At 44.6% G+C, this 72,089-nt stretch overlaps 1 protein-coding gene across 1 annotated transcript; it reads left to right on the top strand.

Annotated features, from left to right (window-relative positions):
• Nucleotides 1-49,123: 49,123 nt before the first annotated feature.
• Nucleotides 49,124-71,557, top strand: TICAM2 (toll like receptor adaptor molecule 2). Its single transcript, XM_040419653.1, is given in 5 exon segments — nt 49,124-49,186; nt 70,241-70,403; nt 70,406-70,546; nt 70,549-70,698; nt 70,701-71,557. Coding segments are annotated over 5 exon segments (762 nt in total). The 3' UTR covers nt 70,946-71,557.
• Nucleotides 71,558-72,089: the final 532 nt, after the last annotated feature.

Genomic DNA, 72,089 nt, shown 5'->3' with positions numbered 1-72,089 from the left:
ATTTGTGGAGGAGCAGAGTCTCTTTACTTGTGGAGTGCTGCTGCTTGAGGCTTGGACTAGAGGGGGACAATCTTTGTATTGGTTGTTATTACCGGGCAAAACTGAAACTTCCATCTGAGGGAATAAATAAATGATAAAACAATACAATCTTGTCTTCTGTTATTGTAATGATGTTTTTGTAGGCTGATATATCACATATGTATCTCTCGCTTCAAGTATTCGTTCTTCCCCTTTGTTAGTTATTAACCTGTTCCGGACATAGGGCGTACCGGTACGTCCTATGTATTTCCGATCACCACCGCTCGGCGGGCGGTGATCGGAACCCGGTGCCTGCTCAAATTATTGAGCAGGCACCTTGGCTAAATGCGAGGGTCCTTCCCTCCGTCTAGGCGATCGCAGCAAACCGCAGGTCAATTCAGACCAACAGGATGGTGATCGGTGGTGTGATAATAAACCACCAATCACCATCCTTAGATCCTGAGAGGTGATGGTGACATCACCTCTCAGGATCGCTCTCATTGGTCGGCTGGGCGGGCGGTTCATTCAAATTATTGCAGCACTCCTCTCCTCCTTTTCAGTCCGGAGCCCCAGGAGAGAGGAGCGCTGCATCGTGTCTCAGAGCCATCACCCCCCATCTGTTCAGAGCCCAGGATCCAGCACCCCATCTGTGCCCCAGCACCCCCAGGTATTTGGGGAAAGGCTAGGGACAAGTTAGATTAGGCAGGGAAAGTTAGTTGAAGAAAAAAAAAACAGTTTTGGTTGCATCACCCTAAATTGGGTGTCTGGGGTCCACAGCACAACGCAGGAGTGCTGCAGCTTGCCCCCTCCCCACAACTTTTTTGGGGTGCAGGCATTTTTATTTTTATTTTTGTGCGTACGCGGACTGTGGCCGGCACTCTTAGTGTCCGGCCACTGTTAGCGCATCGCACACCCCACCGCTGATCAACTTCGGACGGTTGATCAGCGATTTTGAAATGTTTCTTTTTAAAAAAAAAAATTTGTTTAGTCTTTTTTTAAAAATTTTATCTGTTAGGTTTAGGGTGAGTTCACGAACACCCGTGCCCCCACACACACGCACACCAAATAAAGATTTACACACACGCAGACACACACTCCCCTATGGCCCGCCGGATGTTCTCGGCCGAGGAGGCATATGGAGTCCGAGTCCCAGTGAGGACGAGGATGACCCCACTTTCCTGTTGTTATCCGCGTCCTCCTCATCATCTAGCGAGGCTGATGAGCCCCCAAGGCGGCGGAGACGCTGCCAGGCAGAGCAAGGGGACCGCCCTAGTACGAGCAGCGCTGGGGCTCGTACTAGTTTTCCAGCCCACCAGTTAAATCCACCTGAGCCCCCTGCCAGTGAACTTGTCTGGTGTACCCCAGAGCGTTATGAGCCCGTGATTCCTGATTTTGAAGGCCAACCAGGAATCCAGATTTCCACAGTGGGCTTCACTGAATGACTTTTTTTTACATATCCTTGTACTTTTTTTTCAGTGACCACTTTGTAAATCTAATGGTGGAGCAAACAAACCTGTACGCCCAACAGTTTGCTGCTCAACACCCGGGCTCCTTTTTGGCTAGGCCCAGTGGCTGGACGCAGCCGAGATGAGGACATTTTGGGGCCTTGTGCTGCATATGGGCCTAGTCAAGAAACCTAGTGTCAGGCATTACTGGAGTGGGGACGTCCTCTACCAGACCCCACTTTACAGTGCGGCCATGACACGCTCCCGGTTTGAGGCCATCCGGAAATGCCTGCATTATTTAGATAATGCAGCATGTCCCCCCCCCCCCCCCAGGTGATCCTGCCTATGACCGCCTGTACAAAATCAGGCCGGTCATCGATCACTTTGGGGCCAAATTTGTACAGGCCTATGTACCTGGAAGGGAGGTCGCGGTTGATGAGTCTCTCATTGCATTCAAGGGGAGACTCCTTTTCCGCCAGTATGTTCCTTCTAAGCGGGCGAGGTATGGCGTGAAGCTGTACAAACTTTGTGAGAGTACCTCAGAGTACACTTACAAGTTTCATGTGTACGAGGGGCGAGATTCCCGTATTCAACCCCCAGAATGTCCCACCACTCTGGGTGTTAGCGGGAAACTTGTGTGGGAACTTATGTACCCACTGCTAGATAAGGTTTACCACCTGTACGTGGATATCTTTTATACTAGTATCCCCTTGTTCCAGTCCCTCGCGGCCAGATCCACGTCCGCTTGTGGGACCGTGCAGAAAAATCAACACGGCCTCCCTACCTACCCCCTCCAGGTACCTATCCTCAGCGGTGAGACCCGTGCCCTTACCACTGGAAACCTGTTGCTGGTCAGATATAAGGACAAGAGGGATGTCTTTGTACTGTTCACAATTCATGGTAATGGCATCACCCCTGTCCCTGTGCGAGGTACCGCGGCAACGGTCCTCAAGCCCGATTGTATCGTCGACTACAATCGGTATATGGGAGGAGTTGATCTCTCTGATCAAGTCCTCAAGCCATATAACGCCATGCGCAAAACCAGGCATGGTACAAAAAAGTTGCGGTCTACATGGTACAGGTTCCCTTGTACAACTCTTTTTTTTTTTGTGCTGTCCCGGAGCGCTGGCAACACAGGGACATTCCTTCAGTTCTATGAGGCAGTCCTCAAGGCCCTGATCTTTTCTGACTGGAAAAGAGCAGGCCGGAGTAGCTCGGGAACTGTAGGCGCCCGGATCGTCCCTGGCCAACAATTTCCAGGTGTGGTCCCCCATACTGGAAAGAAGGGACGGAACCCAAAAAAAGTGCAGAGTGAGTCACAGGAGGGGGGATACGGAAGGACACAACTACTCAATGTGACACGTGCCCCGATCATTCGGGCCTCTGCATTATTGGTTGCTTCAGGGAGTACCACACTTCCATGGAGTACTAAATTTATATCCCAATTTAGCCACTGACAATCGGATAAAAAACTGGTTCTCAGACTTGAGACACTAAAACGAAAAAAATAAATAAATAATTCAACAATATTATTTAGTAAAACTAAAATAAATAGAAAAGTAGACATATTAGGTATCTCCACGTCTGTAAGAATCTCCTCTATAAAAATACCCCCCCAACCCCTCAGATGAACACGGTCAAAAAAATAAAAACGGTGCAAAAAAAACTTTTTTTTTGTCACCTTACATCACAAAAATTGGAATAGCAAGCGATCAAAAAGTCATATGCCCCCCAAAATAGTGTCAATAAAACCGTCCTCTCATCCCGCAAAAAATGAGCCCCTACCTAAGATAATCGGCAAAAAACAAAAAAATGACTAAGATGACTGTTAGAGTATGTCTGTGAAGGTTCTCCTTTATCCAGGTCATGGTATATCTGTAAAGAATAAATCAAGTGGACTTACTGTAGATTTCTTGAAAACGTTTCACAAGTTCTTCCAATGAGCTTTCTCAATTCTGAGTGACTGTACAAGAATTCTCTGGGAATAAATATGTAACTGAATCAACATCTGGTAATTATACCTGAGGTCATTATACCCATCATGGGGTCAAAGGTGTTGATGACATTATCCTAATTGGAGTCAGTAGGTGATAATGACCTCCCAGAAAAAGGTGTCAAGACAGCTTAGACCAGGCATCCTCAAACTGCAGCCCTCCAGCTGTTGTAAAACTACAACTCCCACAATGCCCTGCTGTAGGCTGATACCTGTAGGCTGTTCGGTCATGCTGGGAGTTGTAGTTTTGCAACAGCTGGAGGGCCGCAGTTTGAGGATGCCTGGCTTAGGCTACTTTCACACTTGCGGCAGAGAGATCCGGCAAGCAGTTCCGTCGCCGGAACTGCCTGCCGGATCAGGCAAAATGTATGCTAACTGATGGCATTGAAATGCCGGATCCGTCTTTCCGGTGTCATCCTGGAAAAACGGATCCGGCATTTATTTTTTCACCTTTTTTTCAGTCTGCGCATGCGCATACCGGAAGGACGGATCCGGCATTCCGGTATTCTGAATGCCGGATCCGGCACTAATACATTCCTATGGGAAAAAATGCCGGATCCGGCATTCAGGCAAGTCTTCAGTCTTTTTAGCCGGAGATAAAACCGTAGCATGCTACGGTTTTCTCTTTTGCCTGATCAGTCAAAACGACTGAACTGAAGACATCCTGATGCAAACTGAACGGATTACTCTCCATTCAGAATGCATGGGGATATGCCTGATCAGTTCTTTTCCGGTATAGAGCCCCTGTGACGGAACTCTATGCCGGAAAAGAACAACGCAAGTGTGAAAGTAGCCTTAGACTATGGAGATACTAAAATGTTTTTTTTTTGTTTATAAAAAGTTAATATAGTGTAAAACATAAAAAAAATATATTAGGTATCGCCGTGTCTGTAAGAATCTGCTCTATCAAAATCCCCCTTCCACCCCTCAGATGAACACGGTAAAAAATAAAAACGGTGCCAAAAAAACTATTTATGGGCAAATTTTCACTTTAAATCTGTTTTTTTCCAATAACAAAGTAAGGGTTAACAGCCAAACAAAACGTAATATTTATTACCCTCATACTGCAGTTTACAGAAACACCCCATATGTGATCATAAACTGCTGAATGACCAAACGGCAGGGCGCAGAAGGAAAGGAACGCCGTATGGTTTCTGGAAGGCAGGTTTTGATGGCCTTTTTTTTGGCACCATGTCCCTTTTTAAGCCCACCTGATGCACCCCTAGAGTAAAAACTCCATAAAAGTGACCCCATATAAGAAACTACACCCCTCAAGGTATCCAAAACTGATTTTTAAAACGTCGTTAACCCTTTAGGTGTTCCACAAGGGTTATTGGCAAATTGAGATGAAATTTCAGAATTTCTATTTCTCGTAACCTTGCCTCACAAAAATGTAATATAGATAAACCAAAAATCATATCTACCCTAAAAATAGTGCCAACAAAACTGCCACCTTATCCCGTAGTTTCCAAAATGGGGTCACTTTTATGGAGTTTCTACTCTAGGGGTGCATCGGGGGGCTTCAAATGGGACATGGTGTAAATCAGGGGTAGGCAACCTCCGGCACTCCAGCTGTTGTGAAACTACAACTCCCAGCATGCATACTTGCTCTGCTCTTCTAAGAACCTACATAGAAATGAATGGAGCATGCTGGGAATTGTAGTTTCACAACAGCTGGAGTGCCGAAGGTTGCTGATCCCTGGTGTAAATAAACCAGTCCAGCAAAATCTGCCTTCCAAAAACCACATGGCGCACCTTTCCCTCTATGCCCTACTGTGCGCCCGTACAGTAGTTTACGGCCATATATGGGGTGTTTCTGAAAACTATACAATCGGGGCAATAAATATAGCATTTTGTTTCGCTGTTAACCCTTGCTTTGTTGCTGGAAAAAAATGGATTAAAATGAAATTTGAGAATTTAAATTTTTTGCCAATAACTCTTGTGGAACACCTAAAGGGTTAACAAAGTTTGTAAAATCAGTTTTGAATACCTTGAGGGGTGTAGTTTCTTAGATGGGGTCACTTTTATGGAGTTTCTACTCTAGGGGTGCATCAGGGGGGCTTCATATGGGACATGGTGTAAATAAACCAGTCCAGCAAAATCTGCCTTCCAAAAACCATACGGCACACCTTTCCCTCTACGCCCTACTGTGTGCCAGTACAGTAGTTTACGGCCACATATGGGGTGTTTCTGCAAACTACAGAATTGGGGCAATAAATATAGCATTTTGTTTGGCTGTTAACCCTTGCTTTGTTACTGGAAAAAATGGATTAAAATGGAAAATTTGCCAAAAAATAGAAATTCCCAAATTTCATCCCCATTTGCCAATAACTCTTGTGCAACACCTAAAGGGTTAACAAAGTTTGTAAAAATCAGTTTTGAATACCTTGAGGGGTGTCGTTTCTTAGATGGGGTCACTTTTATGGAGTTTCTACTCTAGGGGTGCATCGGGGGGCTTCAAATGGAACATGGTGTAAATAAACCAGTCCAGCAAAATCTGCCTTCCAAAAACCATACGGCGCACCTTTCCCTCTACGCCCTACTGTAGTTTACGGCCACATATGGGGTGTTTCTGCAAACTACAGAATCGGGGCAATAAATATAGCATTTTGTTTGGCTTAACAGCCAAACAAAATGCTATATTTATTGCCCCGATTCTGTAGAATCTGGAAAAAATGGATTAAAATGGAAAATTTGCCAAAAAATCTAAATTCTGAAATTTTATCTCCATTTGCCATTAACTCTTGTGGAACACCTAAAGGGTTAACATTTTTGTAAAATCAGTTTTGAATACCTTAAGGCTGAGTTCACACGGGCGAGATTTCCGCGCGGGTGCAATGCGTTCACCTCACGCATTGCACCCGCACTGAATCCTGACCCATTCATTTCTATGGGGCTGTGCACATGAGCAGTGATTTTCACGCATCACTTATGCGTTGCATTAAAATCGCAGCATGCTCTATATAGTGCATTTATCACGCAACGCAGGCCCCATAGAAGTGAATGGGGCTGAGTGAAAATCACAAGCAAGTGCGGATGCGGTGCGATTTTCACGCATGGTTGCTAAGATAACAGTCTATTCACTGTATTATTTTCCCTTATAACATGGTTATAAGGGAAAATAATAGCATTCTTTAATACAGAATGCTTAGTAGAAGGTCAATTGAGGATTAAAAAAAATAATAAAATTAACTCACCTCCTCCTCTTTATCGCGTAGTTGTCGATCTCTTCTCACTTCTTTAATCATGAGCTGCCGGCTAAAGGACCTGTGGTGATGTCACATCACATGGTCCAATCTGGTGATGGACCATGTGATTGGACCATGTGATGATCTCAGTGACGTCACCACAGGTCCTTTGACAGGTCCTAAAAAAAGAACAGGAGGAGACCGGCAACTACGCGATCAATTGGAGGAGGCGAGTTAATTTTTTTTAATTTTTTAACCCTCAATTGACCTTCTACTAAGCATTCTGTATTAAATAATGCTATTATTTTCCCTTATAACATGGTTATAAGGGAAAATAATTACATCTACCCAACACCGAACCCAAACCTGAACTTCAGTGAAGAAGTTCGGGTCTGGGTACCACATTCAGGTTTTGTGACTGCAATTGGGTACCTACTCGCGCGGGTTTGCCGCAGTACACCTGGGACGAGCCCTCTGCACTTTAATTGACTTTAGGAGAAGTCAGGGTCAGACGTGATGGCGTTTACACCGCCTAACCCTGTCAGTATACTAAAACTTCATTTTTCTCACAATGCAGGCACATATGAACATGGGACCAACACAGATGTCTTAAGCTGCCAAGTGCACATGCAGCAGGTCGGCCAGTTTCATAGGTATAAATCTGCTGACAGATGCCCTTTAAAGAGGACATTTAATATTTTTTTAACCGAATACCTTATATTATGTCCAACAGCTGCAGATGTTCCAGGTTTGTTTTAGTTTTTTTCTGATAGACCCCTCCGTTGGGCCGCTATGCCCCTTTTTGTTTTTTAGGGCTCAATATGTAAATTAGTACCATCGGTACAGGGAGAAGGAGACATAAGCTTTCCTCAATGGGCATCTCCCTCTCCTTGGCTGTGACGCTGTCCACTCAAAGCAGACCGCTCCACAGCCAGGGAGAAAATATGCTGTTCTTGTAAGATTTGGTAAACCTCACGAGAACAGGCTATGTAAGTACTTTACTCGCTTACATAGCCTGTTCTCTTAGCGCCAAATAGCCAAATGCACGGCGGTATGTTACAGCCATCTTTGGAAAATGTGACATAAAATCATACCCAACTGACCATAAACTCTGCATGTTCCAAAATGCACTGCAAATGCCTTAAAAAAGGGAAGTGATCTTGTGTTTAGGCATCATTTCCACTGCAAACTAATGCCCTGAACATGCTCCTCACTACTAAGGACTTTACAGGATAATTGTGTGGTTACGTTAATCACCAACTTATGAACTAAATTTCTTGAATTAAAAATTTATTTCAATTGCATAAGCGTGTGCTGAGTTTCGTGGCTACGTACCCAGAAATGGACATCGCCTGTGGCATCAGAAACCAGAGTGGCACATGGACAATGGGTGGTGTGACAACAGTATAGACAGTTATAGTTATCGCAGATGAGCTGTTTTGTGGGGATGTGGAAACACTTTTAATACAAACTATTTTCCCAGCGCCTTCCCAACGGCACTCAACAGGAGGGTGTCCCCGCCCCCTGGACAGGAAACAACACGGAAGCTGAAGTTTAAAAGGCCTCCTCTCCTTACCTAAGTCAGTGTTGTTTCCTGTCCCTGGGTCGCGCGGAAGCTCCTCCTGATGTGTTGCAGGAACTATTAGTTTGGTGCAGGGTCTGGTCTCTTCCCCAGTCTCTAGGAGGGCCGTGCACAGGATAGTGGGCCTCGGGGACGCGGTGCCTCCCCTTTCCATCCTCCGGCTTAAGTCCTGTATTGGAAGGCAGCCCCGGGCTCCAGTTGCTTGCTCCCTGAAGCCGGAGCAAGGAGAAATATTTTTCTGGATGTTCTGTGGGCGGAGACTCCCCGTAACCAGAGCGGGGAGAGTCTCGTTATTGGCTGAAGGCAGCGCAGGAGTGATGACGTCTTGACGGCGTCATGTATGGACGTGCATCATGACGTTCTCTGCAGTGTGTCCGGCTCCGTTGATGTTGGCTCCTATGGATTTGGATGCTGCCCGCAAGCCAATGGATCCAGCCTCAGTCGTCCTTAGCCCGGTAAGCCTCCTCTCTGTAGCTGGTTTATACACTTTTTTCACCCTGGGTGCCTGGTGATGGGGGAATCTTACGTTAAACCTAGTTTCCAATTAATCCCTTCTTGTGATTGCTCTTAGGGCAGAGAAACCTCAATCCTTATCTGTGTGGTTATCTCAACTAGAAGGTCATTTGGCAGCAGGTACTCCCAGAGAAGAGATCCTGGCATCCCTGTCAGTACTTAAACAAGCTTCAAGTTTTTTAGCGGATGCCTCAGCAGACTTGGTGAAGCTTTCTGCAAGATCAGCAGCCATATCAAATGCCACCCTCAATGCCGTGTGGCTCCTATCCTGGTCAGGAGATACAGGTTCGAAGAACCGCCTTTGTTCGATCCCTTGCGAGGGGGATAGACTTTTTGGCTCAGTCTTGGACGACATATTAGAAAAAGGCGTCAGATAGGAAAAAAGGTTTCCCATCGGAGCCGAAATATTTTCACCAAAGATGGTCTTTTGTTCCCAAAAACAGAACAGAGAGACCAGAGAAGGAAAGAATTCTCAGGAAGATGGCAAGCTTCGAAAGGTAGAGGCAAAGGTTTCCTTTTCAATCGAGATAAGTCATCAAAATCCTCCCAATGACGCCAGGGGTCAGGTGGGGGCAAGACTAAAAAATTTCGCTCCAAGCTGAGAAAGAATGGGAACCTCTCCTTGGATACTTGCTGCCATTCAAGAAGGATTCAAACTATAATTCGATTCTTACCCACTACATTATTTCGTTATAAACAAACCATTACCCAGGAAAGAAGAACAACTGTGTCTGGAATCCAAAATAATGAGCCTGATCCAAAAAGATGTCCTGCTTCCTGTTCCGGAGCACCAACATCAACAAGGTTTTTATTCCCCAGTATTTTTGGTCCAGAAACCAGGAGGCTCCTTCAGACTGATCATAAACCTAAAAAATCTAAACAGATCCTTGACCTACAAGAGGTTCAAAATGGAAACCATCAGATCGACAGAAAATCTTCTGCCTCAGTTTTGTTACATGGTAACTATGGACTTGCAAGATGCATACTATCATGCGCCCATATCCAGAAACCATCAGAAATTCCTCAAAATTGCAGTCTTCTTAATCGGCCACCTTAGTCACTTCCAATTTCAGGCTCTTCCCTTTGGCTTAGCATTTGCCCCAAGAATTTTTACAAAAGTTATCGCAGAGGTAACAGCTCATTTACATCTGCAAGGTATCCTTATAGTCCCATACTTGGACGATTTTTTGATTGCAGCAGACTCATAAGACCGTCTCATGTCCCATCTATGCGTTGTTCAAACTACCTTCTCAGAACTAGGATGGGTAATAAATTTCAGGAAATCTGATCTCGCTCCTTCTCAGCGAAAGGTCTTTTTAGGAGTCCTCCTCGACTCCCGCTCATTAATTCTTTCTCCCCGAAGGAGAAGCAGATAAGCCGGTATCAAAAAGTAAGCTCGTTTCTTGCGAGTTAAGAACCCCGGACTATCAGGAATGTCATGACCATATTGGGATCGCTAACAGCAATTATCCCGCAGTCAGGTGGGCACAAAGCCACACCCAGAATTCTACAGGATTTTCTACTGGATTTCTGGGACGACGACAGAGGACCTTAGACAAAAAAAATTGTTATACCACATCAAGTTAAAGTACTCCCTAGCCTGGTGGAAGGAAAGAAAAATCTACAATTGGGAGTCTTTCGGTGTCAGAAGATCTACTCGTGGGTACTACAGATGCCAGCAGTCAAGGCTGGGGAGGTCATACCGAAAACTTGGTATGGTCCAAGGCATCTGGGACCAATCCATGTCAACGCGCTTTCAAATCTAAGAGAGCTCAAAGCGTTCACTAGTCCTTCTAGCACTTCAAGCAAAAGGCCTCTTGGTCACTTAAAGGTCCTCTCGGACAATACTACCACCGTGGCCTACCTAAACAGACCAGGGCGGTACCCGAAACAAAGCCCTGGCATCAGTAGCAAGAAGAAAATTTCTGTGGGCAGAAAAGCCACCTGCTGTCTCTTACCGGCGGTTCACCTGAAAGGGGAGCAACCAATTTAGTAGCAGACTTCCTCAGCAGACAAACTCTGAAAAAGGGCAAGTGGTCTTTAAACACCAAGATATCTTCATTAAATCACAGAGAAATGGCGCATGCCTATCATGGATATGTTCGCAAACAGAGGCAACCGAAAGGTGACAGGGTTTTGTTCCTCTATCTCCTCAGGATCATCTGGATATCTTAGACACTCTATCTTGCCCTTGTCCTCAGGGGCTCTTGTACGCATTTCTCCCCTTCAGCCTGATTCCGAGGACCCTGATGAAGGTGGCAGAAGAGAAAGCACAAGTAATTATGATTGTCTCCTAACTGGCCCAGAAGGCCTGGTTACCGCTTCTTCTAAGTCTGTCGTCCGGAATATCCTGGACTCTTCCTGTGAGTCCAGGTCTCTTACATCAAGGTCCGGTCCCTCATCCAGAAGTCTTTCATCTGAGGTTGACAGCCTGGAAATTGAGCAGCTAAGTCTGAAGAAGAAAGGACTCTCTGACGCTGTAATATCCACCTTATTGAAAAGTAACATAGTAACATAGTAACATAGTACATAAGACAGAAAAAAGACATTTGTCCATCCAGTTCGGCCTGTCATCCTACAAGTTGATCCAGAGGAAGGCAAAAAAACCCTGTGAGGTAGAAGCCAATTTTCCTCACTTTAGGGGAATAAAAAATTCCTTCCCGACTCCAATCAGGCAATCAGAATAACTCCCTGGATCAACGACCCCTCTCTAGTAGCTATAGCCTGTAATATTATTACACTCCAGAAATACATCCAGGCCCCTCTTGAATTCCTTTATTGTACTCACCATCACCACCTCCTCAGGCAGAGAGTTCCATAGTCTCACTGCTCTTACCGTAAAGAACCCTTTTCTATGTTTGTGTACAAACCTTCTTTCCTCCAAACGCAGAGGATGTCCCCTCGTCACAGTCACAGTCCTGGGGATAAATAGATGATGGGATAGATCTCTGTACTGCCCCCCTGATATATTTATACATAGTAGATTAGATCTCCCCTCAGTCGTCTTTTTTTCTAACGTGAATAACCCTAATTTTGATAATCTTTCAGGGTACTGTAGTTGCCCCATTCCAGTTATTACTTTAGTTGCCCTCCTCTGGACCCTCTCCAGCTCTGCTATGTCTGCCTTGTTCACAGGAGCCCAGAACTGTACACAGTACTCCATGTGTGGTCTGACCAGTGATTTGTAAAGTAGTAAGAATATGTTCTCATCACGGGCATCTATGCCCCTTTTGATGCAACCCATATCTTATTGGCCTTGGCAGCAGCTGCCCTGACACTGTTTTTTGCAGCTTAGTTAGCTGTTTATTAAAATTCCTAGATCCTTTTCCATGTCAGTGTTACCGAGTGTTTTACCATTTAGTATGTATGGGTGACTTGCATTATTCCTTCCCATGTGCATAACTTTACATTTGTCAGAGTTAAACCTCATCTGCCACTTATCTGCCCAAGCCTCCAATCTATCCAGATCCTCTGTAGTAGTATACTGTCCTCTCAGTGTTAATTACTTTACACAGTTTAGTGTCATCTGCGAAAATTGATATTTTACTATGCAAAGCCTTCTACAAGATCATTAATAAATATACCTCCAAATATACCTCAGGGCTTGGAAGGCTTTTTTGCTATTTGTTGGATATGAAGTTCACCAGGAAGCCTTCGAGAATATCCCCAAAATATCCAAGATTTTCTATAGACAGGCCTGAGGTCCAGATTACGGCTTTAGGGGGTCTTCTTGGATACTAAAACTGTCAGAACATCCCTTAGTCAAACGATTTATTAAAGGGGCAATCAGAGACTCCCCTTCCATCTGTACTTCTGTCCCTCCCTGGGACTTAAATTTAGTCCTCTCGGTCTTGATGAATCCTCCTTTAGAGCCCATTAAGGAAATCTCTCTGAAACTTCTAACTCTGAAAACCACCTTCCTTCTCGCCATCACTACAGCCAGAAGAATTGGGGAAAACCAGGCTTTCTCCTGCCGTTCTCCTTATCTCCAGATTTTGGATGATCGCATCATACTGAAGCACTGCCCATCCTTTCTCCCAAAGGTGGTATCTAGTTTCCACTTTAACCTAGAAATTGCCTTACCATCGTTTTGCCCCAATCCTTCATCAAAGCAAGAGAAAAAGTTCCATAACTTAGATGTAAGGCCTATCTAAAGTATTCTGAGAAGTTCAGGAATTCAGACCATCTCCTTGTCCAGTTCCAGGGGCCTAATAAAGGTCGGGCAGCCAGTAAAGCTTCAGTCGCCAGATGGATCAGAGACACTATCACTTTGTTATACTCAGCGGAATCAAGATCCCCCAGCAGGCCTTAAAGTCACTCAACAAGAGCCGTGTCAGCCTTCCTGGGATGAATCTGCTCCATTCACTATTGAACAGATTCTGTAGAGCGGTAGCGTGGGCAAATCCGATGACTTTTTTCAAGCATTAGCCACCCCAAACAGCACTGGGTTTTCCCTCCCTTATGCAAAAATTTTCTCTGAAGATTCAGTCTCCTTTGGTTTTTGTATATGAATCAATATATAAATTTTTTGTTTGGCATCTCTACCGTGTACTTTGTTATATACTGACTTAGGTAAGGAGAGGAGGCCTTTTAAAACTTCAGCTCTCTGTGTTGTTTCCTGTCCAGGGGGTGGGGGGACCACCCTCCTGATGAGAGTCGTTGGGGAGGCTATTGGAAAATCAATTACCAGTAAGAGTAATTAACCCCTTTTTTGAGCAGTTTATGGGTCCACAAACAAAAACCACAAAGATTTACAAATCAAACTGTTGCTGTATGTAACATAGCGGATGAGACTCACTGTGTGAACCAGATTTGACTTGGGGACTACTTCGAAGAGCATTATCTAAGTGGCCCCCCCAGGTCTTCACAGTTTAACTGGACTCCGCAGCAGGGGAACCACCAGGCCGCTACATTTGGGAGTAGTGACTGCTGCCACTAAGGGTGCCTTCACACGCGGCAGACTTTGTGGCAGAGAATTCCACGACTGAAAATCAGTTCCATTCATTTGAATGGGGCAGTAAGCGCATTTTACCACAAAATCTGCTGTGTGTGAAGGCACCCTAAGGAACACTGAGGGATCAAGCAAAGCCGTTGTCAGTACAGGTGGAGAATGTTTAATCCAAAAATCAGTCTGAAGTCAGGCTGGGCAGCTCAGAGTCAGAAAGGACTTCAGTCAAGGGTCAGGGCGGGCAGCGAAGGATCAATTCCAGAAGTCGGTACATAGAACAGGCAAACCAACAAATGTCACACCTTTGCAGGAAACTGGCGAACTAGAGCCTATTGCTCAGGCCGCTTCCTACAGGGTAACCACCCATCTGCTAGGGAAGATTAGAGTGTGCTGGCCCTTTAAGAGCTGGAGAGAGGCTGCCCACCCGTCCAACGGACAGGAAGAAGGCCTTAGCCTGCATGGAAGGAGCCCTGTTTCTTCAGTTACTAAGACCTGCTGCCAAGGGGAAGGCAACGCTATGGAGCAGGTGAGCCAGGTAGCAGCCGTGCCATCAGCAGGAAGAGGTGCACCAATAACACTATCTCCCAAAGAAATTACGAAGTGTGCAGAGGTATACTTGACCATCAGTCCATACAACTCCTCACCAAGATGTCTACAAGAGGCTAGAAAAAGCATTAGTCACACAATCTGTTCTAACAGGGCTCCTCTGAGCAGAGACTACATTTTCTCCTTTTTTTTCAGCGATGTATAGGACACATGGTCTTATGAATACAGACATGTTTGCCTCAGTGGTCTGATGGTTCCCATCATACTGCAAGTCCAATGGGGTCTGATTCAATAGCATATAGCAAAGCAAATGTGAACAATAGTGTATGAAAGGCAAGATCTAAACGCTTTGAAGTGACTAGTTCTGTATGACGGAGCCAACTACAGACACGCCTGGTGACTCAGCGTAGCTACCTGTGTTTAGGGTGTAAATACATTTACTACAATAAACGACTTGCAATATGCATTTAATTATTAATTCTTCACTTCTTTTGGCATATTGATTCTCTGCAGTTGAATCATGTCTTTGCAGAGATTTCACGAACATTGCAGCAAAAAGTGTGATATGACTGTTAATGGGAACCATCAAATAGTACCATTCTCACCAACTCGCACATTCAGCAGCACCCTGCGCAGGATACTGCAACGTGGTTCCATTTAGGTCTTATGCACACGATGGTATCCATTTTGTGGTCTGCAAAATATGGATACGATCCGTGTGCTGTCCGCATTTTACTTGCGGACCCATTGTTTTCAATGGGTCGATGGTGCGTATTTTGCAGACATGGGTATCGTATCAGGGATGCTGACCCAATCACTTGAATGGGTCCACAAGATATGGAGTCCTATACAGGTGAAACTCGAAAAAATTAGAATATTGTGCAAAAGTCCATTTACGGTATTTCAGTAATGCAAATTAAAAAGAATTGTATTAATGCAGCTTAAAATTAGAATTTTGTGAAAAGGTTCAATATTCTAGGCTCAAAGTGTCACACTTTAGTCAGCTAATTAGTCCATACCCCCTCAAAATTGAGACTTTAGGGTTTCATAAGCTATAAGCCATAATCATCCAAATTATAACAAATAAAGGCTTGAAATGTCTCGCTTTGCATGTAATGAGTCTATCTCATATATTATTTTAACCTTTTAAGTTGCATTACTGAAATAAATGAACTTTGCATGATATTCCAGTGCTCCAGACAAAAAAAAATGACCAGGAGCCATTGGCTCCTAAACTAAAAAATTTAGGAGCCAAATTCAATTTTTTAGTCGCCAAATTTTAAATGCATATCATTTTTAAAAAAGGACTTTGAGAAGATGAGACGCAGGTCACAGTAGTGAGCCAGCACTACATACAGGAGAAAACAGCACCACATACCTCTTACATCCAGGGACATCTTCTGGGGGACAAGGTGACTAAAAATGGCGAATTGCGTGGTTTTAGAGTTTTTTTTTCTGTTACGGCCTTCATCCGAGCGGAAATATTTTTTTATATTTTAATAGCTCACACTTTTTGGGACATGGCGATAAGTAATCGGTTTATTCTTTATTGTTTGTAAATTTTCTAAATGTACAACTGGGAAGGGGGCCATTTAAACCTTTTAGTATTTTGGTGTTTCTTTTTTTTTTTTTTTTTTTTTACTTTTTATTTAATAACCATTTCTTCCCTTAGGGACTAGTAACCTGGATCTTTTCATCCCTGTCCCTATTCACCTGATAGAGTCTATCAGGGTGAATAGGTTATCACTCACCACATCTCCCTGCTGCCCTGTGCACACAGCAGCAGGGAGCTGAACATGGCGTCAAGTAGCGTCTGGCTGCCATGGTAACGATCTGAGCCCCAGCAGTGTAATCTGCCACTGCCACCAATGAAGGGGATGGGACCCTGTGGCCACCATATAACAATGGGGGGGGGACACGACGACTTGTGGCCAATGATAAAGGGCGGGGGGGGGGGGAGAGGCTTTGGAAGAGCGCACTGCACCACCAATGAATGTTTAAAGAGGACCTTTCGTGGGTCCAAACAATATGAACTTAGTAGCAGGCTGCATAGAGCGGCGCCCAGGGATCTAAGTGCACCTAAGTGCATTCCTGGGCGCCGCTCCGTTCGTCCGCTGTGGCCCCCGGTATTTTCAGCATTCAGAGGAAGGAGGAGGAGACGCCAGTGTCTCTCCTTCTCCATGACAGCAGCGCTGTCCAATCACAGCGCAGAGCCAGGGAGTTTTTTCCTCTCCCTGGCTCTGAGTTCTGTGCTGTGATTGGACAGCGTTGCTGTCAGGGAGAAGGAGAGACACTGACGTCTCCTCCTCCTTCCTCTGAATGCTGAAAATACCGGGGGCCACAGCAGACGAACAGAGCGGCGCCCAGGAATAATAGTAAGTGCACTTAGATCCCTGGGCGCCGCTCTATGCAGCCTGCTACTAAGTTCATATTCTTTGGACCCATGAAAGGTCCTCTAACTCCTTTATACAAGTGTCTGCAGCGGTATAACAGACCCGGCACCCGGCCTCCATAACAGGGCATGCGATCTGGGGCACCTGATGGGTTAATGGCCGCGGATCGCATGCCCTGTTATTGAGGCCAGGTGCCGGGTCTGTGATACCGCTGCCTATACTTATGTTTTACATTCATTGGTGGCGCAGTGGCGACAGCTCCTCCCCTCCTCCTCCCTGCTATATCCCCATTGGTGGTAGTGGCGGCCGCGTCACAGTGGAGAGGGAGGGACTCTTTCCTTCTCCACTGTGCAGTGTGCTACTGAAGAGAACTTGCTGCGCAGGATCGCGGCGGTTCAGTCGCAAATGGCGACAAGACTAAAAAGTCTTGTCGCCATCTGCAAATTTTAAGGCGCATTGGCGACCGTTTTGGTCGCCATCTGGAGCCCTGCATTCTAATTTTTCGAGTTTAACCTGTATTTGCCCGCAAAATGTGGATCCACTGAATTCAATGGGTCTGCAAAAAAAAATGCAAATGCAGCACAGACAGCATCTGTATTTTGCGGATCTGAGATTTGCTGCCCGCAAAATGGATATGGTCATGTGTATGGGGCCTTAAGTGAATGGGGCCGGCTGCAGTTTCCTGAACAGCCAAGAGCACCGCTGTGCAGGGACAACTTAGTAGGGTATGCAGCGCTCCAATCTCAGAATCAATGAGGGTCAGACCCCAGTAATCATAGCGGCGTGAATACATATGCCACCACTTTACAAGATGAGAATCACCCCTTCAAGAACCATGTGGGATTTTTTTTTTAGCAATGCTGCTTTTAAAAGCTGCAGCACATTCTCACCTGTCCTCATTTTATTAAGGTTTAAAGAGTTTTTCTTCCATTCATGACGTTGGGGAGGAAGGAATGAAACACATACTGTTAATACGGAAGGTAAACATTATTATCTGGTTTTTATGAAGTTTGAATGTGACTTCAATATGTTTTTTGTAAAAAAAAAAAAAAGTAACAGAAAACTTTATTAAAAATACATGACAACCACAATTGCTATTTTTGGCCATTTAAAAAAAGCAAAATAAACACTTAACACATAAAATTCACTACAAAACATACAGGGTAATACACCGCCCTGTACCTTACATCCAGTGATGTCTCTTCTGATGTAGATGTTCTCTTTCCTCATCTTCTCCTTTCAGACCAGACCACCATGATGATTTTTCAGCTCTCGTCTCTGCAGTTTGACAAAAAAAATTTTTTACTTACTACTTTTCCATCATCCTCCCATCTTCTGGACAAATCATTCTTTCACTCCCAATACTGTGCCGTTGTGCTCCCCAATATGTAGCGTGTGAATTCACCCTTATAGAGCCTCACAGGTTATGTGCACATGCTATGCTGTGTGCATAAGTCCTTAGGCTGGGGCTACACAGTGACCTTGGCCATAACTCCTGACATCCTTGGCCAGTCCAGCACCTTTACCCTCAGTTTCTTTAGCAAGGCAGTGGTCATTTGGAGGTGTGTTTGGAGTCATTATTATGTTGGGATACTGCCTTGAGGCCCAGTTTCCGAAGGGAGGGGGTCATGCTCTGCGTCAGTATGTCACAGTACATGTTGGCATTCATGGTTCCCTCAATGAACTGTAGCCCCCCACATCTTGCAGCACTCATGCAGCCCCAAACCATGACACTGCCACCACCATGCTTGTCTGTAGGAAAGACACACTTGTCTTTGTACTCCTTACCTGGTTGCCACCACACACACTTGACACCATCTAAACCAAATAAGTTTCTCTTGGTCTCATCAGACCACAGGACATGGTTCCAGTAATCCATGTCCCTAGTCTGCTTGTCTTCAGCAAACTGTTTGCGGTCTTCCTTGTGCATTATCTTTAGAAGAGGCTTCTTTCTGGGGCGGCAGCCATGCAGATGAATATGGTCTGAGCACTGACAGGCTGACCCTCCACCCCTTTAACCTCTGCAGCAATGCTGACAGCACTCATATGTCTATTTTGAAAAGACAACCTCTGGACAGGACGCTGAGCATGTGCACTCAACTTCGTTGGCCGACCATGGCGAGGCCTGTTCTGAGTGGAACCTGTCTTGTTAAACCGCTGTATGGTCTTGGCCACCGTGCTGCAGCTCAGTTTCAGGGTGTTGGCAATCTTCTCATTGCCTAGGCCATCTTTATGTAGAGCAACAATTCTTTTCTTCAGATCCTCAGAGAGTTCTTTGCCATGAGGTGCCATGTTGAAATTCCAGTGACCAGTATGAGAGTGATAACACCAAATGTAACACACCTGCTCCCTATTCACACCTGAGACCTTGTAACAACAATGATTCGCATGACACCGGGGTGGGAAAATGGCTAATTGGGCACAATTTGACCATTTTCACTTAGGGGTCTACTCACTTTTGTTGCCAGCGGTGTAGACATTAATGGCTGTGTGTTGAGTTATTTTGAGGGCACATCAAATTTACACTGTTATACCAGCTGTACACTGACTACTTTACATTGTATCAAAGTCTCATATCTTCTCTGTTGTCCCATGAAAAGATATAATAAAATATTTACAAACATTAGAGGTGTACTCACTTTTGTGAGATACTGTAGGCTCTGTCGGGCTCCATGCATACAGAGATACTGCTATGAGGGAAGAATACTTCCATATGGAGAGTGCCACCATTTTTTGCCTTCTGTCCATCCTTCTATACTAAACCTAGTACAGCTCTGTACAAAGCTCAGCCCTAATACAGTATGGCCATGTACATAGTCCTATTCTGACTGCAGTCGTTATTGAGTACCTGGAGGTGGCAGTGCAGTCAAAATATTAACTGAACACTAGCTGTAAATGTATCGTCTTCATATCCTCTGTTCTTATTAAAGGACAGATGACTGTCATGGGGAATGGTATATTAGACATTCAACTACACCCAGCTAATGAACAATCATTCTGGCATGGACAGCCACTCCTCTTTTCGCAACTATGGGACGTCAGCTCCAATGTTCAGCAATTTTCGTAAGTTCCATAGCATGCATATGGAGCCGCACCTTGTGGACATTTATGACAAATCCTTTCCATACGACAGAAATTAATTAATTAATTAATTAATTTTATAGCGCTACTATATAAGTGCATATATTTTAAGTGTATTTATTTTAAGTGTATTTATTTTATGCACTTATATAGCGCTATTATATTGCGTAGGGCTTTACAGACATTAGCATCAACTGTCCCCAATGGGGTCACAATCTAAGTTCCCTATCAGTATGTCTTTGAAGTGTGGAAGGAAACCAGAGTACCCGGAGGAAACCCACACAAACACGGAGAGAATATACAAACTTTTACTGTGTTTGGTTGCTATAGGCAACAGAGCAAGGCGTATACTTATGTTTTTTTTTATAATATGCCACGTGGTATATATTAATTCAGAGAACCACATTCTCATTTTATAATGTTCAGGTCAGTTTCATATGGCTATACTTTGGCATCCATAGTAAAGCTGCAAGACATAAACCCCTATATAAATGAAGTAATATAACCAAAGATGCCCATGTTGATCTAAGTTGGGTTCAGTAGGATCTTGAGGAGTCCATGTGCTACGCCTATAATATGGGCATTCGAATCTGGCAGCGTTATAGCCGTCCGAAACCAGCCTAACCCTACAGAAAGTGAAGACTGTTCAGACATGCTGTGACAAGGGATGGTTTCCATGCCTGTGCTACTGACAGGATCACAAACACTAGTGTGACTAACAGAACAAGGCGTACTGTAAACTATGAAGTTGTGTACCTGGCTCAGATTAAAGGAAAAAGGGATGGTGGGGAGAAAGAGAATACAATTAGTTGAAATTATCTTAATTTCTGTTGTCTTTCACTAAACAGATACGTGTAATGATAGAAAACATGTACAAATTCAAAGCAGGGGCGGATTAAGTGCATGATAGGCCCGGGGCTGTCTACCCAACTCGCCCCCCCCTCCATTTTAGTTTTAGTTTTTTTTCTATATGAAGAAGCTGCGGTGCTTCGTAAGCGCCACAGTCTCTTCCTAGGCCATATGACATTGTTCACAGCTCTGTCCCATCTGAGTGATTGGGGCTGATCTGTAATATCAAGCACAGTGCTATCAAATGGGCAGCGCTGTGCTTGGTAAGGAGCAAAGAGACTGAGGCGCTCACTGGGACATCGCGGTCTCCTCAAACAGCTGATTGGCGGGGGTGCCAGGAGTCGGACCCCCACCATCTCATAACTCTATGAGTACAGATGTCATAGATGTTACCTGCAGTCCTATGTAACACCCCACATAACACAGTGAACTATTGTGTTATGTGGGGTGTTACATAGGACTGCATGGAACATCCACTACATTATCTGTACACAGAAAGTTATCACTGTTATCTGGGCTGTTACATAGGACTGCAGGTGACAAATAAAAATTTTAGTTGCCAAATTTAAAATGCATATGATTATGATAAAAAAAGACTTGGAGGAGAAGATGAGGTCCTGCACCTCATCTTCTCCTCCAAGTCTTTTTTTATCATAATCATATGCATTTTAAATTTGGCAACTAAAATTTTAATTTGTCACCTGCAGTCCTATGTAACAGCCAGCTCTACATATAGGGGAATACAACATCACATACCTGTTACATCCAGTGACATCTCCTGTCATGTAGACCTTCTCTTTCCTCTTCTCCTCCGTTTGACCCAGACCGCCATGCCAAATTCTTTCAGCCGCATCTCATCTCTACAGAGTTTGTTACACAGACACATTAGATTTATCATAATTGTGGTCATTTATCAAACTGGTGTAAAGTAGAACTGGCTTAGGTGCTCATAGCAACCAATCAGATTCCACCTTTAATTTTCCAAAGGAGCTGTGAAAAATGAAAGGTGAAATCTGTTGCAATGGGTAACTAACCCAGTTCTAATTTACACCAGTTTGATAAATTACCCCAAAGGTCCCTATAGTGTCTACAGCAATTATAATTTCCCCTAGAGTGCCCCCAGTAATAATAACACCATATATTGTTCTCCAGGTAATAATGCCTGTATAGTGTCCCCAAAAATAATGTCCGCTAATAGAAAAGCCCCCACACTAGCCCCATATAGTAATTTCCCCCACACTGCCCCATATAGTAATTTCCCCCACACTGCCCCAATAGTAATTTCCCCCACACTGCCCCATATAGTAATTTCCCCCACACTGCCCCATATAGTAATTTCCCCCACACTGCCCCATATAGTAATTTCCCCCACACTGCATCCATATAGTAATTTCCCCACACTGCCCCATATAGTAATTTCCCCCACACTGCTCCATATAGTAATTTCCCCCACACTCCATCCATATAGTAATTTCCCCCACACTACCCCATATAGTAATTCCCCCCCACACTGCCCCCATATAATAATTTCCCCCACACTGCCTCATATAGTAATTTCCCCCTCACTGCCCCATATAGTAATTTCCCCCACACTACCCCATACAGTAATTTCCCCCACACTGCCCCATATAATAATTTTCCCCTCACTGCCCCATATAGTAATTTCCCCCACACTGCCCCATATAGTAATTTCCCCCACACTACCCACATATAGTAATTTCCCCCACACTACCCCCATATAGTAATTTCCCCCACACTACCCCATATAGTAATTTCCCCCCACTGCCCCATATAGTAATTTCCCCCACACTGCTCCATATAGTAATTTCCCCCACACTGCTCCATATATTAATTTCCCCCACACTGCCCCTATATAATAATTTTCCCCACACTACCCACATATAGTAATTTCCCCTACACTGCCCCATATAGTAATTTCCCCCTCACTGCCCCATATAGTAATTTCCCCCACACTACTCCATATAGTAATTCCCCCCACACTGCCCCCATATAATAATTTTCCCCTCACTGCCCCCATATAGTAATTTCCTCCACACTGCCCACATATAGTAATTTCCCCCACACTGCCCCCATATAGTAATTTCCCCCACACTGCCCCCATATAGTAATTTCCCCCACACTGCCCCCATATAGTAATTTCCCCCACACTACCCCCATATAGTAATTTCCCCGACACTGCCCCCTATAGTAATTTCCAAACAAAAATTACCAATCAATTAGATTATTTAGAAGATTCCTTATCACATAGGTTTGTAACATATTCAATTATTAATTTAGTGACTTTTAAAATTACCTTTATTAATCGACGTGCGGGTATAGGTATGTATATACCAACAGACAATGCTACGATTCAAAAGAATTATATATAAGTTACTTTTGACTGGGGAGTAGCGACCCCTCAACATTCATTAGTGACACACAGATAGTCTAGATACTTGGTAGTTCGAGGAATGAAGACATGTACTGCGGTAGGGCAGGGCAGACAATTGCTTACCCTAAATGCCCTAACGTCTGCTCAGCCCAGGGTCGCCCCCTGATGGTGGGAGTTCCCTGTCCCCGAACCTAGGGCTAACGAATCCCTAGATTGACCCTATCCAGGGAAAGAGTATTAGATACACAAAACTGGTTAAAAAAGGCCCATAATGCCGCAAGTGGAAGGTGTTCCAAGGATATGAAATAACCACATGCCCACTCGGGGCATACACTGGGATTAATAAAGATATGAGGAGAGAAGAGGGGGGATACAATTATAGGATAGCACCCAAACCTCTCACAATAACAATACGTATGTTTTCATATGCCCATCCTAATACATAAACCTCGACGCGTTTCACCTGAAACGAGGCAGGTTCATCAGGAGGTAGATAGGTACTTGGACATAGTCCAGGAATGGTACAAACAAAACCTGAGACTAAAAATATGATAGTATAAATGGGTCTATACTTAGCTACAGATGCTTCAGGAAGACGGGGAAGTAGATGCTCAATGGCTACCAGGTGGCAAGATAAGCCCCCATCACAGGATACCTAGAATGGTGTAGTAAGGTACAAGTGGTAAGTTACATCACATATAATGAAAGTGGTCACAGCTTCAAAGTCGCAGAATCAAAGTTCTTAACATAGAAAAGACTTACATGATAGTAATATTGGCAACGATGCTTTTTGAATCGTAGCAATGTCTGTTGGTATATACATACCTATACCCGCACGTCGATTAATAAAGGTAATTTTAAAAGTCATTAAATTAATAATTGACTATAGTAATTTCCCCCTCACTGCCCCATATAGTAATTTCCCCCTCACTGCCCACATATAGTAATTTCCCCCTCACTGCCCCATATAGTAATTTCCCCCACACTATCCCATATAGTAATTCCCCCCACACTGCCCCATATAGTAATTTCCCCCACACTATCCCATATAGTAATTCCCCCCACACTGCCCCATATAGTAATTTCCCCCACACTGCCCCAATATAGTAATTTCCCCCTCACTGCCCCATATAGTAATTTCCCCCACACTGCCCCATGAAGTAATTTGCCCCCACACTAGACTCCCATGAAATAATTTGCCCTCACACTGCACTCCCATGAAATAATTTTCCCCCACACTGCACTACCATGAAATTATTTTCCCCCACACTGCACTCCCATGAAATAATTTGCCCCCACACTGCCCCATGAAGTAATTTGCCCCCACTCTGCACTTCATGAAGTAATTTGCCCCCACACTGTCCCATGAAGTAATTTGCCCCACACTGCACTCCCATGAAATAATTTGCCCCCACACTGCACCCCCTGAAGTAATTTGCCCTCACACTGCACCCCTATGAAGTAATTTTCCCCCACGCTGCACCCCCTGAAGTAATTTGCCCTCACACTGACCCCATGAAGTAATTTGCCCCCACACTGCACACCCTGAACTATTTTGCCCACACATGCACCCCCTGAAGTAATTTGGCCCCACACTGCCCACCATAAAGAATTTGCCCCCACACTGCACCCCCTGAAGTGATTTGCCCCGACACTGCCCCCCATGAAGTAATTTACCCCCAAATAATAACTGCCCCACATGAAGTGATTTGCCCCCATTTAATAATCTGCCCCCTCCCCCCGAACTGATTTTCTACCACACTGCCCCATGTCCTCCTCTGCCCCCCCAAAGTTGGCACACACAGAAACAAAAAATAGATTAAAAGCTAATACTTACTTGTGTCCGGCATGGTGAGGCAGGCGCGCATTCTTCATTGTTCATGACGTCATCTAGCACGCCTGCGCCGGGATTTCACTACCGCATAGGCCTCAGGCCTACTAGGCTTAAAGCCTATGGCGTGGATCGGCGGCGGGCAGGGAACTATTCGCTCAGGGATGCCGGGCCCGGGGCTACCGACCCGAACAACCCTAATATAATCCGCCACTGGTTTAAAGCACATTATTTTATGTATTTTTATATTTATTTTAGCAAAAACAGCACCTGCTGATATCTAGCACAGGATCTTAAAGAGTACCTGTCAGTCATATCAACCCTATTAAGTCAGGCATGCTGCCCTGGTAGGGTTCATTCTGCACACTGAGGGATGGGGCCTATCCCCTATGTGCACATCAGCTCCTCAGCTTTCCAGTGCTGGCCACACCCATCTGTGTACTGAAGACCTCATTTGCCGTAAGAATAAAAGTCTTTATTCTCAGAAACACAGCAAACACAGCAGGGTCAACCCTAAAAGACAGTATGCCTGGTTTAACAGAGTTAATCTTACCAACAGGTGCTCTTTAACCATGTTGGCATATTTTCACATACCTGTACGCCGAAATGCACAAGTAGCCAAGGCTTTGGACTTACAGGTACTTCCAAATGCTATTGTTGGCACCCCCTCGGTGCCTATGGGGGCCGGACCTTGATTGACAGCCATGGTCTGGAGGTATAAGAGGCATTGGAAGAAGCTCTGATTTCATCTGTTTAACTCTTTAGTGATCAGTAGTAATTGTGACACCTATAGGGAAAAAATTAATGGAAGTGGCTCCCTTGGTTCTCTCTCCATCAGCCCTGGTGATTATTATGAAACATTTATATGACAGCACAGGACCTACCAAAGACCCCAAGCGTGTTGGAATCACTGTTACCCAGCATTATCAGGGGTAATGTGTCATAGCCACATTACCCCTGATGACTCTGGATAATAGCAAGATATGTTGGGGGGCTTTCTCTGTTTTTTAGTTAACAGTAGCCTTTCCTTGTACCTCTTAAAGATGCGTGGCTGTAGAAGAGTACTGCAGGCGCTGTACCTTACAGCCAAGGCAAGGAATATTATAACGCTGTGTAAGGCATCGCTCTCTCAAGCAGGTCAGCTTTACCAGGCATAAGTCCCACACCAGGGGAGAGATCTGGCTTCACTCAGCCTTGTGGTCCCCCAGCCTTCCTGGCTGGGACCACACCAAGCCTCACAGGGTTCCCCCTCTCTAGGGTCACTTCCTCTCCCGCACAAAGGGTTGTATTATCCCTCCTTGATTAACCCAGCTGGCCTCACCTGCGATATCCTCAGCTAAAGGAAATACGTGTACTGGAAGGGTGTGAACTGGCAGGTTCCACTACCAAACCTACCCAAAACAGAATCTAGACACACCTGTCTACTACTGCAGCTTTCTGGATTTCAGTTATCTCACCCAGCTGAGGTATCTTGGTGGGATATATACGTCCTCCAGCACTGTACTGTACACATTACCACAGCTGGAATAGCATTTTGTAATAGTAATCCTTTTGACAGCTAAACCACAACATTGTCAATATAAAGTACCTACAAGGTCAGCATCTTTGAGCATTGGTTTCCTAACAGCCGAATAATTTGTAAGTAATTCAATAAGCTATAGTGGTAGTATTGCTGTCAAAATATAATATATAGATACAATGTCAACGTAAATGAATATAGAAAGGTTGGAGCAACTTTCAATTTAAATATAGGGTTCATAAAAGGTATTTTTAGTAAATATTAATAAAAGTTAAGTCTTAGGTGGTGGAATTTAGTGGGTAAAAAATAGGGTTTGTATTGCAGATATTTTGGAATTGTGTTCCATTGACCTCATGCCACTGATCTCAAAGGCTATCATGGTACACAGCAAGATGGCAATGAAGGCTGGAATGGAGGTCTATTCACTTCAGTAATGAGTGCTGCTTTTGTCTCAGACACAATTATACTTGGAGATTGTCTGGAGACCATGTGGGCAACAGCATGAAGAGGCCTTCACAAGGGAGGGTCACATTGGTCCTATTCCCAAAATTATGGGGAGGGGGGCATAATGTACAGTAGCCGGACCCCTCTTGTATTCATTTCAGGTACACTAACAGCTTGGCGTTACATTGATTTGGTCCCAAGAGACATTTTTTAACAGGACAGCACCAGGCTGCATGTTGCTCATGTTACTGTGAGCAGCCTGGGAGTCCCAAACGTGCTACCATGGCCGGAAGCATCCCCGGACTTGTCTCCCATCGAGCACATCTGTGACATCATTGGTCGGTAATTGCAAAGGGAACTGCCAGCAGTGGATCTTGAGGATTTGCATGCCCAAGTGCATTCAGAGTGGCAGAACATTCCTCAGACAACCATTAATAACCTAACAAAATAGCCAGTGGAGATAATATATCCAAATTCATATCACTTTATGTATAAAATATAGAGAGAAAGGGCAAGATGGGAAAAGTATACAGAAAAGCAAAGGGCATATATTCCACTAGACTGTCATGTATCCCCACAAGGCTAATAAGCACTTATCGGGTACCAGGTCTGTGCTATGACTCACAAACATCCAATGTACGCCAAAGAGGTGTATAGTATATGATATACACACCCCAATGGAAAATTGCATAATAATACAATTATCTCAAGGAAAGATTCATGGATGTTAATGTGATCCACAGCCTACGTCCATGGCAACCGTAAGCAACATATATATATGGTGCCTGGTACCAAAATATCCACAGCCTAATCTAAACACAGCAGACGATAATATACAGTCAGGTCCATAAATATTGGGACATCGACACAATAGTAACATTTTTGGCTCTATACACCACCACAATGGAGTTGAAATAAAAAGAACAAGATGTGCTTTAACTGCAGACTGTCAGCTTTAATTTGAAGGTATTTACATCCAAATCAGGAGAACGATGTAGGAATTACAACAGTTTGTATATGTGCCTCCCACTTGTTAAGGGACCAAAAGTAATGGGACAATTGGCTTCTCGGCTGTTCCATGGCCAGGTGTGTGTTATTCCCTCATTATCCCAATTACAATGAGCAGATAAAAGGTCCAGAGTTCATTTTAAGTGTGCTATTTGCATTTGGAATCTGTTGCTGTCTACTCTCAAGATGAGATCCAAAGAGCTGTTACTATCAGTGAAGCAAGCCATCATTAGGCTGAAAAAAACAAAACAAACCCATCAGAGAGATAGCAACATTAGGCGTGGCCAAAACAACTGTTTGGAACATTCTTAAAAAGAAGGAACGCACCGGTAAGCTCAGCAACACCAAAAGACCCGGAAGACCATGGAAAACAACTGTGGTGGATGACCAAAGAATTCTTTCCCTGGTGAAGAAAACACCCTTCACAACAGTTGGCCAGATCAAGAACACTCTCCAGGAGGTAGGTGTATGTGTTTCAAAGTCAACAATCAAGAGAAGACTTCACCAGAGTGAATACAGAGGGTTCACCACAAGATGTGAACCATTGGTAAGCCTCAAAAACAGGAAGGCCAGATTAGAGTTTGCCAAACATCTAAAAAAGCCTTCACATTTCTTGAACAACATCCTATCGACAGATGAGACCAAGATCAACTTGTACCAGAGTGATGGGAAGAGAAGAGTATGGAGAAGGAAAGGAACTGCTAATGATCCTAAGCATACCACCTAATCAGTGAAGCATGGTGGTGGTAGTGTCATGGCTTGGGCATGTATGGCTGCCAATGGAACTGGTTCTCTTGTATTTATTGATGATGTGACTGCTGACAAAAACAGCAGGATGAATTCTGAAGTGTTTCGGGCAATATTATCTGCTCATATTCAGCCAAATGCTTCAGAACTCATTGGACGGCGCTTCACAGTGCAGATGGACAATGACCCAAAGCATACTGCAAAAGCAACCAAAGAGTTTTTTAAGGGAAAGAAGTGGAATGTTCTGCAATGGCCAAGTCAATCACCTGACCTGAATCCGATTGAGCATGCATTTTGTAACGGTCGCGTACACACACACACAGGGGGGAGGGAAGTGACCACTGCGCTCCACCCTTACCCCTGGCCCTTCCTACTTGCCTCGCGAGTCCTAATGACAGGGGACAACTGGACGGCAATCCCTAACTTGGAGTAAGTGCAGGGATGACAGACAGACAAACAACAGGACGTGAACGGACCGAGTCAATACCAGGAAAGCTGCAAAGTACAAATGGAGCAAGCAGAGAATTGTCAGGAGAAGCCGGGGTCATAAATACCAGGAGAGCAGAGAAGTACAAGAGGAGTCCTAAGAGAGTAGTCAGGTGGGAGCCGAGGTCACAATACCAGGACGGATGCGCAGTACAGGAGGATCAGGCAAAAGGATGGTCAAGGAACAGGATCAGGTAAGTATTCAGCAGTCCAACAAATAGCCAGGAACCTAGAAATTAACAGGCAACCTGTAGCCAGCAGGCTGCCTGTATTTATAGTGGGGAGTGAGGGTCATGTGAGGTGGCCAGCGTCACATGACCGACAGACCAACCAGTCGAGCACGGAGTGATCAGCTCGGCGCTCAAGGCAGACTTAGGAGCAAGGAGCCACCCAGCTAGTAAAGCCGCCCTGGGAATGAGGTCAAACACAGAACCTCATTCCAAAAGCTAAGCAACAGTTCTGCGGGCAATGGGGGACCGAGTGCACCTTCGGAACCCCGTGACAGTACCCCCCCTTTTACGAGGGGCCACCGGACCCAAGACTTCAGGGTGTTCTAAATGAAATTTACGAACAAGTCTAGGAGCATGAACCTCCCTGGCAGGTACCCAAGATCTCTCTTCAGGTCCATACCCCTTCCAGTGAATCAGGTACTGCAAGGAATTACGCACCTTCCTGACATCCACTATTTTAGACACCACATACTCGACAGCATCATTAACAAGAACTGGCGGAGGCGAGGCTTTTGATGGTACTACCGGTTCAAAATATTTTTTAAGCAGAGATTTATGGAACACATTATGAATGTGGAATGACTCAGGCAGCTCCAACCTAAAAGATACCGGGTTAATCACTTCCGTGATCTTATATGGTCCAATAAAACGAGGAGCAAATTTTTTAGAAGTTACCTTGAGAAATAGATTCTTGGAGGACAACCATACTTTATCCCCAACCTGAAAGTTTACCCCCCTTGAACGTCTCCTATCGGCCTTGAGTTTTTGAGAACATTGAGCCTTTTCTAGGTTCGATTGAACCCGGGCCCAAACTGTGCACAGTTCGGAGGAGAGTTTATCAGCTTCAGGGTTAGAGGAGGAGACGGATGACCCAGAATGAAAACGGGGATGAAAACCATGGTTACAAAAGAAAGGGGAGACCCCAGCAGAAGAATTGACACGGTTATTCAGAGCAAATTCAGCCAACGGAAGGAATTTGACCCATAATTGCTGGTCATCAGCAACATACAACCTCAGGAATTGTTCCACAGACTGATTAAGGCGTTCAGTCTGCCCATTACTCTCAGGATGGTAGGCAGAAGAAAAAGACAACGAAATTTTACATCTTTGACAGAAGGCCCTCCAGAATTTGGACACAAACTGCACACCCCTGTCCGAAACAATATTTTCCGGGATACCATGCAATCGAACAATTTCTTTCACAAAAATAGACGCCAGGGTTTTGGCATTCGGGAGTTTAGACAGGGGAATGAAATGGACCATCTTGCTAAACCTATCCACCACTACCCACACTACAGTCTTACCCTCCGCCAGCGGTAGGTCAGTTATAAAGTCCATCGAGATATGGGACCAGGGTCTACTGGGAATGGGTAGGGGTCGTAGGTTACCAGCAGGGCGAGTCCTAGGTGTCTTGGACCTGGCACAAACCTCACAGGCTGACACATAGGACTTGACATCCCTAGTTAGAGTGGGCCACCAATAAGATCTAGAAACCAGATCCTTAGTGCCCTCAACTCCCGGATGTCCACAAAAGGCAGAATCGTGACAGTCACCCAACAGCTGGAGACAAAATTGTACGGGAACAAACAACTTATCTGTTGGGGTGGATACCGGTGCCAGATGTTGTTCCGACCTAATGCGAGCCGAGATATCCTGGGTAAGAGCTGCTAAGAAGATTTTTGCTGGTAGGATGGATTCAGGTGGTACCTCAGTAGGTTGAAAAGCCTGGAAGCTCCGAGATAATGCGTCCGCCTTCACATTTTTACTTCCCGGCCTGAACGTGATGGAAAAATCAAAACGAGTAAAAAACAGAGCCCATCTGGCTTGACGGGGATTCAACCTCTTAGCAGACTCGAGAAACATAAGGTTTTTATGGTCAGTGACAACAGTTACACAATGCCTTGCCCCCTCCAGAAAATGCCTCCACTCCTCAAATGCCCATTTAATGGCCAGCAGCTCCCTATTCCCTATGTCGTAGTTTCTCTCCGTGGGAGAGAATTTCCTGGAGAAGAAGGCACATTGTCTCAGATTAGTGAGGCTGGCAGGACCTTGTGAAAGGACTGCTCCTGCGCCGTCCTCGGACGCATCCACCTCCACAATAAAAGGTTTCTCCTGATCAGGCTGGATCAGAATGGGAGCGCTACTGAATGCCTTTTTTAATTTTTCAAATGAAGAAATGGCCTCAGTAGACCAATTCTCCAAATCCGCCCCTTTCTTAGTAAGGTTGGTAAACGGTTTAGCAATTACGGAAAAATTCATAATAAATTTACGATAGTAATTGGCGAAACCTAAGAACCGTTGTAAGGCCTTTAAGGATGAAGGTCTTACCCATTCCTTAATTGCTAGTACCTTACCAGGATCCATCTTGAAGGCGTGAGGAGTCAGAACATGCCCTAGAAACAGAATCTCCTGCACACCAAAGACACATTTCTCTTGTTTAGCGGATAGCTGATTCTCCCTCAACACCTCTAATACTTGTCTAACATGAGACACATGGGATTCGAAGTCAGGAGAGAATATCAAAATGTCGTCAAGATAGACAATAACAAATTTACCTAAGAACTCCCTAAGAATGTCATTCATGAAGTTTTGGAACACAGCTGGGGCATTGCTGAGTCCAAAAGGCATCACCTGATATTCAAAGTGTCCTACCGGAGTATTGAACGCCGTCTTCCATTCGTCTCCCTCCTTGATTCGGATTAGATTGTATGCCCCTTTCAGGTCAATTTTGGAAAACCAGGTTGCCCCCAGGACCTGGTTAAATAAATCCGGAATCAATGGGAGGGAGTATCTATTCTGGACAGTGATTTTATTTAATCTCCGGTAATCGATACATGGCCTAAGACCATCATCTTTTTTCTTAACGAAGAAAAACCCCGCCCCCATAGGAGAGACAGAAGGTCTAATATGCCCTTTACCAAGGCTCTCCTTAATATAATCTTCCATGGCCTTGCGTTCGGGCATAGAAAGATTATAAATTCGTCCTTTAGGAATCTTGGCCCCCTCTACTAGCTCTATGGTACAATCATAAGGTCTATGGGGGGGTAGAACCTCCGGGGTTGGTGATGAGAATACATCAGAATATTCTCTAACAACAGAGGGTAAAGTATCAGACTTTACTGAGACCCCAGCCTGTACCACGGACAGGCACGAGTCACACTTAGGCCCCCATCTCACCAACTCCCCATTGGACCAATCTATAGTAGGGTTATGTAGTCGGAGCCAAGGCAACCCTAGTACCACCTCAGCAGGTAGGTTCTCCAGGACTAGAAGTGAACATCTCTCTGAGTGGCACACACCCACAGTTAGAGAAATCTCCGAGGTACATAAGCTCACCGTACCACCAATAAGAGGAGTAGCATCAATAGCCATGACATGGATAGGAGTTGGTAAGGCAAACATAGGAATACCCAATCTTACAGCATACTCAGAGTCAATAAAGCTAGCCGCTGAGCCAGAATCAATAAAGGCCTTACCCGGCCATTTATCTACTCCCAGAGAAATCGTAATGGGTACCGAAAGCTTACATTTAGAAAATTCAGGGTGTACCTGGTCTTTAGGTTGCCTTGCCTTAGGAGACTTGACAGAGAGGACCTTCTTAGGACACTGGTTGATCCAATGGTCAGAATCTCCACAGTAAAAGCATTCTCCACGTCTGCGGCGAAGATTCCCTCGGGTCATGCCAACCTGCATGGGTTCCTCGGTGGAGACCTCAGCATTGTCTCTGGGATAGGCCTCTGGCTGGACCACCATCTGGGAAGAGAACTGTTGTTCCTGTCGTCTCTCTCTAACCCGTCGGTCAAGTCGGACAACAAGGGTCATCATCTCCTCTAAGGTCTCTGGAAGTTGATAACTGACCAGAAGATCCTTTAATTTATCAGACAGACCTGACCTGAACTGACTCTTCAGGGCTGGTTCGTTCCATCCTGAGGGGACACACCACCTTCTGAATTGGGTGCAATAATCCTCCACTGGTAAATTGCCCTGAACCAGTGCCTTTAGAGCCGTCTCGGCTACTAGAGCCCTGTCTGGTTCATCATAGAGGGGACCTAGGGCCTGAAAGAACCCCTCCACAGAATATAAACAACTGGCGCCAGCAGGTAAAGAGAACGCCCAGTCCTGGGGATCACCCTGTAATCGGGAAATGATAATGCCCACGCGTTGACTCTCGGGGCCAGAGGACACGGGGCGCAAACGGAAGTAAAGTTTGCAACTCTCCTTAAAAGAGAGAAACTTCTTCCGGTCTCCAGAAAAGGTTTCTGGGAGCTTAATCTGGGGCTCAAAATGCGGACTGGAGGCCTGAGGAGTGGAAGAGCCTTGCCCTAACTCAAAAGAGCTGAGTTTTTCCCCTAACTCCTGCACCATCTGCGTCAGATTAGAGACATAGTCAGTCAGGGTCACCAGAGGATTCATAATACAGTGGTTATTGGGCCTGTTAATCTGTAACGGTCGCGTACACACACACACAGGGGGGAGGGAAGTGACCACTGCGCTCCACCCTTACCCCTGGCCCTGCCTACTTGCCTCGCGAGTCCTAATGACAGGGGACAACTGGACGGCAATCCCTAACTTGGAGTAAGTGCAGGGATGACAGACAGACAAACAACAGGACGTGAACGGACCGAGTCAATACCAGGAAAGCTTCAAAGTACAAATGGAGCAAGCAGAGAATTGTCAGGAGAAGCCGGGGTCATAAATACCAGGAGAGCAGAGAAGTACAAGAGGAGTCCTAAGAGAGTAGTCAGGTGGGAGCCGAGGTCACAATACCAGGACGGATGCGCAGTACAGGAGGATCAGGCAAAAGGATGGTCAAGGAACAGGATCAGGTAAGTATTCAACAGTCCAACAAATAGCCAGGAACCTAGAAATTAACAGGCAACCTGTAGCCAGCAGGCTGCCTGTATTTATAGTGGGGAGTGAGGGTCATGTGAGGTGGCCAGCGTCACATGACCGACAGACCAACCAGTCGAGCACCGAGTGATCAGCTCGGCGCTCAAGGCAGACTTAGGAGCAAGGAGCCACCCAGCTAGTAAAGCCGCCCTGGGAATGAGGTCAAACACAGAACCTCATTCCAAAAGCTAAGCAACAGTTCTGCGGGCAATGGGGGACCGAGTGCACCTTCGGAACCCCGTGACACATTTTACTTGCTGAAGACAAAACTGAAGGGAAAATGCCCCAAGAACAAGCAGGAACTGAAGACAGTTTAAGTAGAGGCCTAGCAGAGCATCACCAGGGATGAAACCAAGCGTCTGGTGATGTCTATGCGTTCCAGACTTCAGACTGTAATTGACTGCAAAGGATTTTCAACCAAGTATTAAAAAGTGAAAGTTTGATTTATGGTTATTATTCTGTCCCATTACTTTTGGTTCCTTAACAAGTGGGAGGCACATATGCAAACTGTTGTAATTCCTACACCGTTCACCTGATTTGGATGCAAATACCCTCACATTAAAGCTGACAGTCTGCAGTTAAAGCACATCTTGTCCGTTTCATTTCAAGTCCATTGTGGTGGTGTATAGAGCCAAAAATGTTAGAATTGTGTCGATGTCCCAATATTTATGGACCTGACTGTATATATATATATATATGACCTGATCAATAACATAGGCCTAATATGGATGCTGTATATGGCAGTGTCTATAATGGTGTCTCAATAGACACATTTGTCCCTGGACGTACCTGAAGACATGACCAAGCCCAGATGGATGTAATAGCCCTAAGCGCAGGACCTCGACCCGCATTTCACCTCAGTGGCTTCGTCAGGAGGTATGAAAGAATGAAATAGCAGGGTATATATACTAGTAACATAAGTGAGTAAGGTACCTGTATTTGCGGACACCTGTTCTCCAACCAATCGGGCGCGACAGCACAATGATGTACGGCGCCATCTCTCTGCGCGTCCACGCCAACTCACTGCGCATGCGCAGCGCGTAATGACGTAACGTAGCACGTCGAGATGGAGCCGGACAGCGCATGCGTGGAGCCGTAGCCCAGTGGAACGCATGTGACCCGCAAGCACTTGGCCATTGGACGATCGGCTCCTTTTCATGTAACGGCTGTGGCTAGATCTCAATAGTAGATAATGCTGCAAACTCCACTCCATAACAGTAATCCATATTAGGACCATATTTTACATTGTTAATGGCCGACTCGCCAGAACATATCAGAATCATCATGTTTATCGGTATATAAGAAGATGAACAGTGACCACATATATTATATAGTCTGTCCATAAAAACACTATCTAAAAATAACAGTACATATATCTATATGATTTCTATATCCAATCAAGGCATCATTAATATTTCAAAAATCGATTAATAATCAATTTAAATACAACACATGATTGGAATTATACAAACCGGATTCCAAAAAAGTTAGGACACTATACAAATCGTGAATAAAAACTGAATACAATGATGTGGAGGTGCCAACTTCTAATATTTTATTCAGAATAGAACATAAATCACGGAACAAAAGTTTAAACTGAGAAAATGTACCATTTTAAGGGAAAAATATGTTGAATCAGAATTTCATGGTGTCAACAAATCCCCAAAAAGTTGGGACAAGGCCATTTTCACCACTGTGTGGCATCTCCCCTTCTTCTTACAACACTCAACAGACGTCTGGGGACCGAGGAGACCAGTTTCTCAAGTTTAGAAATAGGAATGCTCTCCCATTCTTGTCTAATACAGGCCTCTAACTGTTCAACCAAATCATTGTCATAGTCAGACATAGATAAAAAGAACCTAGATACTCGCACTCCCTGGTCATGGTATATAGACGTGTATAGTGGATCTACATCACACGTGACAAGGAAAGCATCCTCCCCCACATGAATGCCATTTAGACTTCTCAGCATATCTGTGGTGTCCTTCACAAATGATGGAAGGATCTCAACACTTTTTTTGAGAAAGAAATCAATAAATTTGCCTACATTAGCACATAGGCCCCCTATCCCCGACACAATGGGACGTCCCGGGGGATTACTCTGATTTTTGTGGACCTTCGGGAGTAAATATAGTGTTGGCTTGATAGGAAATTCCACCATCAATCCCTCCATCATTTTCAGACTGATAATACCTTGATCTTGTGCCTCCAGCAAGATCTCATCTAACTCCCTCTTATAAAGGGCCGTGGGATCTCTCTCAATTTTACTATAACATTGTTTATTATTTAGCTGGCGAAAGACCTCTTTCTCGTACATCTGCACCAGCCATATCACGACATTACCCCCTTTATCTGCTGGTTTTATAACCACTTCCCTGAACTCTTGTATTTCTCTTAGTGCCTGTCTCTGTATTTTGGTCAGATTGTCACCACTAATATATGGGGTTACTTCAGTTAGATCCTGTTTGATCAACTTAACAAAGACATCCACTGCCGGGCACAGGGATTTGGGGGGAAACATACTTGAGCGCCGGTGCAGGTGTACGGGAAGTCTATTGGTCTTAATCTCAAACTGATCCTCCAATAGGGACTCTAGGTCCCTTAATGCTTGTCTCTCAGGGGGTGATGTTAGGAGGGCCATCTCTTAACCGTGGCCAAAATATTTTTTGAAAAGGAGTTTGCGGGCAAATAACTCTAAATCTTTAATAATTTCAAAATAATCAAATTTGCCTGCTGGGGAGAATGATAAGCCCTTCTGTAACACTTGTTGTTGTGGCAGGGTTAACTAAATGTCAGAGAGATTGATTACCTTTAATTCCTTGATCTCTTCCCTCTGCCATTCCCGTTTCTGTATTTCCTCTTTTGTGCGGGGGTACGTAGGTTGTAGCCTACTTTTTCCAAATCCGGTCCTCGTCCGGTGGCCGAACGCCCGTCTAAAAAAGGTGCTCCACATTCTTCCTCTGATATAGATGATGTTATTGACTGGGAACGTGAGTGTGATTCTGGCCTTGTACTATTTCTCTGCCACCTAAATACTATATTTTGTTGGTAATCACTCAAATCTCTCTGAAATTTCTTAGATTTGATAGATTGTATCTCTCTTTCCCACTTAGCCAGATCTTCTTCCAGGTTTTTGTCAAACCCTTCCTATTCCTCCTTAGTGAGGAGCTGTTGGATACTCTCCTTATGGCTGTCAATATTCTTCTCCACGATCTCCAGTGCCCTCCAATCTGCTCCAATCAGTAGCTCAATCAGGGTCTGTGAACACTTGGTCAGAGTGTCTTCCCACCTACTCATAAAGGTGGGATCTTCGCTTTCTAAGGTTGGAAATATCTGAACACGCAACCCCCGTGGCACAATACTTCTATTGAGATAATTTTCTAATGCAGCTTTGTTCCACCACAACTTCGTTCGTCTCCTAAGTGATTCTCTGATCTTATGCTTCAACTCCTTACTATCACATTTCTCTGTATCTTGTGCCGATTTCTCTCCAAAAAACGTTCCCAATTGTGACAACCAATCCTTGTCACATTTTCTAAAATCCATGTATGAGGTATTACCTAGAAATATATATAATACTTGTAAACCTACAAAAAACCTCTCTGTCTATAATTGACAGCACAACGTTCCATCTGGAATAGCATACAATGTCATAACAAAAAAGCCAGTGGAGATAATATATCCAAATTCATATCACTTTATTATGTATAAAATATAGAGAGAAAGGGCAAGATGGAAAAAGTATACAGAAAAGCAAAGGGCATATATTCCACTAGACTGTCATGTATCCCCACAAGGCTAATAAGCACTTACCGGGTACCAGGTCCGTGCCATGACTCACAAACATCCAATGCACGCCAAAGAGGTGTATAGTATATGATATACACACCATAATGGAAAATTGCATAATAATACAATTATCTCCACTGGCTTTTTTGTTATGACATTGTATGCTATTCCAGGTGGAACGTTGTGCTGTCAATTATAGACAGAGAGGTTTTTTGTAGGTTTACAACCATTAATAACCTAACTGATGGCATGCCAAGGCATGTAAGTACGTGGATTTCTTTGTGTGTCACTCCTACTAGATACTGAATAAATTGAGAATATTTTGTTTCCATATTTATCATTTGCATATCATTAACATGTCTATAGATCCTGTAATTTCCATCATTCCATGACTACCGTCTTGGTGTTGCAATTTCAGTGTTAAGGTGTGTATGTTACAGAACAGCATTTTATAGCTGCTATGTTCTGTAAGGCTATGTTCACATCTGCATTGGAGGCTCTGTTCAGCACCTATGTTCCAGAATTTGTTCTCAGCTAAAAATCGTTCTCCTGAACAGAAACCGAACGGATCTCATTATAGTCAATGGGGTCTGTTCGGCCCAGTTTGCTCACCTTTAAAACACTGCAAATTTTTGCAAAAAAAAAAACTTACAAAAAATGTTTGTAGGTTAAAATATATGTGAATCAATAATAAAAAAAAAATGGCTGCAAAGGTGCCCATAGCCTACAAAATGTTCATGAAAAAAAACTTTCTTGCTGAAAACTGTTTTCATTAACCTTTGATGAATATTGGCCCTGAGGACAAGAACAATTATTCCGATTTTTCCTTTTTGTTGTTTAGTAGCGGTCATAACTTGTTTTATTCTTTGTTTGCATTAGTTGCTTGAGGCTTTGTTTTTTGCAGGACAAGTTGTTCATTTAGGGGGTTGGCATTTTTCTGATACATATACATTAAAATTTAAATCAAAGTAACTTTTATTTAGTAAAAAAAAAAAGGGATTCTGCTAAGGTCTATGTTTATTTCTGTTTATAGTATAGGCTGATTCTTATAAATGATGCTCTAAATTATATTGTACAATTAAAGGACTTATTGCTCTACTGGTCCCTATGTGATCTAAATGACTTGATTATATTAGTGGGTTTTTATTTCCTCTTTAACTGTATAAAAATCAATAAAAATGAAAAAAAAAAAAAAAAAAAACATATTGTACAAGTTGCTACAGTCATGAAGATACCAAATATGTGTGTATTATTACCCAAGGATGTCCTAACATCAGGAAACATCAGGAAAAGATGGTTAGAGATCCCTGGCATCTTCCAATGGAACCTGGACTGTCTGCCTATACAAGATATACTTTACATGATAAACACAATCCCTTTGAATGCTGCAATCAGCATTGACTGTGACATTCAAAGGGTTAAAGGCATTATCCCAAGACTAATAAAAAAAATTAAAATCAGTCATCATATAGTACATGACAACCTCTTTCTAACATAGCTAGAACCAGCCCTGTACCTCACATGGATCCAGAGATCTCCCCATTCATTGCTCTGCTAAATTAATATCAAGCTGACAGCTCAAGGGGAGTGTCTTTTCTGCTGCAGCTCAGGAGGTGTGTCCATTCTGCTGCAGCTCTCTCCATATCACAGCTCTTCTCAGTTATCAGGACAAAGGGAAAAAAGCAAACAGCAGGTGGCGCTATACAGATACTGTAACGGTCGCGTACACACACACACAGGGGGAAGGGAAGTGACCACTGCGCTCCACCTTTGCCCCTGGCCCTGCCTACTTGCCTCGCGAGTCCTAATGACAGGGGACAACTGGACGGCAATCCCTAGCTTGGAATAAGTGCAGGGATGACAGACAGACAAACAACAGAACGTGAACGGACCGAGTCAATACCAGGAAAGCTACAAAGTACAAATGGGGCAAGCAGAGAATTGTAAGGAGAAGCCGGGGTCATAAATACCAGGAGAGTCGTGAAGTACCAAAGGAGTCAGCAGAGGATCGTCAGGAGGAGGCCGGGGTCAGACTACCAGGAGAGCAGCAAAGTACACAAGGAGCAGGCAGAGGATCGTCAGGAATTCAGCAGGAGGTAAGTACGCCAGGAAGACAAAGTCACAGGTGGAACCTAAATTAACAGGCAACCTGTGTCCAGCAGGCTGCCTGTATTTATAGTGGGGAGTGAGGGTCATGTGACGTGGCCAGCGTCACATGACCGACAGACCAACCAGTCGAGCACCGAGTGATCAGCTCAGTGCTCAAGGCAGACTTAGGAGCAGGGAGCCACCCAGCTAGTAAAGCCGCCCTGGGAACGAGGTCAAACACAGATCTTCGCTCCCGAAGCTAAGCAGCAGGTCTGCGGCTAATGAGGGACCGAGTGCGCCTTCGGAATCCCGTTACAGATACATTGTATTGAATAACTCAGTGGCTATGTTACATTTTTAATTACATGCAATTACAAAAGAATTCAGGTCCAGGTGCTGGTTTGAAAACTACAGAATTCTTTTCATGGGACAACCCCAAAAGTTTTTCTCCACAGAGCAGGGCTGCGGTCTACAGCCATTGCCTCGCTCCTGATTGCCCAGACATTGCAAGTATGCTTGTCATGATAAACTGCCTACCACTCATGATGAGCTTAGTTGTCTTACATTGGCAACCAGTTTAATAAAAGCTATGAAACCTGAAGAAACACACAGATATCTGATATCTTAGTAATCAGAAAGGACCTTGACAATAAAGACATTTGTTTTAATAAATGAAAAAGGTTACAAATTTTGAAAACCATTGAAGTTCACAAACAAATTTTCAGTTTAAAAGACCCAAAATGCCCATCTGGACATTTATGGCATATTGATAGGCTTAGCTATTTTTGGAAGTCCCGTAGCAGGGAAGGGAGAGATCACCGTCTGGCCACCTTTCCATTCTCCACTATGAAATGTACAAAAATGGCCGAGACAGTGTTCGGTTATTTTCAGAAGTCCCATAGCAGACAATTTCTCATTAGAGTACCTTCCATAGAGGCAGACCATGCGACGCCTTCTGTTCCTGACATGAAACACTGCATTTTATGCAGATGCCATTAGGAAAACTTGGTATTATTACAGCTTCCATTGCAGGGAATGGAAATTATATAAATTCCTATACACTGTAGCCATTTTATTAATATAGTGTGAAGGGACTTTTGTATGTTCTCCCTGTTTGGTCTTCTCCGGGTACTCCAGTTTCCTCCCGCACTCCAAAGACATACTGATAGGGAACTTAGATTGTGAGCCTCATTGGGGACAGACCAATGCTAATGTCTGTAAAGCTCGGCGCCACCAGTAAGGCGACTTAGGCAGTCGCCTAGGGCGCCATTTAGCAGGGGGCGCCCTTTTGCGGTGTAAAAAAAATAAAAAAGTTGGTTATATAAGTTCGGGCGGGCGGCCGGCCGGCGGCGCCCCTCATGCTGCGCCTCCTGAGCGCTTGCCGCTCTAAAGAATCTCCGGCCGCCGGCTCAGTGCTGCACAGCCTGCTGTGTCTGCTCTGTGCTACTGCTGTTGTTAGTGTAGCGTGGCCGAGCTCTGTTCGGTCCGCGGTACAGGAGCTTTTGTTTCCTGTACCCGGCCGTGTGCACTTCCTGTGCACTTCCTTTCAGTCCGTCCGGGTACAAGAAACAAATGCTCCTGTACCGCGGACCGAACAGAGCTTGGCCACGCTACACTAGAGGTGACAAGGGAGGGGAGGGAGGGGGGGTGTAAAATGAGAGTGACAAGGGGGGGGGGTGTAAAATGAGAGTGACAAGAGGGGGGGGTGTAAAATGAGAGTGACAAGGGGGAGGTGTAAAATGAGAGTGACAAGGGGGGGTGTAAAATGAGAGTGACAAGGGGGGGTGTAAAATGAGAGTGACAAGAGGGGGGTGTAAAATGAGAGTGACAAGGGGGAGGTGTAAAATGAGAGTGACAAGGGGGGTGTAAAATGAGAGTGACAAGGGGGGGTGTAAAATGAGAGTGACAGGGGGGGTATAAAATGAGAGTGACAAGGGAGGAGGGGGGTGTAAAATGAGAGTGAGGAGGGGGTGTAAAATGAGAGTGACAAGGGGGGGTAAAATGAGAGTGATAAGGGGGGGTAGAATGAGAGTGACAAGGGGGGTAGAATGAGAGTGACAAGGGAGGGGGGGTAGAATGAGAGTGACAAGGGAGGGGGGGGTAGAATGAGAGTGACAAGGGGGGGTAGAATGAGAGTGACAAGGGGGGGTAGAATGAGAGTGACAAGGGGGGGTAGAATGAGAGTGACAGGGGGGGGTAGAATGAGAGTGACAAGGGAGGGGGGGAAATGAGAGTGACAAGGGAGGGAGGGGGGGAAGAGAGTGACAAGGGGGGGAGAGAGTGACAAGGGAGGGAGGGGGGAGAAGAGAGTGACAAGGGAGGAAGGGGGGAGAAGAGAGTGACAAGGGAGGGAGGGGGGAGAAGAGAGTGACAAGGGAGAGGGGGAGAGTGACAAGGGGGGGGGGGGAAGAGAGTGACAAGGGAGTCCCCAGAGCCAGACCAAGATCCAGACTGCAGCCATAGACCAGATCATCTTATTGTCCTGGTGGTAAGTAGACAATGCAATATAAAAATAGAAAAGATACAGCGGCTCACCCCCTCTCTATATGGAAAAGGTGCTCTCCCCCAGGTCCCACCCTCAGGACCAAGTAAGAAAATACGTATAAACAACAGGTATGGGGGGGCACACTACAAGAGGAAACACCAGGCAGTATAGTGATTATACACTTTAATGTGTTAAAATATTTAAGAACACACCCCTAAAACATAAATAAAATATGATTCATGTACAAATCAATATAATGCACACTCAGTAACAATAAACCGCAGTGGAACCGCGTAATGGCTAATGGCTGATGGTTCCAATCCTATAATGTTGTCCACAATCAATGAAGCTGTCCACAATCTATAATATTCAGCAAGTGTCCAAATATTATAATGCTGAGATCGATTATGTAAAGCAGATATAGTGGATATAGTGGTATACAGTTCTTATTCAATGGCCCACCAAACTGTTGATAACAGTCATAAAATACGGGGCCCAATTTAGTCCAGTACACTTGTAAGGTATAGCCTGTAGTGGTGGGCTCAATACCGCTGACACATACAGTACAGTACCAGTGATATTCACGCTCCAAACTGAGCTCGGTCTTACCCGTCTTCACTGCTTGTCCTGCAGCGTTGGTTTAGGAGGCCGCACACCCGCAACGTCCCACGTGGTGTGCTTCTGCCTGTACGTGGCGTCCCACGTGACCCAGTAACCAAGGGGACCAGATGCTTTACTCTTGTGACGTAGGTATTGTGCGACCGCTTTCAAAACAGCGCTGCTTTATCCGCTTTACTTTACTTCCTTGCCGGCTTTGTTCCTTTTCTTTGGCTATAGGTGGATCAACGCTCACTCTAACAACCGCCAGACCCGTTTCGGGGTCTCACACCCCTTCCTCAGTGGCCTACTGAGTGAATGGATCCTCACTCTTTATAAATGGTTAACTCCACCCACCATCCTCCATATTTCTTGTGCATTTTGTGTTATATGGAGTGGATTCACCCTTTATGGAGCGGGTCATCATGTGCACTTTCATTTATACATTTTAACAATTCATTCCGTAAAACAGTAAAACAATAAATATCCCCTACATATTTAAACCCCCCTTTTTAAAAAAAAATATAGGTAATGGAGAAGGCTGCAAGGTCACACACAAAATTTCAATAACCGCACAAAAAACGCATTGGAACCGCAAATATGTTCGCTGCGTCTTTTGTTGCGTTTCTTCCTATTGGGGAAGAAATATTCATCTAGAGGTCCTCTTGATATATGACCGAACATAAATGGGAGATTCGCTTGTTATTGTGGCTAAGAGTTTCCCAAAAAAGACCACAAAAGTAGTGTCCACAGTAAACTCATTTAGTTTGGAAATACAGGAATGCCTAACCTGTGATTCCACAGATGTTATATATTTGCTACAATGTGGATGCAGGAAACAATATATAGGCAGGACAAAAAGAACATTAAAGAAGAGAGTAGCGGAGCATGTGGCAAATATCAAGAAAGGCCTAGAGACGCACTCTCTATCCAAACATTTCAGAGTAATACATAACTGTGACCCTACAGGCTTGAAGTTCGTAGCAATTGAAAAAGTCAAAAAACCATGGAGAGGGGGGAACCATATTGCACACATGTCGCGTCAGGAATCCCGGAGGATCTTTGAATATGACACCATTATCCCTAGGGGCCTCAACGCCGAGATGGAAGTTTTCGGGTTTCTGTGAGGGCTGTCCGGTAGGGATGGGACATCGCAGTCTGGCCGTTTATCGACACTGTGATCTCCCCTCCCTGCCGGACGGCTTCTCTTAGCCACAATAACAAGCGAATCTCCCATTTATGTTCGGTCATACAGGGAGTGCAGAATTATTAGGCAAGTTGTATTTTTGAGGATTAATTTTATTATTGAACAACAACCATGTTCTCAATGAACCCAAAAAACTCATTAATATCAAAGCTGAATATTTTTGGAAGTAGTTTTTAGTTTGTTTTTAGTTTTAGCTATTTTAGGGGGATATCTGTGTGTGCAGGTGACTATTACTGTGCATAATTATTAGGCAACTTAACAAAAAACAAATATATACCCATTTCAATTATTTATTTTTACCAGTGAAACCAATATAACATCTCAACATTCACAAATATACATTTCTGACATTCAAAAACAAAACAAAAACAAACCAGTGACCAATATAGCCACCTTTCTTTGCAAGGACACTCAAAAGCCTGCCATCCATGGATTCTGTCAGTGTTTTGATCTGTTCACCATCAACATTGCGTGCAGCAGCAACCACAGCCTCCCAGACACTGTTCAGAGAGGTGTACTGTTTCCCCTCCTTGTAAATCTCACATTTGATGATGGACCACAGGTTCTCAATGGGGTTCAGATCAGGTGAACAAGGAGGCCATGTCATTAGATTTTCTTCTTTTATACCCTTTCTTGCCAGCCACGCTGTGGAGTACTTGGACGCGTGTGATGGAGCATTGTCCTGCATGAAAATCATGTTTTTCTTGAAGGATGCAGACTTCTTCCTGTAACACTGCTTGAAGAAGGTGTCTTCCAGAAACTGGCAGTAGGACTGGGAGTTGAGCTTGACTCCATCCTCAACCCGAAAAGGCCCCACAAGCTCATCTTTGATGATACCAGCCCAAACCAGTACTCCACCTCCACCTTGCTGGCGTCTGAGTCGGACTGGAGCTCTCTGCCCTTTACCAATCCAGCCACGGGCCCATCCATCTGGCCCATCAAGACTCACTCTCATTTCATCAGTCCATAAAACCTTAGAAAAATCAGTCTTGAGATATTTCTTGGCCCAGTCTTGACGTTTCAGCTTGTGTGTCTTGTTCAGTGGTGGTCGTCTTTCAGCCTTTCTTACCTTGGCCATGTCTCTGAGTATTGCACACCTTGTGCTTTTGGGCACTCCAGTGATGTTGCAGCTCTGAAATATGGCCAAACTGGTGGCAAGTGGCATCTTGGCAGCTGCACGCTTGACTTTTCTCAGTTCATGGGCAGTTATTTTGCGCCTTGGTTTTTCCACACGCTTCTTGCGACCCTGTTGACTATTTTGAATGAAACGCTTGATTGTTCGATGATCACGCTTCAGAAGCTTTGCAATTTTAAGAGTGCTGCATCCCTCTGCAAGATATCTCACTATTTTTGACTTTTCTGAGCCTGTCAAGTCCTTCTTTTGACCCATTTTGCCAAAGGAAAGGAAGTTGCCTAATAATTATGCACACCTAATATAGGGTGTTGATGTCATTAGACCACACCCCTTCTCATTACAGAGATGCCCATCACCTAATATGCTTAATTGGTAGTAGGCTTTCGAGCCTATACAGCTTGGAGTAAGACAACATGCATAAAGAGGATGATGTGGTCAAAATACTCATTTGCCTAATAATTCTGCACGCAGTGTATATCAAGAGGACCTCTAGATGAATATTTCTTCCCCAATAGGAAGAAACGCAACAAAAGACGCAGGGAACATATTTGCGGTTCCAATGCGTTTTTTGTGCGGTTATTGAAATTTTGTGTGTGACCTTGCAGCCTTCTCCATTACCTATATATTTTTTAAAAAAAGGGGGGTTTGAATATGTAGGGGATATTTATTGTTTTACTGTTTTACGGAATGAATTTTTAAAATGTATAAATGAAAGTGCACATGATGACCCGCTCCATAAAGGGTGAATCCACTCCATATAACACAAAATGCACAAGAAATATGAAGGATGGTGGGTGGAGTTAACCATTTATAAAGAGTGAGGATCCATTCACTCAGTAGGCCACTGAGGAAGGGGTGTGAGACCCCGAAACGCGTCTGGCGGTTGTTAGAGTGAGCGTTGATCCACCTATAGCCAAAGAAAAGGAACAAAGCCGGCAAGGAAGTAAAGTAAAGCGGATAAAGCAGCGCTGTTTTGAAAGCGGTCGCACAATACCTACGTCACAAGAGTAAAGCATCTGGTCCCCTTGGTTACTGGGTCACGTGGGACGCCACGTACAGGCAGAAGCACACCACGTGGGACGTTGCGGGTGAGCGGCCTCCTAGACCAACGCTGCAGGACAAGCAGTGAAGACGGGTAAGACCGAGCTCAGTTTGGAGCGTGAATATCACTGGTACTGTACTGTATGTGTCAGCGGTATTGAGCCCACCACTACAGGCTATACCCTACAAGTGTACTGGACTAAATTGGGCCCCGTATTTTATGACTGTTATCAACAGTTTGGTGGGCCATTGAATAAGAACTGTATACTACTATATCCACTATATCTGCTTTACATAATCGATCTCAGCATTATAATATCTGGACACTTGCTGAATATTATAGATTGTGGACAGCTTCATTGATTGTGGACAACATTATAGGATTGGAACCATCAGCCATTAGCCATTACACGGTTCCACTGCGGTTTATTGTTACTGAGTGTGCATTATATTGATTTGTACATGAATCATATTTTATTTATGTTTATGGGGTGTGTTCTTAAATATTCTTAACATATTAAAGTGTATAATCACTATACTGCCTGGTGTTTCCTCTCGTAGTGTGCCCCCCCCCCCCCCATACCTGTTGTTTAGACAATGCAATATGTTTATTATTTAATTGTTTAGTTATTAATACTACATTGGAAACTAATTTACCTCACATTTAGGGTCCATTCACACATCTGTGTGTGTTTTGCGGATCCACAAAACACGGACAGCGGCAATGTGCATTCCGCATTTTGCGGACCGCACATTGCCGCCACTAAGAGAATATGCCTATTCTTGTCCGCTATTGAGGACAAGAATAGGACATGTTCTATTTTTTTCAGGAACGGAATTGCGGATCCGGGTCCGCAATTCCGTTCCGCAAAAAGAGACAGCTACAAGAAGCTGGATTAACCGTAAGGGAAACATAGCAGTTCTTTTAATTTAAAAGCTGAGAAAGGGGTGGAACATATGTGATGTCATGATATGGGCAGATCATCTGATAAGGTGGGGGGGGGGGGGGGGGCGGCAATTTTTATCTTGCCTAGGGCGGCAAAAATCCTTGCACCGGCCCTGCTGCTGTATATAGTATAAGTGCCGCTATATAAGGGCATAAAGTAAATAAAGGGAAGTGGCAGATTTATCAATGTATTTATTCACTTTTTCCAACATTCCAGTCAGATAAAGTGGGTGAGGCTGTGGGCAACTATTTTCATTATAATTTTCTAAAATAAAGATTTATTCTGCTTAATAAAAAATAATGTGAAATTCATCAGAAATCTGGGGAGTTGCAGTTTGCCTTCAATGCTGCCTGGGAGTGTTAGACGCATGCGTACTGGGAAGCTTGGAGGTGTCAGGGGACCATACTAAATTCTGCTATGGGGCCTTATGAGATCTGTATACGATCCTGGAGATCTGTATACGCTCCTGTATATGCTTTTCTTGGGCCTACTTCTTGAGATAGGGGTCACACACTCACCTATTGGATTTAATGGCATATCCAATTGATATGTTGTCAAGGAACAGTGTGTATGGACCCATTGTGCCAACTAACTGGTTTGGGCTAAACTCTAAGTGCATTATTCTGGTGCTCACCCTTTAACCCCTGTACAGGGATCTGAACAGCGCTGTAGGGGAGCAACCAGACCTCTACCTCTTGGGATAGTCCCAGTATAGTTGGCACAAGGGTGAGGGACTCTAGTGCAAGCATCAGAAGCTCTAGGCACAGAAAGTACACCAAAAGTGTAGGTACAGTTAGAACAGTCACTTATATTGATTATGTGTTTTTTGGCAGAACTTAACTTGGCTGGATTACTGAGATGCAGGGAAACCTCACCACAACCGCAGAAGTAGTCTGGACCGTCTCTACTTCTGGAACTGCAGATAATGACAACACAGAACTGGAGACACTAAGAGAGTTTTTTGGCTGGGTAGTGATGGCTGCAGGAGCAGAGCAAGCAGGAATCAAGACTGTATCACAAACAGGCAGACAGACCAGGAGAACTTAAACATGAACTGAAAGCTGAACTGTGAGGTCAGGGGTACACAGGCAGGATGGGTACATGGCAGGAACACAGGCAGGCTGGGTACCACAAGAGTATCACTGAAGTACAAGTCTTCCAAACACCTTTGCTAGTCACAGGGAACCTTAAAGCTCAAGCACACATTGTCTGGAGAGGGTGCCTTACGTACCCAGGGACCCTCAGCTGTTGGATGGGTAAGGATTTGCAGATGTGCACACTGGCCCTAAGTAGGGATCAGCGAACCCGTGGAAGTTCAGGTTTGCCGGATTCAGCTGAACTTCAGGTCAAAGTTCGGGTTCGGCACCCGAACTTGACCCTGAACCCAGACCCCATTGAAGTCAATGGGGACCCAAACTTCCCTTTATTATTTTCCGTTATAACATGGTTATAGCGAAAAATAATAGCATTCTTAAGACAGAATGCAAAAGAATATGGCAATTTAGGGGTTAAAGTGCTATACTCTTTTGCATTCTGTCTTAAGAATGCTATTATTTTCCGCTATAACTATGTTATAACGGGAAATAATAAAAAGACCCGAACAGCAAACCCAGACTTCAGTGAAAAAGTCCGGGTTCAGGTCTGGCTACCCAAACTCAGAAAGTCTGATACGAGCCTGAACTTTGCAGTTCGTGTTTGCTCATCCCTAGCGGTAAGAGGCCACAGGTGAGCATGCACGGGAACAGAGACTGGAGCAATGGAGACAGCAGCTTGCAGAAAATGCAAGGCAGCATAGTGAGTAGCAGCACAGCGGCGGTGGGCACAGACTGCTGACCTAACATATGTCCTGTAATCAGAACCACAGTTCCATTAAAGAGAACCTGTTACCACAAAATGCAGTGCATTCCCATAAAGCCATATATGTGCTCTATAACGTGCCGCACTGCAGATTGCACTGCATTTTCTGCTGACAGGTTCACTTTAACGGAAACTCTTTAGTAAACTTATGGTAATATTGTAAAATATGTCCCTTCAAGGCTGTTTCCTCTCTGTGGTCACATGATATCTGAATGTTGTCAATGCAACAAGTTTCAGCTTACTTCTACATGAACTTCCTTACACGTGTGTACGTGGTATTCTTCCGGCTCTCTGTGAATGTGTGTTGTGTGGGAGTATACAGACCACTCTGCCTACGAGCAAGCTTACCTGATTTCTCAGAGGGGAACACAAGTATAGGTGAGTGAAGAATAACAAGCAGAGATGGAATTCTGTGCACAATTTCTACTGAGATAGGATTAGATTACGGAGGACTGACAAAAGGACTGCAGAATTAGCTAATTCTTGTTTATTATATGTACTTTATTGTTTGTAGCATTCTTAAATGGGTTGTCTCACTTCAGTAAGTGGCATTTATCATGTAGAGGAAGGAAAATCAAGGCACTTACTAATATACTGTTATTGTCCCTATTGCTTCCTTTGCTGGCTAGATTCATTTTCTATCACATTATACACTGCTCGTTTCCATGGTTATGACCACCCTGCAATTCATCAGTGGTGGTCGTGCATGCAAACTTTTCTTTCTCTGTCCACTGTGCAGTGACTGGGATTGGTTACTGGGGCACTGCTACCATTCCCTAAAACTACATATTACAGAGACCTATGTAGTTCTGGTGCCTGCTTCCAGCACAAAAGCTATTGAAAAACAGCTGTGGGTTCCAGAAGTGGGACCTCCGACAATCTGATTAGAGATTTCGCAAACATAAAATTTTCCGTTCGCGAACGGCGAACGCGAATTTTCGCAAATGTTCGCGAACGGGCGAACCGCCATAGACTTCAATAGGCAGGCGAATTTTAAAACCCACAGGGACTCTTTCTGGCCACAATAGTGATGGAAAAGTTGTTTCAAGGGGACTAACACCTGGACTGTGGGATGCCAGAGGGGGATCCATGGCAAAACTTGACGCAGAGTCGGGTTTTAATCCATAAAGGGCATAAATCACCTAACATTCCTAAATTGTTTGGAATAACGTGCTTTAAAACATCAGGTATGATGTTGTATTGATCAGGTAGTGTAAGGGTTACGCCCGCTTCACAGTGACAGACCAAACTCCCCGTTTAATGCACCGCAAACAACCGCAAACAGTCCATTTGCACAACCGCAAACTCCCCATTTGCACAAGGTTGGATACCAAGCTAGCCATGTCCCGTTCCTTGTCCTCACTGATGTCATTGAAGGTCTCTTCCTCCACCCAGCCACGTACAACACCAAGGGTCCCCAAAAGGTGACAACAAGCCCCCTGGGACGCCTGCTGTGGTTGGTCTTCCACCTCCTCAAAGCCACCTTCATCCTCTGACTCCTCTTCTTCAGACTCCTCTCTCTGTGTTGCCTCTCTCTGCGTTATTATAAGGTGTATTAAGTAGTACTATTCCTATCAGTTTAATCCCTGTTACGTCCCCTATCAGGGGACGTGTATATGGCATCGATTTTAGGAACCGGGAGATGGAAAAAGATGCTTGGTCGGTCCTCCTACTTCAAATTTGGGGCACTGCGCGTGTAATCTAATGTGCGCGCAGATAGGAGTGGTGTGTCATGTTGTTCTATTCTTATTAGTTTAACCCCTGTTACGTCCCCTATCAGGGGACGTGTATGGAATAGATTTTAGACAACCGCAAAGAGTTGTCAATAGTTGACACACTCATGACATAAATTTTATACCTCTATGCATCAATCTTGGTGTAGTTATGACTGTGCTCGTGCGCACGTTTGGGAGATTGCAGGCGATGGGGGTTTTACAAAGCCTATGGTCGTGCTGAGGTAGTTCAGTGACAGTTAAGTGACCCAGAAAACAATGATTCTGCAGTGTGGGCCCATTATTGGCCTAGTAGGCTTTAATGATCACCTTAGATGATCACAAAGAAAATTAATGTTTTTTCTATGCAAAATTATCCAGCCGATCGCTTTTGGTCTGTTCACAATGAAGCAACGACCTTATCATCTGGGGTGTGCCAACATTGCCATTGCCAACACACTCATAGAGGTGGTAGCTTCATTGTGATACGCGAGCCCCTTCACCACGACAAGGTAACGATCACGAAGGGGAATTGACACATGTATGTGCCTTTTTTTTTGTTTGGTTTTTGAAGCCACAGTGCAGCACCAGAGGCCAGAAAAATTAGGCATGTACACATGCCTGAAAAATTAGGTATTGTTGCAGCTGCTGCGGCCAGAAAAATTTATGTTTGTTTCCCAGGCAGAAAGTGCCCTAAAACATTGCGGCTTGAACCCTAGTTGGTGGCGGATAAGTCATGCAAGTCATCCGGCATTCAGAGATAAAATACAGCAGCGTGTGGACCATTTTTAGCCCAAGGCAGCTCATCTCATCAGGCCTTTTTCAGTCGAATGTATCGTCGCCCACTGTCAGTCCCTTCGGGATCCATCCCTCATTCATCTTAATAAAGATGAGGTAATCTAGCCTTTTTTGACCTAGGCGACTTCTCTTCTCAGTGACAATACCTCCTGCTGCACTGAAGGTCCTTTCTGACAGGACACTTGAAGCGGGGCAGGCCAGAAGTTCTATCGCAAATTGGGATAGCTCAGGCCACAGGTCAAGCCTGCACACCCAGTAGTCAAGGGGTTCATCGCTCCTCAGAGTGTCGATATCTGCAGTTAAGGCGAGGTAGTCTGCTACCTGTCGGTCGAGTTGTTCTCTGAGGGTGGACCCCGAAGGGCTGTGGCGATGCGTAGGACTTAAAAACCTCTGCATGTCCTCCATCAACAACACGTTTGTAAAGCGTCCTTTCCTTGCCGGCGTGGTCGTGGGAGGAGGAGGATTACTTTCACCTCTTCCCCTGTTAGATTCCCGTTGTGCTGTGACATCACCATTATACGCTGTGTAAAGCACACTTTTTAATTTATTTTGGAACTGCTGCATCCTTTCCGACTTGCGGTAATTCGGTAACATTTCAGGCACTTTCTGCTTATACCGGGGGTCTAGTAGCATGGACACCCAGTACAGGTCGTTCTCCTTCAGCCTTTTTATATGAGGGCCCCTCAACAGGCATGACAGCATGAAAGACCCCATTTGCACAAGGTTGGATGCCGAGCTACTCATGTCCCGTTCCTCGTCCTCAGTGATCTCACTGAAGGTATGTTCTTCCCCCCAGCCACGTACAACACCACGGGTACCAGATAGGTGACAACGAGCACCCTGGGATGCCTGCTGTGGTTGGTCTTCCTCCTCCTCAAAGCCACATTCCTCCTCTGACTCCTCTTCCTCACAATCCTCTTCCAGCGTTGCCGCAGGTCCAGCAAGCGATGCTGATAAGGCTGTTTCTGGTGGTGATGGTGACCACAACTCTTCCTCTTCCTCTTCACGCTCATCTACAGCCTGATCCAGCACTCTTCGCAAGGCACGCTCCAGGAAGAAAACAAATGGTATGATGTCGCTGATGGGGCCTTCGGTGCGACTGACTAGGTTTGTCACCTCTTCAAAAGGATGCATGAGCCTACAGGCATTGCGCATGAGCGTCCAGTAATGTGGCCAAAAAATTCCCAGCTCCGCAGATGCTGTCCTAGCACCCCGGTCATACAAATACTCGTTAACAGCTTTTTCTTGTTGGAGCAGGTGGTCGAACATTAGGAGTGTTGAATTCCAACGTGTCGGGCTGTCACAAATCAAGCGCATCACTGGCATGTTGTTTCGCCGCTGGATATCTGAAAAATGCACCATGGCCGTGTAGGAACGCTTGAAATGGTCACATACCTTCCTGGCCTGCTTCAGGACGTCCTGTAAGCCTGGGTACTTATGCACAAAGCGTTGTACGATCAGATTACACACAAGGGCCATGCACGGCACATGTGTCAACTTGCCCAAATTCAATGCCACCAACAAATTGCTTCCGTTGTCACACACCACTTTGCCGATCTCCAGTTGGTGCGGAGTCAGCCACTGATCCACCTGTGCATTCAGGGCGGACAGGAGTGATGGTCCGGTGTGACTCTCTGCTTTCAGGCAAGTCAACCCCAAGACGGCGTGACACTGCCGTATCCGGTATGTGGAATAGCCCCTGGGGAGCTGGGGGGGTGCCGTTGATGTGGAGCAAGACGCAGCAGCAGAAGAGGACTCAGCCGAGGAGTTTATGGAAGAGGATGGAGTAGGAGGAGTAGAGGAGGTGGCAGCAGGCCTGCCTGCAAGTCGTGGCGGTGTCACCAACTCCTCTGCAGAGCCATGCATTCCATGCTTGGCAGCTGTCAGCAGGTTTACCCAATGCGCAGTGTAGGTGATATACCTGCCCTGACCGTGCTTTGCAGACCAGGTATCAGTGGTCAGATGGACCCTTGCCCCAACACTGTGTGCCAGACATGCCATTACTTCCTTTTGCGCAATCGAGTACAGGTTGGGGATTGCCTTTTGTGCAAAGAAATTTTGGCCGGGTACCTTCCACTGCGGTGTCCCAATAGCTACAAATTTTTGGAACGCCTCAGACTCCACCAGCTTGTATGGTAAAAGCTGGCGGGCTAAGAGTTCAGACAAACCAGCTGTCAGATGCCGGGCAAGGGGGTGACTTTGTGACATTGGCTTCTTACGCTCAAACATGTCCTTGACAGACACCTGACTGTGGGCAGATGAGCAGGAACTGCTCAAGGCGAGAGACGGAGTGGCAGATGGTTGAGAGGGGGCAAGGAGGACAGAAGTGGTTGATGTGGCTGAAGATGCTGGACCAGGAGGAGGATGGTGGCTTTGAGTTTGTGTGCTACTTCTACTCATGTGTTGATCCCATAGACGTTTGTGATGTGCGATCATGTGCCTTCGCAAAGCAGTTGTACCTAGGTGGGTGTTGGACTTCCCACGACTCAGTTTCTTTTGGCACAGGTTGCAAATGGCATCGCTGTTGTCAGAGGCAGACACACAAAAAAAATGCCACACTGCTGAGCTCTGCAATGACGGCATTCTGGTGGTGGCAACAGCATGCGTTGATTGGCGTGCTGTCTGGCTGACCCCGGGTGCCGATACATGCTGTCTGACTGTGCCACTAGCTCCTTGCGACGACCTCCCTCTGCTTCCAACTCGTCTCCTCCTCCTCTCTGTCTCCCCATCTGAACTTTCCCCCTGTTCTTCTTCTCTTCGAGCGGGCACCCACGTGACATCCACGGACACATCGTCATCATCAACTGCTTCACTTGTATCTGACAACTCAGCAAAGGAAGCAGCAGCGGGTACAACATCATCATCATCATCACACCGTACGTCCATGTGTGTAATGCTGCCTGACTGAGACATATCCCTGTTATCTCCATCCTCTGGCAATAATGGTTGCACATCACTCATTTCTTCCAACTGATGTGTAAATAACTCCTCTGACAGATCAAGTGAAGCGGCTGTGGTGCTAGTGTTGGTGGTGGCGGCAGGCGGGCGATTGGTAACTTGAGAGGTGCCCGTAGCTAAGCTGGAGGAGGATGATGCGTCAAGGTTCCGAGCGGAAGCTGTAGAAGATTGGGTGTCCTGTGTTAGCCAGTCAACTATGTCCTCAGAACTTTTCGAGTTCAGAGTACGTGGCCTCTGAACACTGTGCATTATTCTAGGGCCAAAGGGAATCACAGCACCGCGACCACGACGGCCCCTGCGGGGTGGCCTGCCTCTGCCTGTCATTTTTTTTTAGATTAGTTAAGTTGTACTATGCGTGCAAGCTACTGTGACACCAGATATGAGTGGCACTGTGCACTGGCAAAAGTTGGCAGAGTAGACGCTGTAGGCCTGACACACACGCTTGCAGACAACTAACTGCTATTCAATCAATTACAGTCAAAAAATTTTTTTTTTTTTAATGTGCACTACTGTTACACCAGATATGAGTTGCACTGGTGTGACACTGTGCCCTGGCAGGCCCTGAAACGCACACGTGTGAAGGAAACTGACTGATATTATTTCACAGTCCAAAAAGTTTTTTTTTTTTATGTGCACTACTGTGTTACACCAGATATGAGTTGCACTGTTGTGTGACACTGTGCCCTTGCAGGCCCTGAAACGCACACGTGTGAAGGAAACTGACTGATATTATTTCACAGTCCAAAAAGTTTTTTTTTTTTATGTGCACTACTGTGTTACACCAGATATGAGTTGCACTGTTGTGTGACACTGTGCCCTTGCAGGCCCTGAAACGCACACGTGTGAAGGAAAATGACTGCTATTATTTCACAGTCCAAAAAGTTTTTTTTTTTTTTAAATGTGCACTTGTCACGACCATGATCATGGTCGTGACTCCTAAACCGCATGCTGTTGCCTGCGGTCTCGTGTGGTTGTTTCAACCACAGGTGAGGGCCGCTTGTACGTTGCCTCACTTGTGGTTGCCGTTGGCAACATGTTCTTATGATGTACTTGGCAGCTGTTGCTTGGCAGCTTGCTGCAATTTGCATGCGGTTGCACCTGGCAACCTGTCTTTGTAGGTGTGCCTTTTTATAGGTTTGGTGTGCACGAGGTTTGTGTGTTTGCACTGACATTTTCCCTTTACTTGTGGCTGCCCGAGGCAACGTGTTTTTGTGTACATGTGGTGGCAGTGTCTTGGCCTTCTGGCTGACTCCCAGGATACGGTTGCCACGCATGTCGTTGCCTGCGGTAACAGCTGCAGTGTATTTGTGTGCGTTTTTCCTTTTAAGTTGCGGTCTTCCCTTCCCTGGTGTGAGAAGGGTTAAATCCCTTCCTAGACTGTGAGCACTGGGTGTGTCTGTGTGGGTGTGGCTACTTGGGCCTATATAGCCTCTGCTGAGAGCAGTAGTCAGATGGGTACTTCAGCCATGGTCTGCTGGAGTCATCCTCATACCTTATACCATCTGCCAGTGAGGGCCACCCTTGTGGTCATAGCAAATGTTATGTGATGTTTAGTCAATGTTGTTTTCTTTCTGTTATTTAATGCAGCTATGGATCTGGGTTCCTGTCTGTATGTGTGTTGGCTGTGTCCTTTTAAGTATGGTGTGGACGTCAGCGTGTCAGCACAGGGATCCAGTCAGCAAGGCTGTGGCAGGTAGGTGGAACTAGTGCAGTTCACCTGCCATATCCATAGGTCTGTTTTTGTATCCCTTTTCCTTGCAGCTTGGCCAGTGAGACTCCTGTTCCTCCGTGTCCTGGAGGAACGGGCTGTCTACCCAGTTCCTAGCTCAGGAATCGGCGGAGGGTCTGTAGGGATCCGAGGTTCCTGAGCATGAGCCCTCCTACCTTCAAAGTCGGCTCATGCAGCTAGGAGTCAGGGTCAGATTAGGGAAGCTCTAGGAGGTGACCTGCTCCCTAATTCTGTCATCCTGGCCGAGCAGCCACTTACATCTTCTGCCATCGCACGGCTGAGGATTTCCTCCATCCTCAGCCGTGACAGCACTACTGTTACACCAGATATGAGTTGCACTGGTGTGACACTGTGCCCTGGCAGGCCCTGAAACGCACACGTGTGAAGGAAAAGGACTGCTATTATTTACAGTCCAAAAAGTTTTTTTTTTTTTTTTTTAAATGCAAGCTATTGTGACACCAGATATGAGTGGTGGCACTAGGCAAGTGGGCACAGTATACGCTGTGAGCCTGACACATACGCTGGCAGGCAACTGCAATTAGATTACACAGGAAAAAAAAAAAAAAGCAGACTGATGTTCTAGCCCTACAAAGGGCTTTTTGGGGTGCTGTCCTTACAGCAGAGATCAGATGAGTCCTTCAGGACTGTAGTGGACACTGAATACACTAGCCTAGCTATCGATTTCCCTATTAAATCAGCAGCAGCTACACTGTCCCTCCTCTCACTAATGCAGCTTCCGAATGAATCTAAAATGGATGCTGTCCAGGAGGTGGGAGGGTCTGGGAGGGAGCGTCTGCTGCTGATTGGCTGGAATGTGTCTGCTGACTGTGAAGTACAGGGTCAAAGTTTATTCAATGATGACGAATAGGGGGCTGCGAACGCGAACAAGCTATGTTCGCCGGGAACTATTCACCGGCGAACTATTCGGGACATCTCTAAATCTGATATCGATGACCTATGCTAAGGATAGGCCATCAGTATAAAGGTCCCAGAGAACCCCTGTAAAGATCAAAAACCATTTGCTATGACAAGAATATAGGACATTGCCTAATATGGAATGTAGTAAGTGTAATTACAGTATAATAGATAAACAGATACTGTGGGAATGTACTCTGCAACTGCCAAAAACAGCAACTATATTTTATTGATATATTATGCAATCAGATTATTACATAAAGGTAAGGTTTAGAGGCAGGCACAATTAATCATGCAGTAGCATAACTCAATAGAACACTGTAATTAGAATATAAAGTACAGATAATACATGAGGACTGTAAACATTTTTTACATTTATAGACTGTTACATAACCAGTGTATCCATTAGCAGAAGCCCCAAAGTCCAAGGAGACTTTCATCCTGAATGTTTTTTCATATTAGTCAGGCGCTAGAAATAACTAAAACTATTCATTTGTTTATCCAGTAGCAAAAAAAAGTGGTAAATCTTAAGTAACATGGGGGTAAGTGTTTCCAATCAAGCCCTTTAAAGGTACTTTTACACTAGCGTTTTTCTTTTCTGGCACTGAGTTCCGTCATAGGGGCTCAATACCGGAAAAAAACTGATCAGTTTCATCCCCATGCATTCTGAATGGAGAGAAATCAGTTCAGGATGCATCAGGATGTCTTCAGTTCAGTCACTGAACGGCGTTTTGGACGGAGGAAATACCGCAGCATGCTGCGGTATTCTCTCCGTCCAAAATTCCGGATCAGTTGCCGGAATGCCGGATCAGGCATTAATTTACATTGAAATGTATTAGTGCCGGATCCGGCATTAAAAATACCGGAATGCCGGATCAGTCCTTCCGGTCTGCACATGCGCAGACCGGTAAAAATGTGAAAAAAAAATAGAAACTGATCCGTTTGTCCGGATGACAAACAGAGAGACGGATCCATTCTTGCAATCCGGATCCGTCTACAAATCCTGTCCGTTTGCATGCAGATTGTCTGATCCGGCAGTCAGTTCCGGCGACGGAACTGCTTGCCGGATCACTCTGCCGCAAGTGTAAAAGTAGCCTGAGACACAGCCAGTTTTCACCTTCCTGACAAAGCTTATTTTTGCAAATCAGACATGTGTCACTCTGTGGTAATAACTTTGGAATGCTGTCACTTATCCAAGCCATTCTGAGACTGTTTTCTCGTGACACATTGTACTTTACGTTAGTAGAGTTGATATGATTTACCTTCATTCAAAAAAATCAAAAATTTACAGAAGATTTGGAAATAATAGTTTTTTTTATTTGAATTTCTCTGCGCTTGGGACAATAATACCTCAAAAATAGTTATTAATTAACATTCGCTAAATGTCTACTTTATGTTAGCATCACTTTTTTCAGGTAATTTTCTTTCTTTTTTTAGGAGATTAGAAGGCTTAGAAAATTTCCAAAACCCACTTTTTAAAGGACCAATTCAGTTATGAAGTCACTTTGTGGGGCATACACAATATGAATCACCTATAAATGACTCTATTTTGCAAACTACATCCCTCTAATTATTCAAAATTCATTTTAGAAACCTTATTAACCTTTCCGTGTTCCACAGGACTTTTAAAACAAAATGGAGGTGAAATTTAAAAATTTCATTTTTATGCAGAGTTTCTAGTTTAAGCTTTTTCCCCATAACACAGCAAGGGTTAACAACAAAACAAACCACATTATTTATCACCCTGATTCTGAAGTTTACAGAAACTCCTAATTATGTGGCTGTAAACTTCTGTATGGGCACACAGCAGTGCTCAGAAGGGAAGGAGCGCCATATGGCTTTTGGAGGGCAGATTTTGCTGAAATGGTTTTTGGGCACTATGTTGCTTTTGAAGAGACCCTGAGGTACCCCTACAGTGATAACCCCCAAAAAGTGCCCCCCTTTTGGAAACTAAACCCATGTTGAGCACTTTGACCCAACAGGTGTTTTCTAGAAATAAATGTGTACTGGATGGTGAATGAAAACTGAAATTTTTCCACAAACATGCTATTTCAGTGCCAAATATGTTGTGCTCAATTTTTGCCACTATAAAAAGTCGGTACAAATTATTATACTGTGTTTCCTAATTGCACAAACACCTCACATGTGTCCCTAAACTGTTGTCTGGATAAGCATGATGAAAAATTATAAAAAGCCCCCCAAGAAGTGACCCCATTTTGGAGACTACACCCTCTAAGGAATTTTTCAAGGGATGTAGTGAGCACTTTGACCCAACAAGTGTTTTCCAGAAATGAATGTGTAGTGGATGGTGAAAAGTGAGTACACATGCTGCGCGGCAGTAAGTTGGTAAAATTACAGGGTACATACAGTAAAGGATAAAAGTAATACTCTATGGATGTATGGTACACTGTGATGCAATTATTTATGCACAGGCCAGGTTTTCCAGGGCAGGTTTTGCAGTGATAAATGGTGTCCTTTTGTATACCCCTTTTGGAACACATTCTGCTTTTTTTTTTTTGGGGTTACCATGGTAAAACATGAGTGCCATAACTTCCAGAAGTACTAGGCCCCTCTTCTTCCCGGTTTTCAAAAATTAGGGCCTTTGATCACCACCTCTTAAAAACTGAAGGAATGTTCCTGTCTCACCTGCAGCTCGAAATAACACGTAAGCATTATACAATGCCATCTGTACAATGTGCACTGCCAGCTTTTTGTACCACACCTTCAGATTTTCACATGGCATTGTATGGCTTCAGTATTTGATCTAAAAGATCAAATTGTCCCATGTGCCTATTGTTGTTCAGAATGCCGACTGGCTTTGGGTAGTGGTAGTTGTACCTCGTACAGGGGCTGGGAAAGGTACTCTTCCTGTGAATTGTGGTCACTACAAGTCAATCCCTCTTGTCATTGTACTTAACCACCAGTATGTTCTCATTGCAGAGATCCCTGCTTTTGCCCTTTCTGAGTGGTTGCACAAGCAGGGACCTAAGTAGCCCTCTCTTATTTTTGCGTACCATGCCACAAGCTACAGTACCTCTGGGATTTGAAACAGGGTTACGATGGTGTAATAGTTATCCACATAGAGGCGGTAACCCTGCTTTAGAAGTGGGTGCACTCAGGGGCGGACTGTCCATAGACCCTACAGGGAAATTTCCATGTGGCCTGATGCCCAGGGGGCCGCTCATGCCTTCCTCATGGCTATTAGCAACACCAAAAGGGATATTATAGTAAAGTAAAACTTAGCTTTTAATAAATCTTATCTAAAAAAAAAAGAGGGAGGGAATGTTTAGGATGATACAATACACATATCCTGTCCCTACCCTTGCCTTGTCAGGTCTATTTTGCCCTAAAGCCCCTAATACGGAGTCATCGCCCTGACAAGAGCTGCCCCGTCCGGAAGAAGCTTGCCCTATATCAATCTCGGGAAAACACTATTAGGGAAATTAGTGAGAGGAGTACCTGTCACAACCTACCTATTCTAGAGCTAAACAAAATAACTCAAAATCAAAATTGTCAAAAAAGTTCTCAAAAAAAGGCCCAACGTGTTTCATCTTAATGGGATACCCCCAGACTCTTAAGGGGATGAGGGGCCAAGATCAAAGAAGTGGGTGGACACACAGTTGTGGTCGCGTGTCACCATAAATACAGAGGGAGGGCCAGTGAATTGCCCTGCTACCTCCAAGTGTTTTTGAGTGTGGCAGCGTGGGTACGGTTCACTTCTGTCCGCCGATTTAAATAGATACAGATCGCGTCTCCCCTATTGCTTCCAGGGTTGTCCGCTGACGTCACCGGTGTACTGCCAGGAGTACAGGGCAGCCAGAGCGCATCACGTGAGCAGGAGGCGTGAATGAGATGTCAGTGTGGCGTCAGCACAGCTAGCAACAGTCGATGCTCACTACCCGGCATCTCTTAGTAACAGGGCGCAATATGCGCGTCCCAGTTATAAGTCTCAAGAGATAACACACTGAGGACATTTAAGCGGGAGGTGTCCCTCCCTGTTGGAAATTAGTGGGAGACATAGGTACAATACTGTTGCGACTGTTCACGGTCTTGTTGTTGTGCACTGTGGCACGTTGCCGTGCATGCGGTTGCCTGGGGCTAACGTGTTGTTTCTGCATGTGGTGAACTCTCCTGATGTCCCCTGTTCCTTCCCAGTCTGGTGTGTATAGGGGTTACAGGTGTGGTGCTAGGTGTGTGCTGGGGTGTGGCCTCATAGCTCCACTAATTAAGGGTGCTGTGAGCCTGAGGTCAATATATTTCCAGCCTTGGTGTGCGCTCGAGTTATGCTTCTTTCTGAATATTCCATCCGTCCAGTGTAAGGGCCACCTAGTTAGACATCGAGTTCATGCGATGTCATCTGGTGTCTTTCCTATGTCTTCTTCCCTTTCTTAAAAGTCCTCTTGTTTGGTGTGGGTTTATGTACAGTGTGTGTTTATGTCTAGTGTTGTGTCCAGCATGGTTGTTAGACGTTCCCTGCCTGTCTTGCCTTCGTGAGAGGCACCCTCGGTTCCCTGGAGGGGGAACCACAAGTCAGTGCGCAGTTGCTGGAGTGCTCGTTCCTATGTGTGTCAGTTTTGTACTGAATACGGTATGGTGTTTCGGGTTGCAGTACATTTGTATGGGTTCCAGTCTTCGGTGTGGCTTTCTGCGGCAAGTAAGTTACCAAGTATACCATTGTTCTTGGTTCAGTGGTTATTCATGCCACTGGATTCTTACCTGCTGGTCCACTTGGCTTTCTCTCTGTCTCCCCTTTGGCCTTGCAGCTAGGCCGTGGAGACTCCTGTTTATCTGTGTCTGATTAACAGGTGGTCTCAGCCCTTTCTTTACCATAGGGCTGTTCAGGGCGACTCAGGGCTCAGGTTCCTGTGTATGAGCCCACCTACCATCGGGTCAGCTCATACGGGTAGGAGTCAGGTGAGGATTAGGGAAGCATTAGGAGGTGACCTGCTCCTCTTCCGGTGTCCAGGCCTAGTTGTTTCCCCATTTTCCTACATTGTACGGGGTGGGGGGGAGTTTCCCCCCACTCCCCAGCCGTGACAAATACTTAATATAAGTAAATATGGTTTATAGTACAATAAGAGTGAATATACTCATTCAAATGTAGACAAACACCTACTTTCAGAAGCAATTGGGTAAATCAGAGGAAGCAGCCCAAAATTCAAACGGTTCATTTCCAATTTGGTATATCGGAGGAAGCAGCCAAGATTTGGTATATCAGAGAAGCAGTCCAAAATTCAACTGTTCATTTAGCCGTGGAGGGCCTTATCTAAAGATCCACCAGGATTCTCTCTGGAGGATCTTCATGTCCCAGTATCCGCCTCTTGGCAGGCAGGGAATCTTTTCAATACCTACAAATCGGATACTTTTTATATCACCATTGTGCAGATCTACCACATGCTTAGCCACCGTTGTATCTCTTGTAGTATGGATGTCCTCAATGTATTCCCCGAATGCGCCGGCGGAATTCTCTCTGTGTTTTCCCCCACGTACTGAAGACCACATTGATAGGTAATTAGATAAATCAACAAAAATCACAGATATTAAATGTAGTCCTATCCACATTCCCTTGAAAGGATTTGGTAGTTCGTACAAGTCACAGAACTACATTTGCCGCAGCAAAAGCAGCCTGATATAGGATTGTCTAGCCATGTTCTAGGGTCCTTGTCCGGTTTTGACACAAAGTGACTATGCACTAAATGGTCTCTCATGGCCACCAGCTAGGTAAATACAAATCTAATGCTCGCAGCATAATTAGGTGTAAGAGCATGAGGCACTTTTGCACCTGACCAGCGGCTGCAGGTGCCTTCCTGAACTCAACTGTATTACTGTCCTCAGGACAATTAACAGTTTCATACTGTGGTGCGGGCGGCAGTACTTTGTGCTGCCACTGTGGTTATTTGGGTTCTGCTGGGTGGTATTTTATTCTACACTACTGTATTGCTGGCCCGACTACTTCTTCTTGTCCCTGTCTACTTGGATTACCTCTCCTTCTGTTAATTTGGACCCACCTACAACATTGGGCCACTTTTAGTTTTTTTTTCCAGGACCACTTTAAGTTTCCAGTCCACCCCAGGTACACTGTCTCACACTATTTTCCTCCTACGACAGGGGGGCATTCTGGGGGTTCAATCTGGGTGTCCTTTCCTTCGCAAACCCAGAATTTGTGGGTGTACCCGGAACTTGTGGGTGTATCCAGAGGTACTCTAGCACAGCTTATACATTTTAATGCCATACCTTGACCCCTCACTGGACGGGTATTGGTGAAATTTCACCTTCCTTTTAAAATGTAGAAGGGACTCGTCTGCAGATGTTTTTTTCGGGGATGTAAACCTCAGCAAACTTGATACTAAAGTGGTTGATAAGTGGCTTAATTTTAAATAGACAGTCAAATCTTGGGTCAATTTGGGGTGGGAATTATGCATTATCATTGTAATGCAAATCTTTCCAAACATATTCAAATCAATTCTGGGCCATGACCATACTGTAAATTGGAGGGAGGTACAAAACATCTGGACTCCAACACTGTCAAATGTCTGGGATATAGACGCAGGGAGCAGGGATCTGAAATTGCTGCAGATCAACAACAGGATAACTGATGACTTCCAGAAAATCTTCTTTTTACCAGGAACACACTATATGGAGCAGTGGAAGTGGTGGTGCACCACAAATCCCCGCCAGCTAACACAGCACAGAGGGGCACAGACACTTTCTGCACGCAGTCACCAACTAGAATGGCAGCGTGCAGAGAGGTTCTTCCTATTCTCTATACCCCTCTAGTGCTGGTATTTTTTGGTATAGCATACCAGCCAATCACAGAGCTAATAGGGGATGACAAATACTGGTCTCCCCTGTCCTGTAAAGGACAACACCAATCACTCCCATCGAAGCCCACCTGCAACTTCTTCACTGGTTTTTACAGTGAGGATGTTGCGATTGGCCAGTCTGCATGGACTGGCCATTTGCAGGGATGGGGTCTGCAGGGGGAGCTACAACCTCCCTGGGCCCGTAGCTAAGATGACTGCCTGTCCAGAACAGCAGCCATCTTAGCCCTGTCACCAGTTTTTCTGTTCATGTATGGCAAGTAACTTCCTGCTGCGCCACACATAGTCCTGTTCGGGAAGGTGTAAAGCATATACTCCAAAACACCAGTTGCTGGATTTTTCCTAAAAATGTCATGGTCCTTTAGGTAATTTACACGTATAAGTTCACCTACATTAATATATTACACAAATAGGAATTTCCTATTTTTTATTCCAATGATGCATATACACCAATAAGTCATGATATTAATGCCACCAGCCCACTACTGTGCAGGTCTAGGTCTCTGCTATGGCAAAACAGTTCTGACCTGTTGAGGCATTAGATTCCTCAAGACCTCACTAGGTGTTTTGTGATATCTGGCACCAGGATGTTAGTAGCAGATCATTAAAGTGCTGTACCTTGCAAGGTTCAGCTTCAATACTTTGAAATAGTTTTTCCACAACATCCCTTGACAAGCCCTTTAACTCTTTCAGCAATTTGTGCTACATTGAGGCCTCAATTTCTGTGTCCATTTGACATCCACAAAAAAAACTGTATGTGTTTCATCCTTGAAAATGTCCGTGCTTGGTTTTGGTTTGTGTATGTTTTTTGCCCTCATCTGTATCCTTATTCCACGGACAGAACAGAACACATTTAAATCAATAGGTACAATGTAAAGTGAGAGTACGTGGAAAATGTGGACAGCACCTAGCATTTAAAAAAAACATAAATGTGAAGGCCTAAATCTTGTGTGGCTTTGGACCAAATGCGCTCTCACTCCCCACATGCATCAGCGAGCCTTGGGCACCCCATGACTTCTGTTTACTGATTGTGCTTACTTTCTTCCCCACGCTCACACCATTTATCCTAGTCTAGACAACAATCAACTTAAGATCTGACTGTTCACTTTGCTGCTTAACATACTGTAGCATTGATCAGTCCATAAAAATAAAATCTGTGTAGATTATGCCTTGTTTTCCCAAAACAGCTCTGAATCCATCAAGGCTTAATCCTTGCAAAGAACTCTGAGGTGTCCTATTGGTACTGGAACCAAATGGTGACAGCAGATCCATTAGGTCCTGTAACACTAGTTTCACATTTGTTCACATAAATCCGGCAGGCTGTTCTGGTAAAGAACAGCCTGCCGGAGTTCTCCAGATCCACATTGGCCAGATACCACCACCTTCCCGCTGGACCCCATTAGCCGCTACCAAGCAAATATGCTGAGAATCGTCCGGACAAAGACCACTGTGTACAGCAGTTTCTTGTCCGGGCCTTTCCCCGGCATTTGTCTGCTGGACCTGCTGGCTGAAACACCCAGCCGCATGTGTGAAAGAGGCCTAGTTGCAAGTTGGAGCCTCAAAGGATTACATGCACATCAGTAGGCTTCAGGTGCCTATATACAACACTCTAGCCTCCTTACTACTTCCCATTGTTCTGTAGTCCACAGGATAACGCAGAAGATCTAGTATCAACTAGGGAGGGGGTGAAAGCTGCCATAGTGCCATTAAATAACCAGATCATTCGATGTAGAGATAAATAATTGTATAAAGCATATACATATACATGGTACAGTGTCCCTACAGTGTACCATAGTGTAATTTAGCTTGTCTGTCCTTACGCCAACAGGCTTCTTGTGCCAGTAGCTTGCATTGTCTATGTTCTTATTGCAGTCATGACAGCCTGCATTAGGACAGGAAAGCTACAAAACAGTTGAAGAGATATGGCTCCTGGGTAGGCAGTCATCTGGTCTTTTATATATGGGCCTTTATAAGTCGTAAATTTACAAAGAATCCAAAAAACCTAAACTCTTGGGTGTGCCAGCTGTAGCTCAGACCCTGTTTATAATGGGGTTACTTACTTTTTTGGGGCCAGTAAAAAGTTAAAGTGGGATCCAAATACTGCAGGTCCAGAAATTCATGATCTGTGGCTCCCATCCTCTGACAACTACCAAGAGCGTTCCATAGATTGGAGCAGACTGCAGTGCTCAGGACCCGCTAAAGCTTCTTACCTGTGACTTTAAAGTCCTGGCCCAAAAAAAGTATGTAAATTAGGTCTCTGTCATTGGCACTGTCAGATAGAGTAACATAAAATGGTGACTGATCCCTCTAAGTAATGTCAGGCAGTTATGTGAGCACAAAGCCATCTCTTTAGCAATGCACACCTACAGCTAAATGGATTTTTTGAATAATTCTTTATAAACAAAAAGCCGGCAGCAACATCACATCAGAGAAGTGGAAAATATAATGCAGCATGAAAAGAAAGAATATTCATACTGTGTGAATGTAAAGTAGAATGAAACAGTAGGATACAATTCAAAAAACCTAGGACACTGTATTGGAGATGTCTGCCAACCTACAAAAGCCCTTCAGTTTATTGTATAGTAAGAGGAAAATTGTAGGGGAGGAAGAAAGAGAAGTTGGGGAGGGGGAGGGTTAGAAGGACTGACTAAGATGATTGAAGGAGAATTGACATATAGAATCAGAATAAAAAAGTTACAGAATGAGAAAAGACAAAAAGAAAAGAGAAAAATAAGAGAAGGGATCATGGAGGAAGGGAGATCGATACTATCAAGTGTCGAGGATAACACTTCTCATATACTCTTAAGGGAATTGGCCTAATGGCAGAGTGAGAAAATACAACATCAAGGGGCTTTGTGAGGACTACTTAGGCTCCTGATACCAGATTTTATGGAATCCCAGAAGGTGTCACATATCTGGGATGTGGGAGAGGCTCTGTACCACTCACTACATTTTGGGGCTGGGAGGAGGAGAAATCTCTGGACCATGGAGTAAAGGGAATCCCAAGTTAATGAATTGGTGCTGATGATAGGCATATCACAGGCACTGCAGGGCTGCAGGGCAAAGTCGGACAAACCCTTAGAGGGCCCCTTAACACTGACAATAACCCTGATGATTGCACTGATCTCCTCCACAGTACGCGGAGGGGTGATCACTAATGCTATCACTCGTCCCCATACAGAATCATTGTTTGCCGGCAGCATAGTAATGTTTACACGGCACAATCTGCAGCCTGCAAGCAATGATTAGGTGACCTCACCAACAATCTATTACCTAATGAACAAGTGTTTTGCTCGTTCATTATCGGGTATTCAGCGGCATCTTTACACCTGCAGATTATCGCTAATGAGTGTTTCGCATTGTAAGGTTTGTCTAAGGCAGGATCTAAAGCTATGTTGAATAGTCATCCAAGACCATGGTGGCCTTCATGATATCCTCCAGGGAATCTAAAAAAGTGGTCAAGGCAGAAAACTTACTGTATCAGAATTAGGAAGGTAGAGTAAGGTAAACACATACATATTACATTATGAAGGAACTGTCCTGCACTCCAGAATTTTATCTTCAAAAAGCCACAAAAGAGGGTTTTTGCAACTTCCTAAGGTACTGTAAGTTTTTGCATTTTACACTACCCACTATTACTACAACCCACTACTATCATGCCTTTCTAGACAAAGTGATAGGTTTAAAATTGCTCCAAATTTAACAAGAAACGTACACTGTTTGATAGATTTGCGCAAAGTACACCAACCCCAGACTGAAGGAAACTTACCTTCAAATATTAACTTTGTGATAAATTTCCTGCTATATGTAGTTTGAGAAGTAGTAGGCAGTCTTCTGCATCAGTCCATTATTTCCCAAGAAATCAGTACGCCAGGTCCTAGTGACTTGGTATCATAGAAAATACTAATGGAAAAATATAGCATTTGCAAAAAAAAAATAACTTCAATGACCCCAAAAAACATTGCAGTTGGTTGTTCTAGAGCTATTCTTAGTGGTAAGAAAAAACTAGAGTCAAAATTCATTGTGTAAAGAGGTTTCTAGAACAAGTAAAAAAAAAAATAATCAGCTTTTTTCCAGAAACAATGCTACATCTGTCCACATGCTGTTTCTACTACTGCATTAGGTCTCATGCACACGAGTGTACTTGCTCAGTGCCCGTGCTGCGCACTGCAATGCACGGGTACCGGCGTGTGCACTACACTTGTGGATTTGGACCCAGTGATTTGAATGGGTCAGCGATCCCCAACATACTGCCAAAGATAGAACATGTTTTTGTGGTGTGGAGGCACCGATCAGAAGCCCACGGAAGCGTTGTAGTGCTTTCGTTGGCTTCCGATCCGTGCTTCCACAGCTTCTGCACCCGTCCGATCAGAGCGCGGTGTACACAGCGCAATCTAACATATGTTGTGATGCAGGATTGTGGAACGAATCAATGCAGCCCTAAAGGGTTGTTCCGGGTTCAGAGCTGAACTCGGACAAACCTCCATTTTCACCTAGGCAGCCCCCCTGACTTGAGCATCGGAGCAGTTCATGCTCCGATGCTCTCCTTTGCCCTGCGCTAAATCACGCAGGCAAAGGCTCTTTTGTTTACAATAACACACTGCCGGGCAGAGGCTCCGGTGTGTTCGGTAACGTCACCGGCTCTAATGGACGGGCTTTAGCGCTGCCCTAGCCGTTTTAAACTAGCTAGAGCAGCGCTAAAGCCCGCCCATCAGTGTCAGTGACGTCACCGGGCTCCCTGAGCAGCCGGAAGAAGAGGCTTCAGCTCGCCTGCAAGAGACCCGGTACGTATAAGAAAACAGTCACTTCTGGCTAAGAATTTTCTATATGAAAACGGGCTTCAGAAATATGTGGCAAAGGTAGGACATGCATGTATGTATATGTATGTCACTCTAGTACTATTACACCAATGTCCCCAATCCCGGACAACCCCTTTAAATACACAGTTTAACAATCCTTCTAATGCATCCAAACATTTTAGAGAAATATATGCTAGCGATTTATCTCATTTTGTTTTTTTCTGCCATAGAGTAAGTAATGCTTTCAAATAGAGGGGGAAATACAAGGAGGTACCTCCTAAATAGAGAGGGCTATTGGATATTAACGTTGAATACCTCCTCTGCACATGGGCTAAATCATAGAACGGACTTGATTAAGTCTACTAATTGTTTTCATGTTTGCTTTATGTGTTATTAATCAATGGGCCAGTCTGTTACATAGGATAAAAACCCTTGACCGCTATATTCACTCTATTTATAATTAAGTGTGTGTATGAGCCAGAAAAGCGCCAGAAGAGTGTTCTTCTCCGATGTTGTGGACTACGCAATGAAAGCCAAGTTTTACTGAACTACAGTGCTGGATTAACTTTTATGTATATTTAAAGGGGTTGTCTTATCTCGTTATTACTAAGACGAGATGAGACACAGTCCCGACCACCAACCAGCCGGGAAATAGCAGAGTGCTCCGGAGCACTAACTCAGAAAAAACATAGCTTGTGCTACGCTGTTTTTGTAGATCTCATGCAATGCAAAAGTGCTGAGCGCTTTGCTGTTTCCCCGCCGGTAGGTGGTCGGGACCCGTGTCTCATCTCACCTTAGTAATGGCAAGATGAGAAAACCCCCTTTAAAAGGGTTGTCCAGTTACTTCACATACTGGTTAAAAAAAGAATACTACTACTTTGCCTTATCGATGCATTGCCATTCCCATTATCACACATTCTAGGTCACCCATAGTCTCTGTGCTTCCTCTCAACATGGAGATGTGGCAATTGCAGCAGGTCATTGGCCATAGCAGGTCACTGCTGCGACCAGTGATTGGCTGCATTGTTACATGTTCATGTCGAGAGAAACCGCTGGAGGATCTACTGAACAACTCCTTTACTAATGGAACAATATGATATTATTTTAAATTATTCTTTTTTTTATTTTTTATTCAGAATTCTTACTGATGATGTATGCCACAAAGGGAAACAGTAACTTTGGAAATCAGAGATCAAAACCCTGAGAGTGGTGAAAAGCCACTAAGTACAGAAGAGTCTAACCACTTCAAATCCGTTTAGAAAGAGCTCTCCTTTAAAAAACAAGTCAACTTTCACCACGGAGATCACCAAGGCGGAGATTGCGATATATTTTATAAGTTTGTCATCTTACATGCAGAGACTGATGAACTGGAGGCAATACGAGTGAAGAACATGCTTCAAGATGAATTTAACATCAAACCAGGATCATATTTGCAGAGATGCCTGCAGGACAACAGATTCTCAAAAATCTTGATGACGCAGTGAATGGTTCAGCGTGGACTATACTATTACTGACTGAAAACTTCCTCAGAGAAGCCTGGTGTGAATTTCATTCCCATGCCACATTAATAATTCCATTCACATGCACCATAAATATAACTCTGTGATTCCCATGCGACCAAAAGACAATTACCTTCCAAGAGAGAAGACACCATTTGCACTAAAACTAATAAACGCATTAGAAGAAGGGAACTCTGAATTCTCAAAGCAAGTAGAGAAAACCTTCAGGATCACCTTTATAAAAAACAGTATAACATATGGAAGGCTGAGAAGGAAGGTATGGATCATCAAAGCCATAAATGGCATTGGACTCACATAAGATGTTCAATACGAAAGGAATATTCCAGCTGCGTAATAAAATCTAGTCTGGGTAATTTTAACCGCCAATCTAAAGAAACTAAATATATGGGTCAAACAAAGATGTACGATGGGGTTGTCCACACTTCCATCAGTACTTTTCTATAAGGTTCCTGTTGCTCCGCATTATTCTATCCAGTAAAAAAATAGAAACCCATTGTAAGTTCATGGAATCCATAAAAAATTGATAGATTCGAGGTTTTAAGATGCAAAGGATTACTAGAAAAAAAAAATATATATTACTCAGAACAGTTCCTGGCCAGTGAAGACCCATTAAAATTGATTAATGCTCCTGCCTTTTTTGAGTGGATGTTTGCTTCCTATTTCCACTCTTCCCATGTTAGTTTGGAACCATGGGGTGCTTTGGTCTGCACCTCCTTCCATCTCCCCTTTCCTCTTCCTTCCTCACACACAGGTGTAGTATCTATATAACTTGTAAAATATGGCAGCGGCCACTGGCTCCATAGTCCGAAAGGATCGCCCCTTCTTTCTACATGCAATGACTCTGATTGGAATCCCCAGGAGTTTCTCCCTATGATATTCACTGTCACCTTATCTCTGTCATGGATAATATGCTTATTGCTGTTGTAGGTCTAACCTTGATAGGTTGCTGAACTGCCAGTAAGCCAGAAGGTACTTCCTCTGGGCTATTAAACGTCACTCCTTCCCTCCCCCTCTTCCCTTTTTCTTGTAAGTCATGATGTACACAACTGGTTGAAATATGAGAACATTTATTTTCAATAAAAACATGTTGAAAAAAATATATTTTGGGATCATTTTGGGAGCTGCTGAAAGATATGATGAACATGTGTTTGCTACTTCCTTGGGTGATCGCCAGAATCTTTTCACAGGCCAATTATCTGGAACGAGTGTTTCTATAAACGCTCACCCCCGATAATTGACCCAATGATCAGTCTGTGTAAAAGGACCTTTAACTTCAGGAATAGTAAGAGAGGTCGTCTCTCCATGATGTAGAAACAAATTAGCAGATTTTCTGAGAAAATTCATTTTTGAATATATGCAAAGGTAGAAACACGAATTGAACAAAACATTTTTTAGAGTACTGGGAAGAAGCCTTTCAAGCAGTCTAGCATGTCTATTAGTAGGGTAACCAGGTAAGGTGGCATTATATCCTTGAAAAACCTGCCACTTTAATATTTAATACTCCTTATATACTTTGCAGGATGAAGGATCACTACATCATATGTGGTGGACATGTTATTGAGCAAGGACATTTGGGGCACATATTTTT

The sequence above is a fragment of the Bufo bufo genome, chromosome 2 (assembly GCF_905171765.1).
Source record: "Bufo bufo chromosome 2, aBufBuf1.1, whole genome shotgun sequence".
Taxonomy (NCBI): Eukaryota; Metazoa; Chordata; class Amphibia; order Anura; family Bufonidae; genus Bufo; species Bufo bufo.
The sequence above is the reverse complement of the archived record's forward strand: the minus strand, read 5'-3'. Positions and strand labels throughout refer to the sequence as shown.